Source organism: Pinus tabuliformis, chromosome 8 (assembly GCF_031772625.1).
Source record: "Pinus tabuliformis cultivar Carrire ecotype Pingquan chromosome 8, CPIR1, whole genome shotgun sequence".
In the NCBI taxonomy this organism is placed as follows: domain Eukaryota; kingdom Viridiplantae; phylum Streptophyta; class Pinopsida; order Pinales; family Pinaceae; genus Pinus; species Pinus tabuliformis.
The window spans coordinates 641,756,891-641,828,979 of NC_142294.1; positions in this window are offsets into that span (position 1 = coordinate 641,756,891).

Here is a 72,089-nt window from a genome sequence, read left to right on the forward strand (position 1 = left end):
TTCAACTATGGCTAATCATGGTTGATGATGGTTGACCATGGTTTCTTTTCATATCGAGGAAATATTTGTCACAATGTGACGCTCAACCATGATTAACGAGGGTTAATTTTATAAAGTATGGTTGACCATCATTAAGCATGGCTAACTGTGTTTGACCATGATATTATAAACCCAAGGGATTAATATTAAAACACCAAGGGAATAATAGTAAACAAAGGTTGATCATGATTGGACATGGTTGACCATGGTTAAACGTTATTATCATATTGAGACATGGTTTGTTAAAATGCAATATTGGAACATGGTTGAGACAATGATTAATTTTCATATTGAGACAACCTTTGTCACAATGTGACGTTGGAACATGAATGACCATGATTAACTATGGTTGCCCACAATTCATTTTATAAAATATGGTTGACCATGGTTAACAATGATTGAATTTTATAAAACATGGTTGACCATGATTGATATTATAAACCTAAGGGGAAAATAAACCCTACAAATTAATACTAAAAATCCAAGGGACTATAAACCGAAGTTAATGATATTAAACCCTAGGAATATGAACCTAGGGGATTGATATTATAAGCCCAGGGGATTGATATTATAAACCCAAGGGAATAATAAACTCAGGGGATAAACATTATAAATCCAAGATATATAAACCCAAAAATAAATATTATAAACCCTAAAATAAACATGGTTTACAATGGTTGATTTGTAGAAATTCCCACATGTAGATCACCTGGTAATGCAATGTACTGAAGCAAAACACATGATCTACTTCTACAAACAATTTAGTGGAAGCTTAATCGAACATGAGCAACATCAAGCATGAAAAAATAACTGAGAATGAGAAGTAATCAACCATAACATAGAAGATATATCACTGGGGAAAGAACCAGCCTAAAACCCCAACTCTGTATTATCATACAAGTGGAATTCTTGTTCAGGTTACAAAAATAATTAGCTCTCAAGCTATCCAGATCTCTCTGCACTCAAACAATATTGCTCACCTACTCAATAGACATAGCATATATCTTCCTCAAGCCCTCCAAGCCTCCTATTTCCTTGTGCATTTTTTATTAGGGTCCAATGATATCACATGTGTGAATTGGCCTCATCACACTCACTGTAAGCTCAAGTCCAACTGCAAAATCCATAAGGAATAATATTCATTCTACATGCAAGGAATATTCACTAAGGAATATCCTAGCAACTGATAGTACATTTTCCCTCCATCTGATCTGAACTGGGTCTCTGACTGAGCTATCATGCATGAGTTATCCATGAGTGAATACTCAATTATCTGAATTACAATAGTTACATGCATGCAAGCATTAACTAACTGAACTCTCATTAATTTAACAAATTGTTAAATTAATCTAACTGGACTTGACTAACTTAAACTAAGTCAACTTATTACAACTCAATATTACAACTCATCCTTATCTCTTTAACTGAAGGTTAAATTCCTCAATTAATGGAGAAACTATTACATGTCCCCACATAGACTTCAAGTTTGATTTTCCTTAACTAATTAACTCAAGATGAATTAATTAATTAATTTCCAAACTGTTGTTGATATCAAATTCGAATTTTACTTCATATGTTTAGTCCGGGGACTGACTAAAATAAGAATCCATTGTGAACTGTTAAAAATAGAACTTCTATTTTTAGCACTTCCATTTTTCATTCCCTGTTGCCCAATCGAGCACTGGTATCCAAACTGCTATTTTTAGAAGTGCTATTTTTAGCACTTCTATTTCTAGCATTTCTTGTTGCACACTTGTCAACACTCCATCTCAACAAGAAAGGCTTCCACTTGAACCCGATCCTGTACCTTCGGAATGTTCTGCATGCAACACTTCTACCAACTGTGGTTTCTCCAGGAACTCTCGGAACAAAAAAAAGACTCCCAACTGACATCTCTGTTGGGCTAGAAACATACTCTGAGGTTGAAGCTCTACCTACTATTGACAAGTGATCCCTCTCTAACCTCTGAGATGCTGTAACACTCCATGCATCTCGCACCATTGCAGCCTCCTAGATCTACACAATCCTGGGACTCCTGCACTATAGCTCTCTCTACCACTCCATCCGCATCTATCTCTACCCAATCAATCAGTCCTGCTACTCCTCATTTAGGCTCCTGTAGAAAATTTGAATCGAAGAGGTTGGGTACCTCAAGGATCCTGCCCCTCCTCCTTGGGATGATCACTCCACATTTCCCCACCTCTTACTTGGAGGTATGGCTGTATGTGATCCCTCTACCTGTGAGAAACCTCAGGCAACAAACCTTGCCTCGTGTTTCTCAACACTGCCATCAACTTCTTGCTTTACCATGTAAAGCCATTGAGAACTAACCACTGATTTGTCCGCAGGTCTAGGGACAACATCCCACACACTGTTCTACAAGATATCAGCCCAGACTAGTTGCTACATTGCCTCCTGAAAAGAAGAAGGTGCGGTCGCTACACACTCGCTAACCAGGGCCATATAGCCAGTGTATCTCTCAGGAGATCTCCTCTGTCTGCGATGAGAGGATGGCAGCCCCACATTCTCTCTCGCATCGTGCATCAATCTGTCAGCTTCCCATGAGCGTTTCTGCTCGTCTCTGGAAGACTCTCCAGGAGTGGTGTTCTCCACTACTGGATCCTTTGCATGTGGCTGATCCACATCATCAGGAGGGTCCTCCTCCTTTGGAACTAAAAGTTCCTCATTGCCATGCAACTTGAGCTCCCTCTCAAGTGACACTTGCATGGCTCTCTGCTCGTCAAACTTCAGATCCATGCGCACTACAGTCCTTTGACTGGCAGGCAGAAACACATGATAGTTATGGGGTGTATCTATGTACCTCACAAGTATCCCCAACTCAGCTGTTGGGTCTAGCTTCTTTCGAGCATCTTTGGTCACATGACAGAAAAATGGTAGGCCTTGGTCATGTAACATCGCTCTAGCTACTCCCACAATAGATCTGTTCTTCCTTTTGGCCACCCCATTCTGTTGTGGGTTATGAGGTGCCGTCAGTTCCCATTTCATTCCTTCTACAACACAGAAGTCTTTAAACTGCTGGGAAACATACTTCAACCATTGTCACTACGCAAGGCTTTTACTTTCTTCCCAGATTCTTTCTTTGCCGAGGCTTTAAACTCACAAAACCTCAAGAAGGTCTGATCCTTCTTTTGCATAAAGTAGATCCATCATCTACGAGAAAAATCATCAATGAAAATAACATAATACCTTTGTTTAGCAGTGGAGGCTGTAGAGAATGGTCCACATACATCTGAGTGAACTCGGTCTAGGATTGCTCTAGCTGTACTATCTCAATCCTCAAAGGAATCTTTCACATACTTACCCAGGGTGCATACTTTGCATGTATCTGTTTGCTCCAGTTTTCCCTTGGGTAAGCCAGTAGAAATTTGCTGCATGATCTTCAAGGCCCCGTGATGCAAGTGGCCTAGTCTCCTTTGCCATAGCTTGCAAACATCTTGGTTTTGCATCACCTCTGCTTTGGAACTCAGTGCACAACAGTCATATACATCTAGCTTGTAGAGATTCTTTACTCGAATCCCTATTCGCTTGGTCTATCCAGTGTCGATATGCCTCAGGAACAATTTTCCTTTACTAAAGACTACATCACAGCCTTTATCTTCTAGCATAACAACAGACACAATATTCTTTTTCAAACTTGGTACATATTTCACACCAGATAGGGTGAGAGGAGCACCATGCTCCCTCTGAAACACAATTGTACCTTCACCTGAGACACAATATTTTCCATCATCACCCATCTCGATCCACATCTAGAGATCCTTCAACTCCAATGTACTAAAAGTATTCTTGTCACCCGACATGTGAAAGGAAACTCCATTATCCAGGTACCAAACACATCCCACCATGGATGAAACCATGCATGTGATAAGCGAGAAATCCAGCTCAAATTGTGAAGCTAGTGCATCACCATCAGATCCCTTTGAGGAACCCTTCTTGGATTTCTTCTGTGGACAATTCATAGCATAATGGCCCACTTCATGACAGTGAAAGCATCTCACCTTCGACTTGTCAGCCTTCTTCCCACCATGAGAAGATTTGGATTGGGACGCTTTCCCTTTCCCTTTCTTAGCTTTACTCGCTAAAGCTAGATTTTCTTCATCATCTTGTTTTGATGAAGATCAATCCTTGGTGCTTCGCTTTATCTCCTCCTGCATCAGATCCGATCAAAGTCATTTCCAATCTGGTAGTTTCTCTCTTCCGTTAACGAAGTCTTAGTAGCTATGCTAACTCTTTGGAAGACCGAGAAGTGCTAGACTCACCATGTCATCATCAGCAGTCACAACCCCTACACTTGCAAGCTCATCCCTACAGGTGGTAAGCTTGTTCAGGAACGTAGAGATTGTGTCGCCCTTTTCACACTTGATCTTGCGAAGTTTGTCCTTCAGCACCAGCTTCCTCTGATCGCTGCTATTCTGATAAAGATCTTCAATGTTTTCCACATTGAAAACAGAGTCTCCTTCCCACGGAGGCTCGAGACAATGTGATCTCGAACTCCCTCTAGGAGGATTCTCCTTGCTCTAGCCACACACTTTTTCCATTCTGCCAGTTGAGTAGCATCGGTAGGATTTTGGACTTCTTGATCAATGAAGTCCTTAAGACCATTATCTTCCAATACTGCTTCCATGCGATCCTTCTAGGCTATATAATTTGAACTGCCATCAAGGGCATATTCAAGTCTTAAACCACTGAACGCCATCAGTGAAATAGATGTGATAAGAACTCAATTCAATATTCAAAAACAAAACTTTGTACTTCTCATGCTTGTATATTTTTCTTCCTTGATCACCTTTGCTCTGATACCATGTAGAAATTCCCACCTGTAGATCACTTGGTAATGCAATGTACTAAAGCAAAACACTTGATCTACTTCTACAAACAATTTAGTGGAAGCTTAATTGAACATGAGAAACATTAAGCATGAATTGATATAACTGAGAATGAGAAGTAATCAACCATAACACAAAAGATATGTCATTGGGGAAAGCACCAGCCTAAAACCCAAACTCTCTATTATCATACAAGTGGAAATCTTGTTCAAGTTACAAAAATAATTAGCTCTCAAGCTATCCTGATCTCTCTGCACTCAAACAATACTGCTCACAGACTCAATAGACATAGAATATATGTTTCTCGAGCCCTCCAAGCCTCCTATTTCCTTGCGCAGTTTTGATTGGGGTCCAATGATATCACATGTGTGAATTGGCCTCATCACACTCACTTTAACCTCAAGTCCAATTGCGCAATCCATAAGGAGTAATATTCCTTCTCCATGCAAGGAATATTCACCAAGGAATATCCTAGCAACTGACATGCATGAGTTATCCATATGTGAATACTCACTTATCTGAATTACAGTAGTTACATGCATGCAAGCATTAACTAACTGAACTCTCGTTAATTTAACAAATTGTTAAATTAATCTAACTGGACTTGACTGCGTTAAACTAAGTCAATTGATTACAATTAAATATTACAACTCATCCTTATCTCTTTAACTGAAGGTTAAATTCCTCAATTAATGGAGAAATTGTTGCATGTCTCCACATAGACTTCAAGTTTGATTTTCCTTAGCTAATTAACTCAAGATGAATTAATTAATTAATTTCCAAACTGCCGTTGATATCAAATTCGAATTTTACTTCCTATGTTTAGTCCGGGGATTGACTAAAATAAGAATCCATCCTGAACTACTAAAAATAGAACTATTTTTATTACTTCCATTGCTCATTCCCTGTTGCCCAATCCAACATTGGTACCCAAACTGCTATTTTTAGTAGTTCTATTTTTAGCATTTCTTGTTGCACACTTTTCAACATGATTTCCATATTGAGATAGTCCGTGTCATAATGCGATGATGGACCATGGTTGAACATGATTGATCTTCATATCAAGACAATCTTTGTCACAATGTGACATTGAACCATGGTTGACCATGGTTTATTTTCATATAAAGACAATCTTTGTTAAACCACATTTGATTTCATAAAATATGGTTGCCCATCATTGACCATGACTGACCATGGTTGACCATCATTGACCATGAATGATCATGGTTGACCATGGTTAACCATCTTAGGTGATCAAGATGAAAGATATTTTAATCAAGGTTGAGTATGGTTGATGAAATTCAAACATGGCTAATCATGGTTGACCATCGTTGACCCTGGTTGATCATGGTTGACCATGGTTTATTTTCATATCGAGGCAATCTTTTTCACAATGTGAATTTTGACCATGGTTGACCATGATTGACCACGTTTGATTTTATAAAATCATTGACCTTGGCTAATCGTGGTTAACCATGATATTATAAACCCGACGAATTAATATTATAACTCCAAGGGAATAATATTAAACCAAGGTTAACCATGATTTGCCATGGTTAACCATGATTATCATATTGAGACATTATTTGTCAAATGCAAAATTGGACCATGGTTGAGACAATGATTGATTTGATTTTCATATAGAGACAATCTTTGTCACAATGCGACATTGGAACATGGATGGCTATGATTAACCATGGTTGACCACAATTCATTTTATAAAATATGGTTACCCATGATTGACAATGAATGGATTTATAGAACATGGTTGACCATGTAAATCCCTAGGTATATGCACCCTCAAATTAACAAACCCAAGGGTTTGATATTATAAACCCAAGGGAATAATAAACTCAAGGGATAAACATTATAAACCTAAGATCTATAAAAGCTAAAATAAATATTATAAACCCTAAAATAAACATGGTTGGCCATGGTTGATTTCGAGACAATCCTTGCCACAATGTGACGTTGGACCATGGTTGACTATGATTGATTTTCATGTCAAGACAATCTTTATCACAATGCAACATTGAACCATGGTTGATTTTCATATAGAGACAAACTTTGTCAAAATGAGATGTTCAACCATGATTGACCATGATCGATTTTATAAAATATGGTTGACCATCATTAACCATGGGTGACCATGGCTAACTATGATTGTCTATGGTTGACCATCATAGATGATCATGATGAAAGAAATTTTAATTGAGGTTGGGCATGGTTGATGAAATTCAATCAGGGCTAATCATGGTTGACAATCATTGACCATGGCTGGTCATAGTTAACGATGGTTGACCATGGTTTACTTCATATCATGGTAATCTTTGTCACAATGTGACGTTCGACCATTGTTGACCATGATCGACCATGTTTGATTTTCTAAAATATGGTTGACCATCATTGACCATGGCTAACCGTGATTGATCATGATTGTCCATGGTTGACCATGATTGTTATAAAATGATGCTCGTTAATAAATTTTAGTAATCAATGTATTATAAACATTCATTCTATTACATAGAAACCAAATTTAGTAATCAATGTATTATAAACATTCCTTCTATTACATAGAAACCAAATCTTATAATTAGTTTAACTACCTACTATGTTTATCTACTACCTAGTTTTACTCATTTTTCTTTATCATTATTACAATAATTACATCACAAATATTGATACATTCCACTTAAAATGTCAAAATATTCCTAACATTAATTATTCTCAATATTATTTTACCATTATGAATTGTTGCAATAAATCTATATATATATATATATATATATATATATATATATATATATATATATATTGTAAACATTGTAGAGCTCTCTGTATTTACTATTTCAAAAAGATATTTACATCCATATCCTTCGGTTAGTCACCTGCCTGAAGGAAACCAGGTGACCACCAATCAGCCTTATAACCATTCCAAAATTTAAATAAGTTCATAAGAATCCATCCACTTCTAGATTGCTTGTCTCTACTAATGTTTCTAAAGATCAGAACATAAATACTTATTTCTTGCATCTAAAATTGAGTTCAAAAAAAAAATATCAGACTATAAACTTGTCCTCATCAGAGGATGCTATCTGAACTGAAGCCCTTGCACCAGGGCCTAGAGCCTTTACCCCAGGGCCTGGAAGCTCGCGTCCCTGTGTCAGTTTCCATTTGATTTCTGTCAGGATCTGCTTGATCCTGCCCAGTGCAAGATTGTTCCTGTAGGTCTGGATCTGTATAGTCACAATGTATTTGAGAATTTCCACCCGAAGTGGGTCTTTCTCCTTGCTACTTTCCTATTTGTCTAGCACTTCTTCTTCTATGTGTTCATGATGAAGAGTCATAGCCCGAGCTATGACGTGTTCCATGATCTAGTATTGCTGCAGGGTATTTCTAAACAGTGATTGCCTACCATTTGTTGTCCTCGGGTCCTACAACATTCCTTCCCATTCTTCCATGGGTTAGTCTTTGCACCTAAGGTTGTTTTTTAAATCTCGCTCCAAACTTCAAATTTGGTCTCTCACGTCCTTCGGGTTTCCTTCCATGTAGGAGTCTATGATCTTCTTCATTTGCTCTCTGTTGGGGTTCCTGTCAATTTTCTTTCCCTTACTACTAGTGCCTTCTTCTTTCTTTATCGTCCTCTTACTTCTCCTGGGGGCCATTCTTCTTTCCTTTTGGCATTAAGATCTCTTTTCCTACTTCTTTGTATTCTGATGCACAGTCTTGCCCTGTGTTGAAGCGATACCTACCACAGAATGAACACAAAAGTCAGTTATGTCATTTAAGTTTACATTATTATTCATGGATTTTCTGCCCCCCTCCTCTTTTTTCCAATCCTTTGGTTTCCCACCCTTTGATTTTCTGACCTCTGGCTTCCTTCCCTATTTTGAATGGCTCTGGCCACAATAGTTATTTTGGTCTTGGGGTACCCATGTTTACTTTTCTTAGCCCAGTTCATGTAAAAAACCCACTTCTAGTTCGTTTTCCTTTTCTCTCTTGAGGGTTCGCTCCTTGTGCGAATTGGGTTGTAGTAACCTCCCCTTGGCTTGGGTTTTTCAACGTGGCCAACCAGGTTTTGGCTAGCTAAGGTTTCTCCCCTCACCTTAAGGTGCAACTCCATCCCCCCGAGATTTTGGAGTTTCCTATCCCCTCTACCGTCATTCAACGCAGCAGGCGTTCTTCCTTTCCCTGGACTGTAATTTACCAGGGCCTCTATTCTAAGGTGGGGGTCGGGTGAAATTAGGTTCTGCAAGCCATTACTCTCATACTCCTCACCCTTTCTCTTTACTTTCTCTCCATCCTTGGCACCCAAGGACTCTTCACGATAATTTCCTTTCAGACCTCTAACATTTCTATGACAATTGAGATTATCAAACCAGATCTGCATAACTTTCTACATTCCTAACCTATGTTTTAGACTGATTACTCTTTCATAGATTGGGATGAGAGATGTCACATACCCTTTTACCATGCTGCACCTTGTCTCCTCCTTCTGCTCCCGTTGTGTGCTCTTTTTTTCTCACCACCTTTCTCTTTTCTTGTTTGCATGCAAAATGCCTCTTTCCCTTTTTCCTTAGACTTTATCCCTTTTTCCATGCCTCCTCATGATTTTACTGCCAGCTATCCTATTTTCACCTTGGCATGCCTCCCTTCCCTCCTGCCTTGGGATGCTACCCTCCTGTCCTGTCCACTGTCCTTCATTTATGTCTTTCCTCTCCCGACTGCTCTTTCCGTCGAGTCGCTGACTCCGCCCTGCCACTTGGCCTTAATTCACTGGTCGTCCTCAGATTTGCTGTCCTACCCTCTCCTCTTCCATTCCTTTCTATCTCTACCCCCGTACTCTTGGGTGTTGTCCTTCCTCTGTCCCCCTCCATCATCCTACTAAGCTTTGATCTTGCATCTATCCTGTACTATTCCACATTTGTCCTGTATTGTTCCTCTTACGTCTACCATTGTCCTTTTCCGCTCCCATCATGTCCGGGCAAATTCTATAGATGCTCACTCTGGAGATTGTCTTGTTCTATCATTTGGGGCAATTGTTCCATATCCTCTTTCTAGTGGAGCTCTTCCGCTCTCATGTCCAGTTGCTGCTCTCCTTTCCGACATCCCCAATTCGCAAGGTAATCTGCAGGAGCATTTCCTTTGCGTCCCACATGGGAAGGTATGGTGTAGGCTATATTCCTCAATTGGTGGCTTATTTATATTACTATCCAAGTCGTCCGCCAACTTTGACTCAGCTTCTCCGCTGGTACTCCATGGTGTAGTTGTTTGATTATTTCTATCACGAGCATCGAGTCTCGTTCTATCTGAATGTTTTGATACCCTTCCTTGATAGCTATTTCTATCCCCCCCTTCAACGCGTGGAATTCTACCTCGTTATTTGAGGCATTTCCACAATCCATCGCATAGACCTAGCAGGCTCTCCCTCCATCATCTCTGAATATCCATCCTATGCTCGCCTCCCCTAGATTGCCTTTTGTTGTGCCATTAAAGTTTAGCTTTGTGAATCCCTGTGGTGGGTTCCTGTAGCGGTCTTCGGCTTTTGCTTTACATGCCTTATGTTCTCTTCCTGCCGTGCATGTGGTGCTTACTTTAATTTGCAAGTGGTTCAGTATGTATGTCTCTGTTGGGTCTATCTTCTAGTCTTCGTTGTTCCATTTCTCAAGGATGATGGTTTCTCTTATGTTTTGTATAGTTTGACTCCATATTTCCTTGGCTTTTTCGTCTTCCCTGAATATCTATCGATTTCTTGCCTTCCATATCTTCCACAGGAGGAACCCTATGGAGAGATTCCAGGCTTGGTGCAAGAATATGTTACGGTGCGGTTTTCTCCTCCATTTCTCTACTGTTGTAGTGATGCTACCTATTTCTCTGTCACTAATCTCAAAGAGCTAATGGTGGTTCTGCCACAGGGTATTGCTGACGCTACAGGAGTTTGTCAAGTGCTCCATTGTTTCTTCTTGTTCCTAGCATAGGGCATAATGTGATAGTCCATGCGTTCCCTTCATTCTCAGCTGGTCCCAGGTTAAGGCTCACCCATGGGACAATATCTAGGTAAATAATGCCACCTTTGGCCAAGGTTTTATTTGCCAGATTCTATCCCATTTTTTAATGTCTGGGTTGCTGGTTCTTCCAGCCTTTATATAATATCCTTTTGTTATTGTAAACATTCATTTGATGTGCTTTCCCCACCTTATTATGTCTGAACCATCTTTGACTGCAATTTTCCTTATCGCCATTTCCTTTTTGTAATTTACCCATTGTTCTATTTTTGGTGCTTCTTGCCAGTCATTTTTCATTTTCCATTTTCTCCAGTACTCATCCTTTTCGGGTAGCCAGTAGTTCTTGGCTGCATCTTCCTCCATTTGGGTGGTGAAATGTTGAATATCTTGGAGTTGAGGTTGCTGGTTGAGGGTTTCTCTCTGCTGCCAAGCCTCCTTCCAGAAGTTTGCTTTGTCGCCCTCCCTAATTTCCCAAAAACTGTGTTCTCTTATCAGGTCCCTATTTGACATTGCTAGGTTCCAAATTGTTGAGATTTTCTTTTTTTATTGGCTTCGCAGTTTTCCTTCAAGGGACCTTGCCATCTCGTATTTCTTTTCCCATAACGTTTTCCATAGATCTTCTCCTCCTTGAATCCACCTCCACCATATTTTGCACCCATTACTTGGTTTAATATATATGGATCCTGAAACCCTAATCCTCCTTCTGTTATAGGTTTGCTCAGCCATTTCCATGAGAGAAGTGCCCAATTTTTAATTTTTCTTATTCCTTGCCATAATTTTTTTTTGAAAATTTCCAGCAATTTTTGGCATATAGTTTTTGGGATAGCTTGACTGGCCATTTGGTATATTGGCATAGCTTGGAGGACTGACTTAAGGAGGATGAGGCGACTCGGTATGTTTAGTGTTCTGAACGTCTAGTTGTCCATTCTTTTATGAATTCTCCCTATCAGTCCTCCTCAGTTCGCTATTCTATTTTGCTTGTTGCTCAACTTTACTCCTAGATATTTGGTGGGAAACTTCCCTATTTAGAACTCCATTGTTCTGGCTAGGAATGCTTGTGAAATCATTGGGGTATTGAAAAAGAATATTTCTATTTTATCCTTATTTATCTCTGTTGCTGATGCCTTTCTAAACTCTTCTAGGATATCCAATAGTTTCTTCGCTTCCTTCAGATTGGCTTGACTATACATCATTACATCATCTACAAATTGTTGATGTGTAATGGTTAGTTCTTCTCCCCATAACCTAAGGCCTTTTAGTTTCCCACTATTTACTCTTGATTTTATTAATCTACCCAAACCATCTGCTATTATTATGAACAGGAATGGTGACAGTGGGTCCCCCTGTCTAAGCCCACAGGACGGCTTGAAGGGGTCTGTAGGTGTTCCATTTAACAATATGGACATGCTTGAAGTGGAGATCATAGACATTATCCATTCTATCCATCTATCATCGAACCCATAAGCTTTTAGGATTCTCTAGAGGTATTCCCAGCTTAGCTTGTCATAAGCTTTTGCTAAGTCAAGTTTGATCATCATTCCTTTGTGTTGCGAATTCTTCAATGAATGAATCGCTTATTGTGCAACTATGATTCCAGACACTATTTGTCTCCCTTTCATGAACCCTGTTTTTTCTTCTCCGCTCAATTCTAGAAGTATTGATTTTAATCTTTTCACCATTATGGTGGCTAGGATTTTTTATATTACATTACATAATGCTATTGGTCTTAAACCTTGGGGTTCATCAGCCTTTTCTAGCTTCGGTATCAATTCCAGGAAGGTTGCGTTCCATGCTGGGTGCATTCTTTTCATGCATCTTGATTCTTCCACTACATTTACAATGTCTTGCTTCATAAAACTCCAAGTTGCTTGGAAGAATTCTGTTGTGTATCCATTCGGTCTGGGGCTTTGTTCTTTGCCATTGTCTCCACTATCTCCTCTACCTCTTTTTTAATGATTACCCTTAGGAGTGCCATGTTTTGCTCTCGACTCACCTTTTTAGGAATGTATTGACTTATTTTTTCTATCTCCTCTTCTCTATTGCTTTGTGTCTCCATTAGGATGCCATTGAAAAGCTATATTAGTAGTGTTTCCATATCCTCTTTTTGAGTTAACCAGTTGCCTTGGCTATCTCTTAGGGAAAAAATTCTATTCTGTTGCCTATGCTGCTGCATGGCTTTGTGGAGGAATTTTGTATTTCTTTCTCCCTCTTTCATCCATTGTACTCTTGACTTTTGTCTCCATAGAACTTCCTCCTGTTTTCTTCTTTCCTCCAGTCTGTCTAAAACCCCTCCTTCTTCCTGCGCTAGTTCCTTTGTTCTCCCTTCTTATATTATTTGTTGTTGTATCTTTTACATGTTTGTCTAAATCTTTTCTTTGTCCTTTTGAATATTTCCAAATTCTTCTCTATTCCATCTCTTAATTTTGCCTTTTAGCTCCTTTGCTCTTAATTGGAGTGTATGCATATTATTCCTTCCTTTTATTTCAGCCTCACTACTCTGCCACCAGTTCTCCATTTTTTCTATGAAGGTTGGTTCTCACAACCAAAAGGCTTCAAACCTGAAAGGTCTGTTTTGGTTATGATTGTTCATGGAAATTTCTAGTTTTATGGGCCAATGGTCTGATCCTTGGCATGGGAGGATTATCGCTTCATAAAATATGTCTTTCCCAAGAGAGTGTTCTGTTGCCAGGAGCCTATCCAACCTGGAAGCTATCTACCTGCTGCCTCCTCTTCTATTATTCCAAGTGTATTTTCCATTATTGGTGTTTATATAAATCATTTTTAGAGTTGATTATGTTTCCCTAAATCTTTCCATGTTTGCATCCTCCCGTTGTAGTCCCCCCTTCTTTTCCTCTTTTGAAGTGATCATATTAAAATCGCCTGCTATCAACCACAATTTTTCTGTGTGCATGTTTCCCAATCGTTGCAGATGTGTGAGGAAGTTCTCTCTTTCCACTGTTATATGGGGTCCGTAAACCACCAAGACTAAGAACCAGTCTTTATGGCCTATCAGTCTGAATCTCCCTGAGAGGATCCTCTTCATTCTTATCTAGTAGTCTACAGTGACTTCTGCAGGGTTCCACAAGATTGCAATTCCCCTCGCGCTATCTTTTGCATCAATTGTCATACATTCGTAAGTAGGCTTTATTTTTTTGAGAATCTCCTCCATTTCCCCCCTATTATTTTTGTTTCTTGTAGCAACATAATTTGGGGTTTTTCTCTTTTAATTCTTTCTGCTAGGTATCTCTGCTTACCTTTGTTGTGAAGACCCCTAATGTTCCAGGATGTAATTATCATTGGGTAGGTGGGGTTGTTTGGTGGAAGACCACTGAGAGCGGTACTACTCTTCTCATATTAATTAGCAGTTCTCCCATGACTTGTATTGACTCTTGAAGATTCTTTCTTCCTCTTTCTTTCTCGCCTTTCCCTTTACTTTGCTGTTCTTGGTTATTTTTAGGTTGTATACCTAGTTGCTCATTCATTCCTATGTTTCCTTGTTCTTGTTTTTCTTTATATTTTTGGAAGATTTCCTCGTATAATTTTTTATCCTCTTCTGGGATAAACCTTTCATCCAAGTGTCTCCATTTGTTCGGAAGTTTCCTCAGAATTTCTTCTTCTATTGTAGGGTCTTCCCCTTTGCTGATATCTATTTCCATTACCTCATTTTCCTGTTTATCCTCTTTTTCTTTTCCTACCTTTTCCCTTGTTTCTCTTTGGGTTTTTTTTCTTAGTTTTGATCGTATCTTGACTTGGTCTACTTTCCTGTTCTTTTTCCTCCTGACAATCCATTACTCGAATCTCCGTATCTTCTTCTACCTGTAGGATTTCAAACCGATTTGCCTTATTTGTTTTGACTGGTTGTTCTTTTTTTTCCGTCCTTGGGGGTTTCCTTTGCGGGTCTTTTCCTGTTTTTTATCTCTTGGAACCCTTCATTATCTTTTGTGCTTTTCCTCTATTTATTGGTCTTTCGTTCTTCCTCTTTGGCATTAAGGGGGAATTCCTTGTAGAGGTGCCCATATTCGTGGCATTTTCTGCATCTGAAAGGGATGTGTTTGTAGTCCAGTGCCTGCTACCACACCTCTTTGTGGTATTCTAGTTCTACTGCCCTTGGGATAGGGTTCGCTATGTTCATATATACGCAGAGTCTTGCATAGGATGTATATCTCCCTTTCTTGGTTGATTCAGCTATTTTGACAAAGTTGTCTATGGTATTCCCTATTCCTTTTAGGATTTATGGATCCCAAAAATCCATGGGTAATCCAAACGTTGTTACCCACACTAGCGCTATTAGGATTTTTTCTTTATTAGGGTTATAGCATTCCTCCCAGTACCTAATAAATAAACCTGCATTATTATGAAAATATGGACCATTTTCAAACACTTTTTCTTTATCTTATAGGTTTGAGAAGATTATTGTAAAGAAGCCACGTGTGCCTAGCTTCAACTCTATGTGGCCTCAGGGTTGCCATTTCTAATGTATCCATCTTGTTGGGTCTTTCTCTGACAGCGAGACACCAATGAACTTGCATATTAATGCATGGTCCTTCATGTAACTTCTATAGCGCTCGAGTTTGTTCATATGAATAACAAATCTCAGTTTTTCTGTTGCACACGGTAAGCATTTTCCTTTTCTTCCTGCCTGCCATCTTGCTCCGAGGACTGGTCCTATTGTCCTTATCTCTTCCTTTGGTTTGTTGTTTCTTGTTCCCTCTCCTACCGCTGCATCTCTAAAGGAGGGGATCTCTCCCCTCCTGACTTCCTCTGTCATTTCTATGCTGCTTGTCCGCTTGTTTTCTGTGCCTCCTGTCTGCTTATTTTCGAGGTTTTCTGTGCCACCTACCTCATGGCCGCGTGACCATTAGGGTTGCAGAGCTCCAAGAAACCCTCATCATTTATAAATATTTAAAAAATTATTAAATACATATAAATTTTAAAAAATATTTAATTTAAAAATATTTAATACATATAATTTGAATACAATTTTCTTTTTGTTAAACTTGGTACGATCCTCTCATTTTCAATTTCACCCCGCAACAAGAGAGGGTAGTACAAGATTCGAACCCAATATCTCCAATTCGGTGAGACTGCATTCCACGGCCATCGCCATTTGAGGTACACCAGGTGGACAATTTAAACACAGTTTAACATTAAAAGAATTATTAAAATTTTAATATTTTTCGAATATTAAATTATATGTATTAAAAAAATTTAATTTAATTATATAGATTATTAATAATGTTAACTTAGTTTAATTTAATAAATAATAATTTATATTTTTAATTTAAATAATATTTTAAAGGAGATTATATGAAATGGTTAGGGAAAATAATTACTATTTTTAAGCAAAATAATTATTATCTTTAACAGAAAATCTTAAAACAAATAATTATTATCTTCAGTCAATTCCCTCTAATAAAACATATTATTGTATTAACTTCCAACCTATAATAAGACCTATTATTATATTAACTTCAAACCTATGAATATTATTTGGATACCATAAAACTTGAAACTTATATCGAGAATCGAGATGAAGAGTAACATGTATGAGTAACATGTATTAATAGCAATTCAAAGTGTATCTTTTTAGTGGATACTGTTTTAAAGTATGAAGACACTTCGCACATCTAAAAATGTGTGTATAGAAATGAATAAATCAACGCATGCTTATAACGACTTTAGGTTTCGACGCATCTAAGTTATTTCCACCTTTTAATTAACCGTTCAACCATTGGACACTTTGATCAACTTTCATAAATCTTCACTGGCTAATCCTCAACTGCCGCGGTACCTGACCAGAGTTACCCAGCTTAACGTCAAAGTACATTGAGGGTTTTCTTTCGTTTTGGTGGTTTTAACTCTTATGAAAATAATAATTTATGTACTGAAGAATTTGATTTTCCGTGTATTGTGGAAAATATTAATTTTCTTTCTTGATAATCAATCCATCACTTGAAATTCTAAAACACAGAAATTGACAGCAAGAAGATCAAATCTGGTACCTGCTGGGGCCGGAGATAGACACAGTTCCCGACTATTAAAACCTCTCCAGATTCATCAAGCGATTTGACAGTGTTTTTGGTAGGCGTTCATTGATTTTCATTCTTACATCTCAGATAAAATTAATCTACATAAAAAAATATCAGCAACATAGAAATGCGTCAACTTAACTGTATCTTTTTGATTATGCAATCCCAAAAAATACAAATAATGATAATATTACAAATAAATACAGAAAGGAATAGTGCATTTATTTTAAATAAATTTGGTTGAAATACATTCTCAACAAAACACTAATCTAAAAGAATCTCTCATTCTAACTAAACTTCTTAGTTTAAAAAACTGACTCCTAATTATCAAAATTTGTTTTATTTAGTTATAATTTTAGATTTATAATTATTTTATTAACAGAGTGGGGCTAACCGAAGGCTGTAGGTTTTTCATGTTAGTGTAGCTTTATTGCTGACCTGTTTATATAAGATGTGAATATTGTGTTTCAGAAGGATATACGAATACATTTCACGCCATCATAAACCTTATATGCATAGAACAGAGGCATGGAAGCTATAGTAAATACCAGCTACAATAAATATTATTTCGCAATATCAAAGACATCTATGGTTATCTTTGCGTAAAATGACTGATAAAAAGTCCAAGATATCCACAAAGCGAGGTGCAGTCTTGATGTTTGTCCGACACGGATTTCTCGTCCAGTGGTTTGGATCTCCTCTTCTCTTCATCACAAGTCACAAATAAATTAAATGCCAGAATGGATTGCAGGGATGGCCTACTTAGTTTACCGAAATAAATAAGCTACAAGTTGAAATTCATTCATATTAGTTAAAGTATAATTGTTAAGGATATTATTTATTTTTATAATTTTTAAATTTTCAAATTATTGTTTATATATTTCGAAATTTATTTGATAGTGTATTTAATAGTTAGTTGCAAAAATGTAAATAGTAAATTTTTTCCAAAAACTAATTATGAGGAAAAACTAATTATGAGGAAATGTTTGTAGGGAAAGAAATCTTATTAGCTACTATGAATGAATATGCAATAATGTGTTATATACACTTTTTTTCCATAACTAATTCCTATATAAAGTACAACTTTAATAATGAATGTGCAGAAATGTGTTATATATACCTATTTCCCATACCTAATCCCTAGTACAACGCTAACGCATAAATTTCTCTTATGAATGCATTCTTAGACCTAGAACAAAACTAAAACTAAGTTTTTCTATATTTGAATCTATTTTATTTTCTATCTTTTGAAAACGGTAAAAAAAGTCAAAAATACATATAAGAAAACATAAAATCAATTTAAAAGTGATCCATTTAATCCACTTCTACTTTTCTAGTAATAAGGAAAATAAACTAAAATACTATCTATAAAGTGCTAAAAATATAGTCATGTCAATAAAGTGTTAAGAATTTAATTATACACACAAAACATAAACAATTTATATGCTAATTTTTCAAACATATTTCCAATAATAAATGTTATGAAACTAGCTCACAAAAAGATAGAAAAGACAGTTGAACACCTTAGAATTCAGCCTCTTCGAGGGGGCAACCTCTTTTATATTACACAAAAGAACAATTCTTGGATGATTCAAACGACAAAACCTCCTTTTTGTATATAGGAGTCAAAGGGGTCACAATATAACCAAGCCAACCTAACAATAATAATATAAAGGCACAAAAATAACAATAGAGGGATTCTATGGGGCATAGTAATAATAATAACAATATGGGGACAATAGGGGCACAACAATATTAATAAGGGATACAACTACAATATTAATGGGGGCATCACTAATATTATAGGGACGTAACATGCCCCTCTCCTTCAAAAAAGTGTTGTCCTAAATGCTTGAGTAGTTTGGGATGCTTTTATATAAAATTCTCATCCTCCCATGTGGAATCTCCAGCAGATAAGTTCTTCCACTTGATGAGATACTCTGAAATGGATCAATTTCATAGTTGTTGAGTTCTTGTTTCTATGACTGCTTCCGGTTCCAATATAATTTTTCCTTCCTCGTCAAGTTCTGGCAATATTGTTTGAACTGGGAGCTTGTCGCCTATAACCTTCTTTAAACATGAAACATGGAAAACTGGGTGCACTCGAGAAGCTGCAGAAACCTCCAATTTTTATGTCATAGTACCGATCTTTTGCAACACCTTGTACGGACCATAATACCTTGGTGACAATTTGTTATCCTTCTTAGCTTGCTTGACGGGCATTTGTTTATATGGTTGTAGCCGTAGGAATACCCAATCACCTACATCAAAACTTCTTTCACTGTGATGTTGATCTGCCTATTGTTTCATTCTATTTTGCGCCAACACGAGGTTATCCTTTAAGAGTTGGAGAACTTGTTGTTGATGCTTGATGTGATGTTCCACTGCTTGAACCTTAGAATTTTCTCTTAAATATGATGTGATGGATGGTGGCTAATATCCATAAAGTGCCATAAATGGGGACAATTTTGTTGCAGTATGGAAGGAAGTGTTATACCACCATTCAACCAGAGGAAACCATTTGACCCATTGTGTCTATTTATCAGATACAAAGCAATGAAGATATCCTTCCAAACATTTGTTTACTATCTTCATTTGCACATCAGATTGAGGATGATAAGATGAGCTATGAGCTAACTGAGTACCAAGACAAGAAAATATTCTGTCCAAAAATTTCTTGTAAAAATGGGTTCTCTGTCACTTACAATAATCTTTGGGTTTCCATGTAGCTTTTGAATTGTTTCCATAAATGTCGTAGAAACTATACTGGCTTTAAATGGATGTGATAATGTACAAAAGTGTGCATACTTGGTAACTGTGTCAACTACCACCATGATGACACTCTTTCCCTCAGACTTGGGTAAACCTATGATAAAATCCATTGGAACCTCCTCCCAAGGTAGGCCTGGAATGGACAAAGGTTGTAATAGACGTGGTGTCTTAATTGTTTCAACTTTATTTTGTTGGCATACCAAACAATCCGCCACAAAATTTTGAATATCTTATTTAAGGCCATCCCAAAAAAATTCCTTCTTAACCTTGTGGTAAGTTTTTAAAAATCCTGAGTGCCCTCCTAAGGGAGAAGCGTGCAATTCCAGAAGAATCTTTTATTTGATTTGGGAATTCTTACAGAGGTATAAACGATCTCTGTACCATAACGAATCATTTTTCCAGCTAAATGTATCAGATGTACTGGAATCTTGTTGTAACTTTTGAATAAGTTTCCACACTTCTTTGTCATTTTTCCATTCCTCCCTTGCTTCGTTTATCCAATCTGGATGGATAATAGAAATAGCGCATAGCAATGCTTCCACATCCTCATCCTTTCTTGAAAGTGCATCTGCCACAACATTTTGCTTCCCATTTTTGTATATGATTTCAAAGTCATAAACCAACATCTTTGTGACCCATTTTTGTTGTTCTTTAGAGGATAATCTTTGTTCTAAAAAGTATTTAAGGCTATCATGATCCGTTTTTACCTTGAAGTGTCTTCCCATTAGGTAGGGTCGCCATTTCTTAAGTGCATGTAGTATTGCTAACATTTCCTTCTCATAAATAGCTTTGTGTAAATGCTTTCCCTTGATTGGATGATTTTCGAAAGAAATGGATCTTTCATCTTGCATTGAAACAACACCAATTCCATTTCCGGAAACATCACATTCCACAATAAAGGTTTTTGTGAAGTCTGGTGTAGCTAAGACCGATGCTTGGCACATTGCCTCTTTAAGATATTTGAAGGCCTTTGTTGCTTCTGGAGTCCATGAAAATGCATCTTTCTTCAACAATGTTGTTAGAGGTGCTGCTATTTTCCGATAATTCTTAACAAACTTGCGATAATACCCTATCAACCCGAGAAATCCTCATAAATGCTTTATGGATGTGGGGATTTCCCATTCCTTAATGGCTTTAATTTTGCTAGGGTCTACCTTAACTCCTTCATGAGATACAATATGACCCAGATATTCCACCTCTTGTACTTCAAAGAAACATTTGGATATTTTTGCATATAATTGTTTCTCCTCCAATAATTGTAGCACCCAGTCAACGTGTTCTACATGATCCTTCCAAGACTTGCTGTACATTAGTATATCATCAAAAAATACTAACAAAAATTTTCTAAGGAAGGGTTTGAAAATGGAATTCATCAAACTTTGGAATGTAGAAGGTCCATTGGTAAGGCCAAAAGGCATGACCAAAAACTCATAGTGACCCTCATGAGTTCTAAATGTTGTTTTCGGAATGCCTTGAGTCTTCATTCTGATTTGATGATATCCTGAACGAAGATCTAACTTGGTGAAGTAAATTGATCCATCCAATTCATCAATGATAGGAATGGGAAGCTTATCTTTAATAGTGAGCTTGTTGAGCTCCCTATAATCCAAACACATGCGCCATGATCCATCCTTCTTGTGCACCAATACTAATGGAGCAGAGAAAGAACTTTGTCTAAGTTGAATTATACCAGCCTAAAGCATTTTTGCAAGCATACGTTCAATTTCACTCTTTTGGGCATAGGGATATCTGTAAGGCCTGATGTTCAGAGGAACACTTCCTGGAATCAAATGAATAGCATGATCATGATCACGAATAGGTGGGAGACCTTTAGGAGTCTCAAATACCTTGGAATGATTGTCCAAGAATTTTTGGATATCTGGAGAAATAAATGATTTTGATGTGGAAACATCTAGCGAACATAATTGTGTAATTAGGCCTCGTTGTTCCTTTTTTAGAAGCTTTGTCATACCATTAGAGCTTATTATCTTTCCCGGTTCTGCAATACCCCTTAATTCAACTTCCTTTCCTTCTGCATAAAATTTCATGAAAAGTTCTTGAAAGTTAAAAGCTATTGTACCCAAGGATTGTAGCCATTGAACTCCTAGTACAACATCAACACCTCCCATTAAAATAGAAAGCATTGGGATTTTCAATACATATTCTCCCATGGATAGCTTGATATTATGGCACTTTCCAGAGCAATTTATTGTTCCTCCATTTACAGCCATCACTTGACACTCTGGTGCTAGATATTGGAAGCAATTCAATTCTTTTTCTATCTTACAATGAATAAAATTGCGGGTACTTCATGAATCAATCAACACTATTACCTTTTTCTTCTTGATTTTTCCTTCTATCTTGATGGTTTGAGGAGTGGCGATTTCAGCCAATGCATTACAAGATATGGTCGGATTCATTTCTTCTTTATCTAGGCTTTGTTCCTGGAGTATATCTTCTTCTTTTGACCTTTCTTGCTCCTTTTCTTCTTCCTCTTCACAATCTATGTAGAATAATTTCTTCTCAGCACACTTATGACCTTTATTGTATTTGCTATCACAACTGTAACAAAGCCCTTTTGCTCTTTTTTCTTCCAATTGTTGTGGTGTCAACATTATATGTTGTGGAAGGCTAGGGGCAACAACACTTCCATATTTATAGTTGTGAGTGGTATTCTTCTTGGTTGCTATACTTTTTCTTTCCATTTTTCTTACTAACCTGAATTCCTTCTCTAATGAATCAAGTTCCCAAATGCGAACATCATGTTGGATATTATCCTTTAAAGTCCCTATGAAAAAATCAATTCTATGCTCCTCTGGAATATTTTTTACCCTTATGTTCAATTTTTGGAACTCCTCAATGTGCTCCATTATTGAACCCTTTTGTTTAAGACTTGTCAATTGGCTAAAAAAGTGTTGCTTTTTGTATCCTAATAATGTGCTGTCAATTCTTCCATAAAAATTTCCCAAGTGATAATTTGTTTACGAGAGCAAAGCCATTGATACCATAAAAACTAATTTGGTTCCAAATATAAAGTTGCAATAAATACCTTTTGTGTGTTTTGCAGATTATTGAGATCGAAAATTGCTCCATCTGTAATATCCATGTTGCGGGATCCTTGCCATCAAACTTCCTCATATCAATTTTTGGAATATTGTGGGTCTTCGATCCAACATTAGAGTCTATGGAATCATGATTAACATTTCTTTTGTTCTCATCATGAGTTTCTTTTACTATCCTTTCACTATTAGTGACCATTTCTTGTAGCAATTATTCAAATTTATCTTCAATTCTTCCATCTTATCATCCATGCCATCCATTTTAGTGTCCATGCCATTCATCTTAGCATCCATTCCATGCATCTTAGCTTCCATGCCATCCATCTTAGCTTCTACGCCTTTCTTTAAACAATCCATCTTAGTTTCTACACCCTTCTTTAAACCATCCATCTTAGCTTCTACATCTTTCTTTAAACCATCCATCTTAGATTCTGTTACTTTTTGTGCAAGTGACACTTGTTGCATTTGGTCTCATAATTTTGATATATCATGTTGCATTTCTTCCTCTTCTTCATGAGTCATGCTAGAGCTTTGAGGTTGCTTACTAGGTGTTTGCATTTTATTTCCTCATGGCATCAATGACTGATAATAATGCTTTACTATGCCCATTGAATTCCTTCAAACTAATTTTTCAAACCAAGCTTATGCAAAAATTTAGAAAAAACTAAACACATTTTTTCACTTTGTAGGAGCTTGATATTGAATCTGATGTATCTCTGTAGTTTTGCATCATCCAGTTCTGAAATTGTGACTTGTAGTAGCCCTATGCATCCTCTATCCAATTCCACTAGTTTAATCCAAATTGGATTCTCTAAGGAAGAGTTATGCACAATCTCCCAAGATGCCCTGATTATAGACCTTTCCAGAAGAGCGAATTTGTATGAAGTGCCATGCGTCATTGTTTCAACCTTTGGCCCTAAAAAATGTATACAAGAAACTATATTCCATCCTCTTTCTGTACCTTACAAAATCTCAATCGGATGCTCAGAGATAAAGTTATGACGATTTTCCCCAAGTCACATGTTTGGAAGGTAATTCAAGAGTCTGCAAAAAGACCAATTTCCTTAGATCATATCTCCGCAAATATAGCACGCAAAACTCTGAAATTCAGACCCAAGGTTCAGCATGATTTTGTCTCAAATGGGTTTTTTTTCGCTTCTGAAATGTCACAGAACAAAAGTTATAGCGAAAATTCCATGATGACCTATTTGGAGTAGTGAAACCCTAGAATCCAAAGTTCTGATACCAAATGTTATGAAACCAGCTCACAAAAAGATAGAAAAGATAGTTGAATGCCTTAGAATTTAGCCTCTTCAAGGGGGTAACCTCCTTTATATTACACAAAAGAACAATTCTTGGATGATTCAAATGACAAAACCTCCTTTCTATATATAGGAGTCTAAGGGGTCACAATATAACTAGGCCGACCTAACAATAATAATATAAAGGCACAAAAATAACAATAGAGGGATTCTATGGGGCACAATAATAACAATACGGGGACAATAGGGGCACAATAATATTAATAAGGGATACAACTACAATGTTAATGGGGGCATCACTAATATTATAGGGGCCTAACAATAAATCTAGTAATTACATTGCAACTCTAGTGCTTAACTGCCATCGAAAAATAAAAAATAAAAAATATTGCAAAAAATTATACACTAATCATTAAAAATGTAAGTAAAATACTTACTTACCTATAGATTATAGAAACACAATAACCCGCAAATATTACATAATCAAGGACTCCGAAGCAACCACACCACCACCACAAGTAACAAATATTACATACTCAATGACTCTGAAGCAACCACACCACCAGGACAGGTCCAACATTTATCGTATACACCATAGGGTAGTTTCGTTACAGCTAGGGACTCGCTACCTTCACAGTACAATAGTGTTTAAGTTTCTTGTGCATTTCTAACATTACTTTGACACGTAGATCATCTAGGGAAATCTTATTTCTCTTTGTGGTTCTCCTTGCACTGAGCACTCTAAACAATGTTGAGTACAGGGATGAAAAAATTTTGAACGAAGAGCATGTACTTTCCTTGCAAGGTCGTACAATGTGGATTGCAGGGATGAAAAATTGTTGAGCGAAGAGTATTTGATTTCCCTGCAAGGCCATTGTAGTGGAAAAGAGACCACTAATGGTAGAGCAAACAAGTCAGTGATTTCTTAGCCTCTGGTTCCGGTGGTCATCAATCGGTTTCAAAAGTTTGTTCCTCAACCTCTGCAAGTTGTAATGTCTCTAGCTCCCATTGTAATCGAAGCACTTCACTTTTTGTTTCTTTTAGTGCTTCGGATTTTGTATCTAGTTCTGGTGGCTGTCAAGGCCGCTAATATGCTATTATCTCGATCTAGCTCTGGTGGTGTTGGTCAGGGTTAATATGAATTGTTTCTGCAAATTCGAGGTTCCAGGTTGTTCAGGTTAGACAATAATAACTTCCATAAAATCTCATTAATATGTTTTAATGTGAATTAATTTCTCATCAACTTTGTTTTTCGAGTCAGAATACCAACTGCCATAAAATCTTATTAATATGTTTTTATGTGAATTAATTTCTCATCAACTTTCCTTTTGGATGGCAGACTCCAAATAATAGCAATAAAATTTATATACAAATTTCCTGAAGAACAAAATTACCATACAAATCTTAAAATTAATACAAAATTTAATTAGAAAAATGTGTAGTCCTTGTTTTCAACACAAAAGTCCTTCAAAAAAATAAAAAAAAAATAAAATAGATGTGATTAGTAAGACCATATATATATATATATATATATATATATATATTAAAACTAGTCGTTTTATTACATGCCCATATAACACTCTTTTAAATTATTAACAAGTTCACAATAATGGATTTATTTTAAATTAAACTATATTTAACGGGTAAAATAAGTGAAAACAGGTGTCAATTTTAAAGCCTACTGGGAACTTCTTTAACTGTGAGTTGAAATGATTCAACATTGAAACTGCCCAGATGCAACTGTTGGAGAACCACCATGGCACACGCGTCACCACTGCCAATTCTTCAGGTCGCAACCGCTTAAGAACAACAATTACACACGCGTCACCACCGCCAATTCTTTTCGTCGCCTACGTTGACCCCTCCCGCGCGGTATAAATTGGAGCCGTGGATAATGCTTCAGACGAAGCATATTCCCATCACATTAAATCTTCGCCCTTTGTTTCAAAAGTCCATGAATTTTCATCCACATAAAGTTCACATATATATAAGTCTATTAACGAATAAACTTCGCATTTTATATATAAAAATAATTCTTATTTTTAATTTGATTAAAATTTTACTATTATGTATTTTAATTTCTTAGTGCATATAGCCTCGATGGAAAGACTAGTGAAATTTTGTTTTTGGACAGCTTATAGCAAACTCAGGTGGCCAACAGACTTGGTTTCCCTTCTGGGCAGGTTGAGGCCACCAAAAGCTGTGTTTGGTTTCAATGGATATTATAAATAGAAGAGGAAGGTACTACCTACGCTTACACTTTTTTTTTTTACTATTATGTATAATTACATACAAATAAGTTGGGCATTTTTTTAAAGATATTTTATACATTTACAATGTGATATATATAGCATTGATTTAATAAAAAAATAATAAACTTAAGAAAAAATTATTACTTTTATATATTTATAAATTAAATATAAATGTGAAATTTTGAGATATTATATTATATTATTATTTTAAGTTGTATAATAAAATAATTCTTAGTTTATAGCTATTATTTATATTTCAAAATATTTTTGTTTCTAATTTTATATCTATAACATTATAAAATTTGATAGTTATTTAACTTTTTTTAAATTATATATATATATATATATATATATATATAAGTAACACATATGTAAAAAAAAAAAAAAAATTAAATATAAAAGAAAGTATATTTTTTTTTGTTTTACTATAATGCCACAGTGTTGACTTTAATCGAATCTTGACATGATAATAGCCTAGCTATTTTATAACAATAAAAAATAACCATTACAAGGCATGGAGATAGACTTCAATTTAAACCTTATTAATTATTCCACACTGGTCTCATGACCCAAGCCTGTCATTTCAATTAACATATGAATGGCAATCATTTCAAACTTAATAACTTTTAGTACTTGCTGTAAATGGTGTTTAATACATTGGATTTCATTTATTAAGAGCCCACCATCTGTTTAAGTCCCATTAATGGCCCTGGTTGTCCTGACCTAGGTGACATACTGTCATACATCGCACGGTCCACTTGCAGCACCCTCCTTGGGATTTGTCTCCCTTATTGACGGTCCTTTTCAACTTGGAACATCTTACGGTTCTTGAGGGTTTTGACATTTACCTTCTAGTGGTTTTTGGCATTGCATTTCTGTGGAACCCTGATGGGCTTTAGCTCTGCTCTGGTCCGGTGACTTGGGACCTGGCTCATTTGGTTACTTTTCCAGATGTAGGGGCATGCCTGTCCACCAGTTTTGTTGCCCAACTTCTGGTTTCTATCCGGGCTTGTTTTCAAATTGCTTTGAACGCTTAGGCATGTTGGTGTTCCACTATTGTGACAAGGTTTTCATGTTGTTATTCAATGATAATATTTTTCTATCGGTTTTCTGACTATCGTTTCTATGCTACAACGTTCATATGAAGGTTTAACAATAAACCCTATTATTGGTTGGATCCTTGCGGAAGCTCTTTCCAGGTGTCGCAACCTCCAGGAGGTGTTGAGGATGAAACCCTCTCTCCGGTTTTGTCTTCCAGGAGGAAGAACCCACCAGGCACCGCGTATTTAAGTTACTAAGTTATTTATTTAGTGGGGTTCTGTGGCCAGAGGGCTAGCTTTAATTATAGATTTTTCTGTTATTCTTTAGGAAATTTTTTTTTTCTTTCTCGGCTTATGGAAGCCTGATTTCCATTGTACTATTGGTTCCATGTTTTCATAAGATTTAAATGGCCCTGGCCATAGTTTGTAACTCCGACTCTATTTCTAATACCACTAATTCACATAACTATCAAAAGCTATAAAATGTATGGTTTTGTTTAAGTTCAATCTCTGTTCCTCTGTCAAGACTTTGATTCATATTAGCTTGTTGATATAATCTTATAGATTTATAGTGGGGTTTGAATGTATCGTATTAAGTTATGTATATAAAAGAATGTCGAGAACTTTCTTGGATTCCTTTTAAAAAAAAAAGTCTTTGATTTTTAATATGGTGAAGGATGGGTTGATTGCTCAGTCTAGGCTAGTGTAAACCACCTCATAACTATTACATTCTGAGTCTAGCTATGGTTCAAACTTACTTGATTTCGTATTTACAAATTCTTGTTTCTGCTTAGAGTTTAAATACTAAAGCTCTTAATCACTTGTAAGGTATCAGGTCTGCCTAGAATCCCTCAGGGAGTGCCGGATAGTTTCGAAATACCTGTGCTATTCTACTAATTCCAGAGTCTTTTGGAATCTGTGTGAACAGCTAGGGTTTGCGACCAAGATTCCTATTTGATTGTAAATAGATAATCAGGGAAATTCTGATGTTTGCCTGTTCGTCATTTCTATAAACAAATTACTAAACCATGTAAGAGTTCTTACTAATTAAAGAAGACACTTTACTTTCTTTTTGTAATTTGTTTTATCAGTCCTTTAAACTTAGAATTCTCCTATGGAATGAAATATTTTGTAAATTCTTTCAACTGAACTTATATGTTTATAATACATAAATCAGTATGTATTTGTCTGTATTTACTACTAGATTTGTTCCATTACTAGCTTGTATTTCATGGATTTATATTCGTTGTTTTCCTAGATATTTACTGTGAATTTTTCATTCTGAGTAGTGAAGGTGTTTTTCTCTGATACTTGTTCATGCAATTACTATTCAATAGTTTTGCAAAGATTTCTTTACTTCTATTAAAAGACACCTTATTGATATGATTTCTAGGATTAACCATCCATAAATAAACTCACTTAATAACACTAAATCAAATTTAACGACTTAGGATAAGACTTATTAATCTTTGTAATTGTAAGCTTTAATCAAAGAATATCACTTATTTGATGTTGTAGCTCCCAACAGATTTTTAACTTATCTGAGTTTTTTGTTCCATATTCTAGTCTATACATAGACCTCCACTCTGTTTTGCTCCCTACCGTGAGATTTACTATATCAGTAAATCTCCCCTCATGCTATCCCTCATCCAGGGAATTATTTCTCCTTCGAGACTAAGTGTATATACAGCTATCTGGTCTTAACCAGACATAGTTAACATAATTTCCTGACCTCTCAGTACAGTTTTTCTTCTTTCTTCTTTATCTTAGATACCCCTATCCTCTTGATCTTCTCCTTTCAAATACTTTCCAAGATTTAGTTTCTTTCTTGGAACAGGTAACTGGTTATTTTAATTAATTAATCAAAAGAAACATCATTTTACTAATAACTGCAAAATTCCTTCTCATAACCTAATTTAAAAACAATTTATAATTTCAGAAAAGTAATAGTTTGTTTGGTTGCAGTAAAAAGAAAAAATATTTACAATAACGGGGGATGTTACATCTCCCCCCCAATATGGAACATCATCCTGATGTTCTCCTCCTACAAATAACCCCAGAAAGTTTTCTTTGATAACCTGCTCATCTTCCCAAGTGGCCTCTTCCAGCCCATAGTGCCGCCACATCACTTTAACCTGGGTGATAACTCGTTTCTGCATCATTACTTCTCTCCGATCTAGTATAACCAAAGGTTCGACCAAGAACTTGCCTTCCGGTTCGACTTGAACGTAGCAACAAAAAGTGTTAAGTCTTAACCAATTTGTTTAATACATCCTTAAAGAGAAACCTCACACACACAGACACATATATTACCTGAATGTCTTGCCATTTGATTATGTGATTAGTTTCATAAACATATTTCTTAAGTAGAGGGACATGGAAGACATTGTGTACATGAATGTGATTGGGTAACGCAAGTTGGTAAGCCACTGGTCCAGTTCGAGCTAGGATTTGAAAGGGTCTGCAAAATCGGGGTGCTAATTTAGCACACCAGGTCCATTGCAGGGTGCTTTTCTTGGCTCAAACTTGAATGTAGACATGATCCCCTACTTGGAATTCGAAGAAGCTCCTCTTTCGATTGACAAAATTATTTTTTCGGTCTTGAGCAGCCCTTAAATTGATTCTTACCTTTTTCTCCATTTCCTCCATCTCTTCTAACAAGTCTAGTCCTAGCAACAACTTATGTTCCGGTCCACTCCAACTCAAGGGTGTCCTACACTTGCGCCCATATAGTACCTCAAAGGGACTCATTCGTCAGGACGCATGGTACCCGTTGTTATAGGCAAACTCCACCAGGTGAAGATAATCTTCCCATTTAGTGAGATGTTTCATGACATAAACACGCAATGTGTCTTCAATAACTTGATTCACTCATTCAATCTACCCATCTATTCGCAAATGATAAGCTATACGGAAGTGCAGTTGTGTGCCTAATCCCTCAAAGAGGGGTTTCCAGAAGGCTGATGTAAATTTTATGTCTTGGTTGGAAATGATCATCTTGGGTATTCCGTGTAGTTTAGAAATTTTCTGCATAAAAATATTAGCAATTTGGATTGCTCTATAAGTTGATTCGACAGGTATAAAATTAGTAGATTTGCTCAATTTGTCAACCACCACCATGATGGAGTCATCTTGCTTTCTCTATTTAGGTATTTTGGTAATGAATTCAATAGATATTGTTTCCCATTTCCATTTTGGAATGGGAAGAGGGTGAAGTAACCCTACTGGATGCTGGTGCTCAGCTTTCACTTGCTGGCACTCTAAGAATTTGGCTAAGTATTCTGCCACTTCCTTCTTCATACCAAGCCAGAAAAATTCCTTCTGCAGGGCAGAAATCATCTTTTGGTAATCGAGACGACCTGCATAAGGAACCTTATGGTATTCATCCAAAATTAAATTTTTGAGATGTTTCTAGTTAGGAACATATATTCTTTTCCTATAAATCAACAAATTTTCTGCATTTATTTCATAACCTAATTGTTGTTCATGGTTGTTATGACTTTTTTCTTTCTGCCATAAATGTTTATATGTTGAATCCTACATGGCTGACTCTTGAATCTATCCAAAAATGGTAGTTCGTGATTCACTAAAAGAAATTTCATATAAACAACTTACCTTCCAGCTTAAAGCATCTACCACCTGATTTTCCTTTCCTTTTAAATGTTTGATTTCAAAATTGAATTCGATCAGGAATTCTTCCCAACAAGCTTGCCTGGAATTTAAGGTTGGTTGTTTGAAATAATTAATTAGACTATGGTGATTAGTCATCAATAAGAATTTCTTACCTAATAGGTAATGCTGCCACATTTTTAAAGCGTGAATGAACACTATCAATTCCAAATCGTATGCAATATTTTTGTTCATATTCTTTAAGTTTTCTAGATTCATAAGCCATCACTCTGCCTTCTTGCATTAGTACGCCACCCACACCTTCCTTACTAGCATTCGTACAAACCACATATTCCTTGTTGGGATCGACAATGCTCAGAATGGGTGCAATGGTAAGAAGATGTTTGAGCTGATCAAAGCTCTTTTGACAGTCAAGGGTCCACCTGAAAGCTTTTCCTTTCTTTTGTAAAGAGGTAATAAGATATACCACTCAAGAGAAACCCTCCACAAATCTTCGGTAGTAACCAACCAAGCCCATAAATGATCTTATATCAGCCACATCCTTTGGCACCGACCATTCCATTATGGTTCTTATCTTTTCTAGATCAACCGCAATTCCATCCTTGGTGATGACGTGTCCCAAGTATTGGATTTTCTCCTTAAAGAAGACACATTTACTATACTTGGCATACCATTGATGTTCTCTTAGGACTTGCAGCACAATGCAAAGATACTCCTTATGCTCCTCCATGTTCCAAGAGTACATCAGTATGTCATCAATAAAGATTAATACAGATTTATCTAAGCACTGAATGAAAATGTTATTCATGAGACACATGAAGGTTGTTGTGGTGTTAGTTAGCCCAAAAGGTAAAACCACAAACTCATAATGACCATAACACGTCCTGAATGCAGTTTTGCAATATCTTCCTCCTTTATCCTGATATGATGATACCCAGAACAGAGATCGATATTTGAGAAGATGGTTGCACCCTTCACCTAGTCAAATAACACGTCTATACGGGGAAGGGGTATTTTTTTTTTTTAATGGTCAGCTTGTTTAGTTGGCTGTAATCCATGCACATTTGCAAGGTTCCGTCTTTCTTTTTAACAAATAATACCGAAGCTCCCCAAGGGGACACACTGGGTGGATATAGTTCTTATCAAGAAACTCCTGGAGTTTCATATTTAATTCTATTAGTTCTAGTATACTCATTTGGTATGGTGTTCGAGAAACTGGGGCAACTCCCTAAATTAGCTCAATGGTAAAGTCTATGTCTCTTTTTAGGGGTAGACCTGGTATTTCTTCAGGAAATACATCTAGAAAATTTTGTATCACACATATATTCTCAAGGGATATAGATTCATCCTTTGAGTTAGCATACCCCACATGGATGGCATAAACTTGACAACCTTTTCTAATGCATTTGGCTATCTAGGAGGCTGTTATAGGCCTTAATTGCAGAGGTTTTTGCACACCTTGAATTTCTTGTCTCTCCCCTAACTCATCTCAGAAACTAACAATTTTTGTCTTACAATTTATGAGGGACCAATGTTTCTCCAACTAGTACATGCCTATAAGAATTTCGTATGACCCCAAGGGTAAGACATTCATATCAACTATAATAGGTTGACTAGCTATTTTTAAAGGATAGTTTCTTACTTTAGACAAAACTCTTCTTTTGTACTAACCATGGACTTTTAAATTTAACAACTTGTAATTTACATCATTCCACTATCTTGCGACTAATGTAACTTAAAGTGGCCCCAAGATCTATTAAAATAGAACAGGTCTGGTAAAAAATAATACCTTCAAATTCAACAATAGTCAGTTGAAATTCTGCCTCATGATTTTCCAATGCTGCATTAATTTTTGGAATGCTTCTACCCACTTCTCCCACCATAGATGCCCCTTAAATTTGAGATATTTGATCTTCTCCCTTGTGGTGGGGACAGTTTTTTACGTAATGTGGGCCTTCGCATCCCCAACACTGCACAGCTGGTCAGTTAATAAACTTAGCGTCATTTCTGTCAGCCTATTCATTTGTCTTGATTTCACCTGGTACTTTAAATATGGGTTTATTCACATTTTGGTTAGTTTGTCCTTTATATGAACCTTTTTTGTTGATACCCTTATTCCCCCTATGGCTGGGAATAAATTTATTTCCCTTTTTATCAACCCACTTTTTTCTCGAGTCGCCCTTTGGTTTATTTTGTTGATAGTACATTCATGCTTTCCATATGACTTCGTCCATAGTTTTTGGGTTTTCGAATTCTAATCTTTCCTTCATGAAAAACAGAAGGTTTTTGATAAACTGTTGTACTTTGGCCTTTTCTTCGCGAATATAAGGGACATACCGCAATAATGATGTAAATTTTGTTATAAACTCATCCATGGTCATTTGGCCCAGACGAAGATCATGGAATTATTTTTCTTTCTCATCATAAAACCTTTCGGTTAGATATTATTCATTAAAAAAGGTTAGGAATTTCTCCCATGTTATAGTTTTCTCATTGACCCCACGGACGGTTTTTACCTCCTCCACCATAACGTGGCTTTCCCTTGAAGATGGAAAATGGTCAAATAGGCCTTCATATTGAAATCATACTAGTACAATTAGAAATACTTATTCATGTTAATTAACCATGCTTTTGCCACCTCTTCTTGCTCTCCGTTGAAGAGAGGAGGCTTGATTTTCCGAAACTCTCCTTGGAGTTCAATTTTCTTCTTTTTTCTGAGTCTTATGACCAGACACATTACCTGATTCTTCTTCTTGGTTTTCTTCACCTCCCTCCGTTTCCACGTTTTTATTTTGAAATACTTGTTCCCCAGTTGTATGGCTGCACTCTGGGCTGGGAACTAAGGGTCAATGATTCTGTCTATCTGATAGGCTTTTCAAAATCTTTTCTTGTTCCTGCATCGATCTTTCATTGTCTTCTTGGAGTCAGGCCATTTCACCTTTCAATTATTGTACAGTCGTCTGGATATCTATATTGGAATTTTGTGACTCATCCCCCAGTTGCACCTAGACCTCAGGATTTCATTCCTGAAATGGTGTTGGTCATGTTCCTAATACAGAACCGTGTAGTGGATTCCCATTTCACCTCATACTGACTTTTGTTGCCTCCTATTTGCACATCATCGAGAGTGTTATTTCTTACTCCAGAGGTCTCAGTTTTGGAAACCTGAGTTGCTCTCATACCATATGTAACACACACACACACACACACACACACACACACACACACACACATATATATATATATACAAAATAAAATTAAATATAAAATAAAGTATATTTTCCTTTATTTTACTGTACTACTGTAGTGTTGACTTTAATCGAATCTTGACATGATAATAACAATAAAAAAAAACCATTACAATGCATGGAGATAGACTTCAATTTAAACCTTATTAATTATTCCACACTGGTCTCATACCCCAAGGCTGCGATTTCAATTAACATATGAATGAAAATCATTTCAAACTTAATAACTTTTAGTACTTGCTGTAAATGGCGTTTAATACATTGGATTTCATTTCTTGAGAGCCCACCATCTATTTAAGTCCCATTAATGGCCCTAGCTATCCTAGCCTAGGTGGCATATTGTCACCATGCGGTCCACTTGCAACACTTTCCTTGGGATCTGTCTCCCTTATCGACGGTCCTTGTCAACTTGGATGATCTTACGATTCTCGAGGGTTTTGACATTTCTTCCGGTGGTTTTTTTCCTGTTTGGCATTACATTTCTGTGGAACCTCGATGGTCTTTGGCTCTCCTCTAGTCCAATGACTTGGGACCTGGTTCATTTGGTTGTTTTGCCAGATGTAGGGACCTGCCTGTCCACCAATTCTATTGTCCAGCTTCTGGTTTTTATCCGGGCTTGTTTGCCAACTACTTAAAATGTTTGGGCATGCTTGAGTTCCCCTGTTGTGATAGGGTTCTCATGTTGTTGTGCAATGGTAATATTTTTCTATCAATTTTGTGCCTATCTTTTCTATGCTACAACTTTCATATGAAGGTTTAACACTAATCCTTGTTATTGGTTGGATATTTGTGGAAGCTCTTTCCAGGTGCTACAACCTCCAGAAGGCGCTGAGGATGAAACCCTCTCTCTGGCTTCGTCTTCCACGAGGAAGAACCCACCAGGAACGTTGTATTTAAGTTACTATGTTATTTCTTTAGCAGGGTTCTATGGCCAGAGGATTGACTTTACTTATAGAATTTTTTTTTCTAGTTAGGAATACCTAAGTACCCACGGGGGATTTGAACCGGTGGCCTATCTCAAAGAGTGCCTTAACAACGCACCCACTCACCATCAATCCAAAGCCCCGTGGGCCACTTTGCTTATAGATATTGTTGTTATGCTTGAGGAAGTTTTTTTTCCTTTCTCGGCTTATGGAAGCTTGATTTCTACTGTACTATTGGTTCCATGTTTTCATAAGATTTAAATGGTCCAGGCCATAGTCGATAACTCTGGCTCTATTTCTAATACTACTGATTCACATAGCTATCGAAAGCTATAAATTGTATGGTTTTGTTTAAGTTCAATCTCTTCATATTAGCTTGTTGATATAATCTTACGGATTTACAGTGGGGTTTGAATTATCGTATTAAGTTATGTATCTAAAAGAATGTCAAGAACCTTCTTGTTTTCCTTTTAAAAAAAGTCTTTGATTTTATTATGGTGAAGGATGGGTTGATTCCTCAGTCTAGGCTAGCGTAAAATGCCTCATAATTGTTCCATGTCGAGTCTGGCGATGGTTCAAAATTCCTTGATTTTGTATTTACAAATTCTCGTTTTTTGTTAGAGTTTAAATAATAAAGCTCTTAATCTCCTGTAAGGTATTCTACTAGTTTTAGAGTCTGCTGGAATCTCTGTAAACAGCTAGGGTTTGCGACCGAGATTCCTATTTTATTGTAAATAGCTAATCAAGGAAATTCTGATGTTTACCTATTTATCATTTGTATAAACAAATTACTAAACCTTGTAAGGGTTCTTGCTGTTTAAAGAAGAGACTTTAATTTCTTTTTGTAATTTGTTTTATCAGTCCTTTAACTTAGAATTCTCCTATGGAATGAAATCTTCTATAGATTTTTTCAACTGAACTTATCTGTTTATAATACATAAATCAGTATACATTTGTTTGTATTTACTACTGGATTTGTTTTGTTACTAGCTTGTGTTTCATGGATTTATATTTGTTGTTTTCCTAGATTTACTGTGAATTTTCATTCTGAGTAGTGAAGGTGTTTTTCTCTGATACTTGTTCATGCAATTACTATTCATTATCTTTGTAAAGAGTTCTCTACTTATATTAAAAGACACCTTATTGATATGATTAATAGGATCAACTAACAGGAAATTAACTCACTTAATAACACTAAATCAAATTTAGTAACTCAAGATAACACTTATTAATCTAAGTAATTGCAAGCTTTAATCAAAGAATATCACTTATCTGATGTTGTAGCTCCCAACAAATTTTTAACTTATCTGAGTTTTTTGTTCCTTGTTTTGGTCTCTACATAGACCTGCACTATGCTTTCCTCCCTACCGTGAGATTTACTATATCAGTAAATCTCCCCCCGTGCTATCCTTGATCCAGGGAATCCTTTCTCCTTCGAGACTAAGTGTACATCCAGCTATCTGGTCTTAACCAGACATAGCTAACACAACTGCGTGCCCTCTCAGCACAGTTTTCGCTCTTTCTTCTTGATATCAGATACCCTATCCTCTTGATCTTTTCCTTTCAAATAATTTCCAAGATTTACCCTATCCTCTTGATCTTTTCCTTTCAAATACTTTCCAAGATTTAGTTTCTTTCTTGGAACAGGTAATTGCTTCTTTTAACTAATTAATCAAAAGAAACATCCTTTTACTAATAACTGCAAAATTCCTTCTCATAACTTAAATTAAAAACAATTTATAATTTCAAAAAGTAATAATTTGTTTGGTTATAGTAAAAAGAAACAATATTTACACTAACGGGGACGTTACAAGATATATATATATATATATATATATATATATATATATATATATATATATATATTATTTTTATTAATTTTTAATTAAATGAATGTTGTTTTTATGAATGTTGTTTCACAGCTTAAACAAAAAGCTTCTTTCTTATGAGGTTAATATAAATAAGTTTTTTTTATGATTTTATGTTCTATTTGGAACCATACTTTTATATTTCTATGTAAATTATATATATATATATTAAAAAATAAATTAAATATATTTATATATTTATTTATATTAAAAAATAAATTAAGGAGTTGTATTTTTTGTAAGTATAGTTTAATTATTGTATATTTAGGGTAAAGTGTTTATTTTTATGTGAATAAATTAAATGGAATATTGATATTTAACTTTAACAAAATATTAAAGTAATATTCTTAGTAATAAGCACATATGAATTATTTATTTTAGAATTAGTTATAGTTTCTTCAGGGTTAATTATCCATGTTACAATTGTTAGGAAATCTCTAGTAAATTTTTTTTCCACAAATTTAAATATGAAATTGTAGTCTTACCTTCCCACCATCCCACCTATCAATGAATGAAGAACTTGATAGTTGAAGCAACTATTTACCATAATCATGGGGATTGGGTGGTGGTTGAGAAGCTAAATCTAATTTCAATAGGAAGTATTGGAAAAAACCCATCTCAAATTTTAGGAGTTGGTCAATCAATGGAGTTGTCAAATGCGGTTCAAACAATTAGAAATATTCATTCATGGGGAATTTAGTCATTAAGAACTCAATAGAGAGGCTTATCAACATTCAGAGAAGGAATTTTTTAGTAGAATGTAGTTATTCATGAGTGGAATGTTTGTTGGGGATTTATTATTGTATCAAATGTAATTTGGGTGCCCAAATACAAGAAAAACAAATGAGTTAGACCATTGTTAGTGTGTTCTAGGCTCACCAAAACTGAATTTTTTTGCTAGACACTTGTGGAAAATATTTTGAACCTAATTGAGACAATGGGTTGTGTTTTGATTTGTGTTATGTGAGCATGATAAGCCAGAGGAAATAAAATCACTAAGGGACTGTGGAATAATGAAGGTATTTTAATAATCACTTTCTTATCTAGCTGAGAGGCATCTGGAGATAATGGAGGCCACAAGATCAGTAAGGGAAAGGAGTTACCTAATTATCTCATGACTTTGAAGGAGATTTCCTTCACTTGCCCAAATTTCATTGGTGTTGATCATTCTCCTTCTGGTATCATAGCCTAGCTAACGTGTGGCCAATGATAGAGATTCTTATGTGCAACTAAGCATATGGTTCAGAGAAATAGAATCCTTAACAACTTAGTTGACAACATTAGACAACTTCAAATAGGTTTTGTTTCTTATGTTTATGATGATTACTCAAATTCACTTAAATGATGGTTGTAATTGTAAAGAAATTTATGTTTTCACTATATTAAGTTTTAGAAACTGATATTTTATGTAACTTGATATTACCTCTAAATATTCTCAAAAGTAAGGAGATGTTGTGCCATAGATATTACCCTTAAATATATCAAACAATGTGTTGCAAAGTGTACATGGATCCTAAAGAATTAAAGAAAAATACATATTATTCATCTCAACAAGCAAGATAGTAGGTGCATACGTGAAACCCTCCAATATCTTTGAAGATTGCATACCCTTTGGTTAGCTTTGGAGACCCTACTTTAGCTTCAAGATCTTACTCCTTGCTTCCTAATCCAATCCCCTACACATAAGCATAGCTATATAGGATGATGTCCTGCCTCCACAGAAGGTAGGTCAGCATGTAGCAGTAATTAAAACCAAATACATATAAAAGGATATGAAATACTTGGGAAAAAATCTACCAATTCTTTCATCAATCAAAATAGAAAAAATACATTATACCTTGATGTATAGATGAACACCTCATCGATCCTTAACATGATTTTTGCCTCAACTTACAGTAATATTTGGTTCACACCACATGGGAAGAAAATTATAATAGAAATCCACCAGCATAAGTGAGCTATATTCTCTCTTTGTTTCCTTTCCTCTCGACAAGGTCTTTATATATATAATTTCCCAAAACCCTAGACAATGTATCTAGACACCTAGAGCCATGAGAATCTATGAAACCACCATAATAATTGATCCTTAACCAATTCATGAATAATTGGGTTAAAGTGGTCTCCTCAAGATTAACCTACTCTAGTAAAATCACCTACATCACTCCCATGCTAAAGGCAAGTAGGGTACCTAGACGTCTAGTTGTCCAACTGTAAGGGAGTGATGGATGTTAAGATGACAAGAATATGGGAGCAACGGGTTTTCAAAAGTGCTTAGTTAAGATGGGACAAGGCTACACATAGTAAAAAAAAGTTATAGTATATGACTAGGGGTTATCTCCATGACATAAAGTTGAAAAAATGGGCTATAATATATACCCCATAATGCATGAGGTCAGAAGAGAAGATGGTGGTCGAAACACATTACAATTTTTTTTCCTAAATGTAAGGAAGGAGTCAATAGCAAAGGAAATTATCATATTCATACTAATTCTCAAGTCTTGGTCATAACATGATCATCCTTGAGATAGGCATAGTCATGCTCGACATAAGTGAAACTAAACATGGCCACCAATCATACACTTCAAATCCATGACATGAAATTCTAGTACATGGACATGAGACATGAGACATACATAATGGATCCATTTGAAAAACTAAAATATCATAGCCACTATAAAATACAATGTGGTTTTATGTCGCAAAATACATCAGTAGGACTGTGGACACATAGAAGAGAGGTTCCCCAAAGTAGCCCTAAAAGTACATAAAATGATCTATACCTCCAACACCACTTATGAAGGGTGTAACATAAGAGTAATATGTCCCTATTTTGAGTTATTCTATTCAACCCTTATGGTACAAATCTATATATGCAAATAAATGAGTTGATGTCAAGCATGATGGAAACTATGTAATTACTAGTCAATGAGGTATACCATTAACAGACAGAAGGGGATCCACCAATGATGAAAAAGGGCACCAAGGTACCTAGAACAACCCATATAGTGTGACTAAATATGCTGACATTGAACACTCGTGGATTCATATGATCAAGAGTTGATGAGGCAAACTCACTGTCAACTGTGAGGAATCCTGGAATTGAGGTCTACAGGCTCTATGGTACTATTGGTCACTAGATCAAATTCTTGGATAATGAGTTGAGTTCGATAAGAGAGGATCCATTGAAAGAGGGCCTTGATGTATCCCCCATCAATTGACATGGAATAGACCAAGGGATTTTATGAATAGATGAAGTCATGAAGTACAACTGACACAAGGATGGCCAATGCAAAATGTCAATCAAGGATTGCAAATAGTTGCCTAAGATTTATAATTTCCTTAAACATGTAATGGAATGACACAAAAGTGACTTGGAAACATTTACTAATGAGAACCACATGATATCGTAAAAAAACATAGGAGGCATTGAAGCACACTCCATAATGATTGGAAGAGTAATTACCTAGACGAGTAAAATGACTCATATGTATGGTATGAATCCTAGGTAATATAAAACCCAATCATAAGGTAATGATGCAAATAGGTGCCATGTTCAAGGGTGACATAATTGACACTACCATTTTGACTGTTAAAATAAGAAAAGTGATATCCCCACTTTTTCTCTTCTTATTTGCTGGTATCTTCCTCATAGTTTAGCGAGCACAAAATAGAAAACAATTAATCTTGATAGTGTATTTTTGTTCATATTTAGAAAGACCAATCAAGAGATCAAAAAATACTCAATAATGTGTCTTATTTGTGGTTTAATAACATTGAAGAAGAGGTATTAGTGTGTTTGATACAAAGTGTATTTTTTGTGAGGTGTTGATGAGTATGAAAAAGAGGTAAAAGGATGCTTGGTACCACAAGGGCTTGACTGGGGAAGCAATACCCTACCATGTGCATTCATATTGGGAGATATTTATTGAGGAAAAAATGACATAATATTTTGAGAATATAATTGGGGGTAAATGGTTTTTATATTGGAAGGTATAAGAAATGGATGTCAATGTTAATGAAAAAATATAAAGGGGTATTAAAAAATTTAATGAAAAAATGGATACCTATAGTATCTAGTGAAAGTAGGGGTCTTTTAAATTTGGAAGGTGAATTTATTTCATATTTAAATAATGTGAATTTTAGAGATACTTTCCAATATGTAAAAATTAAGGGCAAGTTTAGCATGTCACGAATACACGTGATATGTCAGAGGTTCATTGAGTAAACTCCCCATGTTTGGTACTTTAATGACCATTAGAAGGACAGAAAGGAGGCTCATCCTGGAAGAATGAGTGGTATAACGTGTAGCAACTTGTTTTGAGTGAGTAGAACTACTCTAAGTAAAAAGAAATAAAGAGACTATAAAGGAGAACCACTCATCATAGAGATCCCTCTAGGAAATATGAACACACCAAGAGAAGGCTTGCAAGAAGGCTAAAGGAAATGTGATTTCCATGATGAAATTGAGACTATATAAAATAAACATGCATAAGTCATTGCATGGTAAAAATTAATGATGGAATCCTCCTGGGGTTAACCAAAATATGGCAAAGAAGAGGACATGAGGCTCAATATTCAAATTCATGGCAGGTGAAAAGGAGCGATTAGAGGATGATAAAAATATGTAGCATGGATACAAATATGGAAAAGAGGTGATAAATTATGACATCCATGTGAAGGAAGGCTCTACCACATAAGCTATGGTTTCTAAATATAGAGTGGCTAATATCACAACCTAATGGGATTAGACGCAAGGAATAATGAAGATGGAAATTATTATTAATGATGAAACAAAGATGGCAGGGAAAAACATACCTCTACGTACTAGGCTCAAGATAAATGCACCTCAGGTCCAATGGATGTCACAATAAAAATTCCTCCCTATCCTGTAAAAACCATCATGATAGACTAGACCCATTGCTAAATCACAGAATGAAATAAATAAAACATAGATCAAGGAAAAATATAACCATATATTTTTGGTTTTTTGAGTTTAATATTTTTGTGGAATTTTTGCCATAAACACTGTATTATCTACGTCTAGTTTGGCTCTTACTTATGACGTTATAGGATGTGATCCAAAATCCAGATTGTATAGATGTGTGTGATTGTATAAATACTTAATTAATATGAAAAATGACAACATAGTTATATGACTAATATATGTAACATATTGGACTCACCATGGGTGTTCCTATAATGAGCCAAGAGTATGTGTTTGAAAAATTCAAATCAAGAACCAAGCATAATAAGCGTAAACCAAAAAAATTCACACTCAAAAATAGAAATTGATCCAATCGCACACCAAACCAAAACTAAAATACATATGTACAAGGTGTGGCGCAATCTAATATGTTACATAATGTAGTGGCCATTGTTGAGCACCGGCTAAGGATTCCTATGGATGTATATGAATGAACTCATGGGCTACTGTCACCATCATATGGCACACGATTCTATGGCCATGCCACATAGATTTGAATTTCCATGCTCCCAAAGGTTTGTGATGCTTTGGAAAGCTTAGAAACATATCATTATCAGGAATGGCCCAAGGAAATAAAAGGTGAGTGGTCTCATGAGATAATGCAACTCCTTGAAAATGACTATCAACAAATGGAAGGGGTACAAGACACTCATCAATGAGAGGGTTTAGATTGAGCAATTAATTATCAATATTAGTATTAGTAAACAAATACTTGACTTGGTCCAATGGTGGAACTTCTATCGATGGCCTAGAAAATTCCCCCTAGTTTGATTCAAGGTTTAGTTTTCCAATATCTACCATTTCTAATTCAAGCAGTGTTGACAAGGTTAATCCTCTTTGAGGACAGAGACGGTCCCTCTAGCCTAATGAGTGGGTCTAGAAATTAAAGGGACAATTAACTAGACATCTTCCTAGATTATGATTGAAAAAGAGAACAAGAGAGAAGGCCTACCTTGCTTTGATGCTAATCTGATTTCCTTTGTTGAGATCCTCGAACTGCGTGTGTCAAGGTCTTGTTCATGCTTCTTTCAGTGCTTATGTGCCGGCACAAACAACCAAGAGACAACAAAGAATGACAAACCCAAAATCAAATCCAATAATAATCTATTTAGCTTATCAAAGAATGTCAAACCAATATATACATGAACATATATATTTTGGGAAGATGAACCAGTAGTTTTATTATTATTTAAAGAATAAAGAGGAATCTTAAAACCATAGCCTTGATGTTGAAAGGCTCTCCTTGAGTGGTAATCCAAGCCCAAGCCAAAAAACTCTCCAACACTTCTTCTCCATATCTAATGAATAACCTCTAAGCACAAGTTCAGCATAGGGGTGCAACTGGACGTATATCAACCATTTGGGAATGGTAGAGGGGAAATTTATAGGCTGGGAGAGGGAGTTAGGCCTCCTCCAAAGATAGGATCAAGCCCACATCTTAAGTAGGTAGCTCATAGGGATGAGAACAAGAGGTCAAAATAGGAGGATTTGACCTCATCTATGTGAAACCACCTCCAACTCACTACTCTGGAAGCTTCTAGATCACGAAGCTTCTCATCCTCTTTGGGAAAACTTCCTTTTTTAGACCATTGTGGGTATGAGAGAGAACAGAGCGATGTCATCACTAAATTAACAAGGTGCAACAAGTGATCATCATGGTTTTGAGGTTCATAAGGACAATGATTCTCAATTTAGGGTTTTATGAGCCATTTCTTGAAGGAAATCTCCAGATATTTTCCAAGAAAATTTAAAGGAGGGATCTTAGTTGTATACATTGATGAGTATACTGTATGATGATCATGTTTTAGGCACTTCAGGTTATGCCACAGGGAAGTGTAGGAGGCATGACCAAATATTGCGTAACAGATGCCCCCTAAAGTATGAAGGTCAAATGAGGAATGATCACTGAAATTCTTTATGAACTTTTGGCAAGGATGAGGGCACGCACTATCAAGAGCCCTACAAATCAAGGATGCATATACATATATATATTTGATATTAATACATGAATCCACGGCATGGATGCAACCATCCGGATGATAAAGGATATATAAAAAGATCCATAGTATGGGTGAAACCATCTAGATAACAAGGATCAATATAAATATTAAGTCTCATGGCATGGTCATAGCCGTCCATATAGTAGAAACATGTATACAATCATGAATAACATAGAACTCCATGGAGCCTGAGCCATAACAGATATGACTCAGGGTCTTGCGCTCCATCCCTACTCAATCAATGTACGAATCCCAACATGCAAATAAATGTGTTGAAGTCGAACATGTTAGAAAACCACCTGATTACTGACCAATGATGTGGACCATTAATAGGTACGAGAGAAACCACCAATAATGAAAATGGCACTCAAGGTACAACAATACAATCTGTGAATGTGATAATTAAGTTGAGGTCGAACACTTGTGGAATCACCCGATCAAAAGCCAATAATGAAGACCTGTCGTCGGAAGTGAAGAACTAATCATTAAGGCATGCTAGCTTTAAGGTACTGAAAGGGAGTTCCTAAGTCATCTTCCTGGATAGTGAGATGAAGTCAACAGGAAATGACCCATCGAAGGAGAGCAATAATGAGTACACCATCATTGACACAAAACAAGGAATAAAGTGGAATAATATTCAAGACTGTAGTAATGACTCAAACAATGTATAGGTAAATAACTGTAGATTGGAATTCTCTTGAACATTTTTGTGACACAACTTCGATGTATGGCAACATCTGACTCAACATGGGACTAAAGATCATGATGACAGAGTGGAATAGTTAAATGAGAGGAAACATGGATCACACAAACCTGGGAGGACAAGTGACCGAGTGAGGATATCCCAAACCTGACATGAAAGCAGAAGAGTGTCATGTTCAAGAGTGACATGCTGCCTATACAAAGGATGTCTCATCTTCATTTGCCCCTGCTATTTATAGCGAGTACCCAAATTATTTTTATCGCAATTTTGAAGGGGATAGAATATGCTTGTTATGTAATTTCATTCTACGAATGAATCCATCCTAGTATGTTTTACGAGCCTTATGAAGGAGAAGCTCGGTCCCATCATGGTGAAAAGTATTTCGTCGCAAAATTTTAACGTGCCCAATGTAAGAATAAATTAGTATCTTTTTCATGTTTGAAGAGTTTGAAAAAGAAACGAAAAGGAAAACTCCATCATGTCCCTTTTCGTAATTTGTCCCCCAAACCTGAAAAGGTAGAAAAAAATATCCGAGGGAACCTCTTGACCATGTCGACGAAGGTGTACCTTTTTTGTAAATAGTCAGTCTCAACCCGAAAAAGGGGTAAACGTATACTAAGATGAAGTCGACTCATTTACATTAACGAGTTCAAAATGACAAGTACTCGAAAATCTTTTCAATTTTTGAGAGTCCGAAAAGAGCTGAAAGATGACTCCAGAGGGGTTATGTTTTGGGGCATCAACTTTGGGCTTAACTTTGCCCTTCTTCTTACCTTTAGAGTATTTATCTACTGTGATAGACTAGATAGCCTTAGAGGTTTTACCAGGACTAGATGAATTCTTAGAGGGATTATTGGGACCAGTGTTCGAGACCAATTTTTGCTTCAAAGAAGCTTTCGCAGGAGTTTGAGACATAGAACCAATCACACCATCAATAGGTAGTGTATCTGGAGACTTCGATGTTGTTAGATCTGATGATGGTCTCGAAGCATCAAGTAACATCTCATACAATGTGATAGATTGGGAATAGACCAATTCTAAAAACTCGGCATGGGTGATAGATTTCTCTTTTGTAACACATCCACCCATGGTTATGTCCTTAGCAATTTTGCTGACAAAGGATTTTGTGAACCACTCTGTCAACAACTCATCAAGAACCTCAAACTTGATGAGGTGATGCCGACATCTCCATTCATTGATATGATCAAAGATGTGGGTCGCGGTGTCCTTCTTAAGTGACATAAGCAAATGGGTTCCAATTTCATAGAAAACTGGTAGTTAGAATTGAGTGAGGAAAGCCATAGCAAAAGAGTTGAAGTCACTGTAGGTACCTCGAGGAAATTTGACATACCACTTAATGGCAGCACCTGTGAGAGTTATTTGGAAAAGTCGAAGGTGGATACAATCATTGATGTACGAATTGGAGGAGCACCAGAGGTGATATGCCATCACATGGGCTTGTGGATCCTCCTTTGTTTTCCCCTCAAATTTAGGGAAATCGCTCAAAATATTCATTGGAACTGGAGGCTAGTATGATGAAAGAAGAATGGGATCATTCATGAGCCTCAAAACATCAGATAGATGCAACGTAGCCAAGAAAGGAAATTGCATGTTAAATGACATATAGGGCCTTTGAGGAGACCCAAACTGTAGAGTCCATCCTTGTTGGTAAGGATTCTGCCCCCATAGTGGCGGATTTTGTCCCGACTGAGGGTTACCTTTCCTATAAGGAGTATTAAGTCCCTGGTAGGTTTGGTATTGCCCTGCAATAGGCCGTTGATGAGTATTTTATGTGGCATAAGGGTTATAAGGCTGCTAAACCTACTGAACCTGGACGTAAGAATTTTGAACTTGCTGCTGCAGGGGTTGACCCCGACCTTGTAAAGGCTGACCTTGCTAATACACCTATAAGGCTTGCTACTGCCAAGGCTAACCTTGTTGGTACAAAGGATGGCTTTGCTACTGTAAAGGTTGGCCCTATGGTTGCAGAGGTTGGCCTTGTGAGGAAAAAGGCTGGGAGGAATACTGGACAAACTACGTCTGCAACTACAAAGTTTGTTGTGACTGCTATAAACATTGCCCTTGCGGTTGTAGCAATTGTCCGTGCTATTGGAATGCCTGCCCTTGTTGCTGCAAAGATTGTCCCTGTTGCTGTGAAGGTTTCCCTTGATGTTGCAAAGGTTGTCCTTGTTGCTCCAAGGGTATCTGGATAGTTCTTGGGGTGACACCCTGAGGCTATTGATAGTTCCGGAATTGGATATGGCCATATCCACCAGGCACAATGGATTGGCCAGGCTGAAGATAAGGTCCAACTTGAAGAATATAAGGTGTATTTTCCATTGCTTATGAACCATATGGGACATAAGCCAGTTGGAATGGGACCTAAGCCATATATGACTGCCGGTATCGGACGTTACCTGACTTAGATGGACCAACAGTGTTAGGAATCATGTCATAAAAGGGTTGATTCATTCCAACCATTTGAGTTTGTAATCCACTCATAATGGTTTTGATTCATTCCAGCCATGTGAGTTTGTAATCCACTCACATTGGTTTCAGCAGACATAATGGGGATATTCAGATCTTTCCCCCTAGGCGGTGGCACAATTTTTCCACTTGCTGGAGGGATAGAAGAATTTACCAAGACCTGACCTAAGACCATCAATCAAAATGACGAAATAGGTTGAGATTGAATGGTGGGTTGAATCGAAACTGAAGTGACTATAGTTTGCAAAATCAATCGAGAGGTCATGTTCTGAATCAACAGACCTAGCGTAGGCATAGCATTCAAAGACCAAATGGGGTTTTGATACAATGATGAGGCACTAGGAGTGCCCAAAACCAACTGAGCTAGAGAGGTATAAGCATGCGGCAATATGGGCTCACTAAACTTAGGATAAGAGAGAGATGAGACTCTTCCTATAAAAGGGAAGCCTTCTGGAGGGAACTCATATCCCTGCTCATCATTTATGTGAGGAGTGTGGGTAGCATTCGAATGAATCAGAGAGCAAACTCGAATCTTTCCTTCTGACTCCATAGATGGAAACAACTAGGGATGAGGAACCAAAGATGTCAAAGGATGTTGGGTTGTGTTATATTCTTTCCACGACTAGCCCACGTAGTTAACCAGGGGATTAGAGGGTGGGTGGAGCCCCCCCTTCGTTGTGCTAATTGCGTAGCGAGGGGAGTTACAAGGGGTTTAAGGGGTATAGGTAACCCCACTCTATGGGTTCCGGGGCAGCGCCTCAGAAAATTTTGGTTTTGGACATTATGTTAGGTTTGGCAGACCTACCTATGGTTTTGTGCATGCTTTTCGCACATGGTTTTGGACGCAATGGTTTTCGGTCCATTGTTTTGTACACGATGGTTTTTGGCCCATGGTTTTGGATGCCTCAGCATGTATAAATATGTATTGTAACATTGAAAGGAACATAATGAAAAATCAAGCTGGTAGTCCTAGTTTTGGGATCCAGGGGAAAATCTTTGTGTATATGTGTTTTATGTGTTATGCTCTAGCATTGTTTATTTTTTGTGTTTTAGAATTGATATGCAGGTAATTTCTGTATGGGGTTAAAACCTACATTTGGTATCAGAGCTCTTTTGGCTTCAAGGGGACACCTTTTTTGCTGAGGGGTTTCACTTGTTGGGTTGTGTTATATTCTTTCCACGACTAGCCCACGTAGTTAACTGGGGGGATAGGCACAGGGGGGGTGGCGGAGCACCCCCTTCGTTGTGCTGATTGTGTAGCGAGGGGTGGTCACATTGGGGTTGAGGTGTACCTGTAACCCCACTTTATGGGGTCTGAGGCAGTGCCCCAGAAAATTTTGGTTTTGGACCCTGTGTTAGGTTGGACGGACCCACCTATGGTTTTGTGCATGATTTTCACACATGTTTTTTGGACACAATGGTTTTTGGTCCATGGTATTGGATGCTTCGGCATGTATAAATATGTATTATAACATTGAAAGGAAAATAATGAAAAATCAAGCTGGTAGTCCTGGTTTTGGGATCCATGGGAAAATCTCTGTGTATATGTGTTTTATGTGTTATGCTCTCACATTGTTTATTTTCTGTGTTTTAGAATTCGTATGGAGGTAATTTCTGTACGGGGTTAAAACCTATGTGTGGGATCATAGTAGATTTCAATTCAAGGGGATGGCTTTGTTGCTCAGGTGTTTTGCTCGGGCTTGTGGTAGACCCTGTTCAGTGGGAGATCTACGAGATCGACTCTGATGGTGAAAGAAGATGGCGAGCAGTGGAAAGATAGAGATCAAGAAATTTAATGGTCAAAGTTTTGAGTTGTGGAAGCTGAAGATGGCGGATCTGTTGGTGGATAAAGATCAATGGATCATGGTAGATCCGGGTACTAAACCAACGGGAGTGTCCGATGAAGAATGGAAGAAGTTGGATCAGAAGGCAAAGAGCACAATATGATTGTGTGTCTCAGATTCAGTATTGTTGAATGTATCAGGAGAAGCTATGGCGAAGGCTTTGTGGGACAAGTTAGGGAATTTGTACTAATCTAAATCTCTGGTGAATAAATTGTTCCTGCGGAGAAAGCTGTATAACCTAACGATGAAAGATGGAGACTCAGTGAGAGAACATCTGAACGCATTTAAGACTGTGGTAAGTCAGTTAGCATCTATTGATATTAAAATTTCAGATGAAGATAAGTGCATCAGTTTGTTGTGTTCTCTACCAAATTCGTGGGATAGTCTGGTTATTCCAATAGGTAGCAATGCAACTTCCTTGCAGTTTGATAAAATAGTCTCAGCCTTGCTGAGGGAGGAGATGAGATAGAAAAATATGGAGAGCCAGAATGGTGATGCCTTTTCTGTATGAGGATGGTCCCAGAACAAAAGAAAAAATAAGTCATCGAGTGGGAGATCTAAATCTAGAGGGAGATCTAAATCTCCAGGAAAACCTGTAAAGGTTGTGTGTTAGAAATGTGGAAGGGAAGGCCACTTTAAAAGGGACTGTAAATCTAAAACTCCTAAAAAAGTAAAGGGATCTGATGAGGCTCCTTTTGGAGAGGTAAAAACCACCTGAGATGAAGGTGGGGATGTGTACTTGGCTTCTTCAAGTACACATGTAGATCATGAGGCATGGTTGATTGACTCAGGTGTATCCTTTCACTTCACTCCCCATAGAGAGTGGTTCTACGAGTATGAGAAATATGATGGTGGTGATGTCTTCTTGGGGGATGACAGGAAGGCTAGAATCATTGGTCGCAGAAATGTAAAGTTGAAGTTTCAAGGTGGAAGGGTTAGAACACTTCCAGGTGTTCTAAATATTCCTGCATTAGCCAGAAATATAATTTTTGTAAGCAAGATGGATGATGCAGGTGTAAAAGCAGTGTTCGTGAAGGATACCTGCAAAATGGTTTAGGGAGCATTGATATTGATCCAAGGAGTTTGGATTGGAACTCTATACAAGCTGCAAGGTAGCACTGTTATTGATGGGTGCAATAGTTCTATGGTTCCTGAAAGTGGAGTAGAAAATCTAGTTGTCTTTGGAGAGAAGACCATGTTGTGGCATCGAAGGCTTGGACATATAGGAGAGAAGGGCCTTTGAATACTTAATGGTAAAGGTATGGTAGAAGGTATGAGTAATAGCTCTTTGGATTTTGATTTCTGTGAAACTTGTGTATATGGGAAGTAGAATCAGGTGAGTTTCCCCTCTCGTGGTAAGAGGGCGAAATAGATATTAGAGCTTGTGCACAGTGATGTGTTTGGACCTGTGAAGGTTCCATCACTGGGTAAGTCTGTGTACTATGTATCATTTATAGATGACTTCTCAAGGAATACATGGATATATTTCCTTAAGAAGAAAATTGAAGTATTTGACAGGTTTAAAGAATTTAAGGCTATGGTGGAAAACCAGATAGAGAAGAAGATAAAGGTGCTGAGAACAGATAATGGTGGAGAGTTTTGTAGCAAGGAATTTGAAGAATTCTGTAAGAAGTGTGGTATATCACGGCATAAGACTACTCCGTATACACCTCAACAAAATGGAGCTGCAGAAAGAATGAACAAGACGTTGATGGAAAGGGCAAGAAGAATGCTCAGTGGTACCGGGTTAGGATAGGAATTCTGGGCAGAGACAGTGGATACTACATGTTACCTGGTCAACAGGTCACCTTCATCAGTGTTGGAGGATAAGACTCCAAAAGAGGTACGGACTGGTAAGAAACCCTCTCTTTCACATCTAAGGGTAGTTGGATGTGATGCATATGTACATGTTCCAAAGGAGAAACGAACCAAGTTGGATAGTAAATCTGGAAATTTCATCTTTATTGGGTATAAGGATGGTTTAAAGGGTTATAGGCTTTGGAACCCAGTAGCAAGGAAGGTTGTGTACAATCGAGATGTGGTGTTCAGAGAGGTGAAAGATGTTATTAAACATGAATTCCAACCAAAGGAACTTGAGAAGATAGAGTTTGAGCTAAAGAAGGAAGAATCAGACTCTACAATAGAGGAGGAATCAGAATATGAAAAGTCACAAAATCTGGCTGTGAGAAGATCAGTTCGAGAAAGAAGGCAGCCAGAAAGGTATAGTCCATCTACTTTCTGTTCAAATTTTTCTTTGTCTGTTACTGATGATGATCCCAAAACTGTGAAGGAAGTAGTGGATTCAGAGGATGGAAAACTCTCGAAAGAGGCCATGGTTGATGAAATGGCATCTTTGCACAAAAATGAGGCTTCTGGTGGAGTTGCTGGCTAGAAGGAAACCCATTGGTAGCAAATGGGTGTTCAAAAAGAAGATAAATACAGAATGAAAAGTGGAGAAATACAAAGCTTGGTTGGTAGCAAAAGGTTATTCCCAGGTGTCGGGAATTGATTTTGGTGATATTTTTTCTCCCGTTGCCAAGGTAACTTCTATTAGATTACTTTTATCTATTGCTGTTGATTTTTATTTTGAGGTAGAATAGATGGATGTGAAGACAACATTTCTTCACGGGGATCTAGAAGAGGAGATCTACATGAAGCAACCTGAAGACTTTGCGATGAAAGGTAAGAAAGAACTAGTATGCAAGTTAAATAAGTCTCCGTATGGGTTAAAACAGTCACCAAGGATGTGGTATCAGAAATTCGATACATTTATACAGGGACTTGGCTTCACCAGAATCAAAGAAGATCACTGTGTGTATTTTAAATTAATTGGTGATCGTGTTATTTATCTAGTCTTGTATGTGGATGATATGTTGCTGGTTGGAAATGACAAAGAAATTATCCAGGATTTGAATACCCAATTGTCCTCTGAATTCGACAAGAAAGATCTTGGTGTTGAAAACTATATTTTGGGCATGGAAATTAAAAGATATCGTACAAAGAGGAAGCTCTGGTTAAACTAGAGGAAGTATGTCGAGACAATACTGTAGAGGTTTAATATGCGAGATAGTAAACTGGTGAAGGTTCCTATTCCTGTAGGTGTGAGGTTATCTGTTGAACAGTGTCCCAAGACATAAGAAGAGGAAGAGGACATGTCCCATGTTCCGTATGCAAGTGCAGTCAGTAGCCTGATGTATGCAATGGTTTGTACTAGACCAGACATTGCACATGAAGTGGGAGTATTGAGCAGGTTTATCTCAAAACTAGGGAAGCAACACTGGACAACAGTGAAGCGGGTTTTCAGGTATTTGCATGGCACTAGTGATTATGGTTTGTGCTACCAAGGAAGACTAGGATTGGAAAGAGTGTTGGATATTCATGGCTTTATTGATGTAGACTAGGTTGCAGATCTAGATCAGAGGATCTACAAGTGGGTATGTGTTTAACCTATTTGGAGGTGTAGTCAGTTGGATGAGTAAGAAACAATCTGTAGTGGCACTATCAACTATAGAGGCAGAATACATGGCAGCCACTCATGTAAGCAAGGAAGCAGTTTGGTTGCAGAGATTGTGTTCAAGTATAGGGTTAGTACGGGAAGCTATAAGGATAGACTGTGATAGCCAAAGTGTGATTTTCTTGGCAAAGAACCCTGCATATCATTCAAAGACAAAGCACATTGATGTTCAGTATCACTTTGTGAGGGATATGATAGAAGACAAAAAGGTGTTGATGGTAAAGGTGGACACTTTGAAGGATACTGCAAATGCATTGACAAAATCTGTGAGCTCTGAGAAGTTCTCTTGGTGTAGAGAAACAATGGACATTTCAGGGCTGGAAAAATGACTAAGCTCTCTTGTGGCCCCCTATGGAAAGAAAACAACAAGTGGGATAATGTTGGGTTGTGTTATATTCTTTCCATGACTAGCCCACGTAGTTAACCAGGGTATTAGAGGGGGGGCAGAGCACCCCCTTTATTGTGCCAATTGTGTAGCGAGGGGGGGTCATAGGGGGTTTGAGGTGTACCCGTAACCCCACTTTATGGGGTCGGGGGCAGCGCCCCAGAAAATTGTGGTTTTAGACCCTATGTTAGGTTGGGTAGACCCACCTATGGTTTTGTGCATGATTTTCGCACATGTTTTTTGGACGCGATGGTTTTCAATCCATGGTATTGGACGCGATGGTCTTCAGTCCATGGTATTGGATGCTTCGGCATGTATAAATATGAATTATAATATTGAAAGGAAAATAATGAAAAATCAAGCTGGGAGTCCTGCTTTTGGGATCCAGGGGAAAATATCTATGTATATGTGTTTTATGTGTTATGCTCTCGCATTATTTATATTCCATGTTTTAGAATTCATATGTAGGTAGTTTCTATACGGGGTTAAAAGATACATCACTCAAGCCTTTGGTAAACCTTGTTCAATGGGAGATCTGTGAGATTGATTCTAGTGGTCAAAGAAGATGGCGAGCAGTGGAAAGACAGAGACCGAGAAATTTAATGGTGAGAGTTTTGAGTTGTGGAAACTCAAGATGGAGGATTTTTTGGTGGATAAAGATCAGCGGATCGATGTAGATCTGGGTACTAAACCAGCGGGAGTGTCTGATGAAGGATGGAAGAAGTTGGATCGAAAGGCAAAGAGCACAATACGGTTGTGTGTCTCAGATTCAGTATTATTGAATGTATCAAGAGAAGCTATGAAAAAGGCTTTGTGGGACAAGTTAGGGACTTTGTATGAATTTAAGTCTCTGGTGAATAAACTGTTCCTACAGAAAAAGTTGTATAACCTGAGGATGAAAGATGGAGACTTCGTGACAGAGCATCTGAACGCATTTAATACTGTGGTAAGTCAGTTAGCATCTATTGATATTAAAATTTCAGATGAAGATAAGTGCATTAGTTTGTTGTGTTCTCTACGAGATTTGTGGGATAGTCTGGTTATTGCAATAGGTAGAAATGCAACTTCCTTGTAGTTTGATGAAATAACCTCAGCCTTGGTGATGGAGGAGATGAGATGGAAAAATATGGAGAGCCAGAATCATGATGCCTTGTCTGTACGAGGACGGTCCCATAACATAAACAAAAATAAGTCATCAAGTGGGAGATCTAAATCTAGAGGGAGATCTAAATCTCCAAGAAAACCTATAAAGGTGATGTGCTGGTAATGTGGAAAGGAATGTCACTACAAAAGGGACTGTAAATATAAAGCTCCTGACAAAGGAAAGGGATTTGATGAGGCTCCTTCTGTAGAGGTGAAAACCACCTTAGATGAAGGTGGGGATGTGTACTTGGCTTCTTCAGGTACACATGTAGATCATGAGGCATGGTTGATTGACTCAGGTGCATCCTTTCAATTCACTCCCCATAGAGAGTGGTTCTACGAGTATGAGAAATACGATGGTGGTGATGTCTTCTAAGGGGATGATAGGAAGGCTAGAATCGTTGGTCACGTGAAAGTAAAGTTGAAGTTGCAAGGTTGAAGGTTTAGAACATTTCTGGGTGTTCTGCATATTCGTGCATTGGCCAGAAATCTGATTTCTATAAGCAAGTTGGATGATGCAAGTGCAAAAATAGTGTTCGAGAAGGATACCTGCAAGATGGTTTGGGGAACACTGGTATTGATGCAGGGAGTTTGGATTGGAACTCTGTACAAACTGCAAGGTAGCACGGTTGTTGATGGGTGCAATAGTTATGTGGTTCCTGAAAGTGGAAAAGAAAATTTATTGCTCTCTGGAGTGAAGACCATGCCATGGAATCAAAGGCTTAAACATATTGGATAGAAGGGCCTTCGAATATTTCATGGTAAAGGTATAGTAGAAGGTACGAGTAATAGGTCTCTAGATTTTGATTTCTGTGAAAATTGTGTATATGGGAAGCAGAATCAGGTGAGTTTCCCCTCTAGTGGTAAGAGGGCGAAACATATATTAGAGATTGTGCATAGTGATGTGTTTGGACCTGTGAAGGTTCCATCACTGGGTAATTTTGTGTACTATGTATCATTTATATATGACTTCTCAAGGAATACAGGGATATATTTCCTTAAGAAGAAATCTGAAGTCTTTGACAAGTTTAAAGAATTCAAGTCTCTGGTGGAAAACCAGACAAAGAAGAAGATAAAGGTGCTGAGGACAAATAACAGTGGAGAGTTTTGTAGTAACGAATTTGAATAATTTTGTAAGAAGTGTGGTATAGCATGACAAAAGACTACTCCATATACACCTCAATAAAATGGACTTGCAGAAAGAATGAACAAGATGTTAATGGAAAAGGTTTATTGTATGTTTACATGAAGTGGTTACCAGAAGTGGTTTATTGTATGTTTACATGCATAACACATTGCTAAGTGAATAAGTAACATGTTATTAAGGTTAGTAAGTTACTTTTATTGAGTCCCCTTCTAAGATAAGGAGCTTAAAATTTTATCATATAGCGTGGAATTTTCAAAACTTAAGTTATAGTTGAGCATATCTATGAGGACACAATGACTATATGTCATGATTGAAAAGTGATGATTGCAGATATTCATAGAGAATAATTAAACAATTGGCAATCATGATAAGGCAAGGCAATCATATTAATGCATACTAAGTCTTGATAACAAATACTACATGTACAACAATAAATGAGTACTTAAGTACACAAATACATGGATGCCTTTCATATAGAACTCATTGTGGGGGTGAAATGAGCTGCATGGATATGCTTGCATATGTGGTGTAATTGAGGTTAAATAGCAAATTATGTTTATCCTCAAAATCATTAAACAAACCTCTAAACAGATGCCTATGTATAAAGGAAAAGTGGAGATTTAATCATTACGCCTACGTTAATGGTATGATTAATTAGGGAATATGGTCAACATGTTACTCATATTTGTTCTGAGATGGCATGGATGATATGCAAGGGAAAAGGGTAATACAATACAAATTCATTGAGGTAAACTAGTAATATCACCACCTCATTCTAATCAAACGATGAGTTGTATGCTTTCTAGTTAAGAACATAACTTAACGAAATTAAGTCATGCTTAAAAGATCCCAAGAAGGGATAGAGGATGTGAAAAACAAGTCTTTTATAAGACTAAATACCTTAAAGTTGTCTTTAAAATTTAATGTGGCTATCTTGATCACCTCACATGCAAATTAATGATGTAAATTAATTTGGATATGGATGCTCCAATTACATTGTTTGAGGAAACAAAAACTTATAAGGACATTATGTATAAGTAAATAAGCATCCATAGATTGGAACCCGAGGGATTCCAGTTAGGCAAGGTAATATCTTAACTTAGATATGGAAGAGACATAAAGTACATATAAATTCATAGAAAGAGATTATCTGTGTGGATGCATGTGTTTTCTACATTAAAAATTACTAGAGGAAAACTTGGATGAAATTGGTATTATGAATGATGAAGATAAATTAGAAAGTTTTTAACCTCTAGCACAAACCATTACATGTACCGGTTGAGGAACCACGTGGAAAACTATATTAGGTATGATATTTAAATAAGGATTGGCGAATAAAAACAAATCTCACCTAATACATGAAACGAGGATTAAATAACAGAGGAAGTCCATGGTTGTATCTGGACTTAATAGTTATATATGATACCTATGTCCTATCATGGATAGTTTTACATGTTGTTACCATAGTGTGGTTAAGTAGTGATTACGATAAACATGTTGAAGAGGAACATGCTTAATATCCCTGCATATTAATGAGTTATATGAATTTACTATGCAAGCACATGTGTGTGCAACATTATAGACTTGTAAGAACAATTCATTTATCAAATGGTTAATGGTGGGATGGTATTGATATTAGACATCCATGTAAGAAAGAGCCTTGAGTCTAAATCAATCTATCTATGCATATGCTATTGTGTGCCAATAGTAAATAGGCAAAGTATGCATGACTATGTGAAAAGTCAAATTGGACTATAAAAGTATTATACCAAAGTAAAGGATGGTGAGAGCATGTTATAGTGGAAGGAAAATATAATCGTACAAATTGTGGTCAAATTAATCCGTTGATTAATGCATCTGCTTACAATGTGACTTGTTCTTTGATTGGAAGAAAGTATGGTTAAAGGGGAAATTTAACCTAAATTGATTTCGAGGACATGTGCATCTTTTGAAGGATATGTATAGTATCCTTGGGAGAAAACCATAGTAATTGGTGAAGTAGCACAAATGGTATGGACCCTTGGTCAATTAAATGATATTTAAAAATCTATTTTAGATTCATATCATAAATTGTGGTACATGGCATCTCAAATTGATTTATACATGACATATATATATATATATATATATATATATATATATATATATATATATATATAGATAGATGAACCATGAACATAAATGTTCGTATGATACTAACATGATGGAAAAATATGTGGATAACTTTATGTCATTCAGGTAATACCATGAGGATGGTATTATAGGTTGTACCATAGCTAGTCTATGTACAACAACACATGAGGCCATATGATTACATATGTTGCATTGTTGTAAATTGAAATGTGTATTGGTGTGTATAGCATACCTTGTATGCAGGGTATGCAGTAGTTATTGGATGGATGTCTAGCCAGGTAAGCAAACCTGGAGATTACCGAGAAAAAGGATTTAAAGTAAGTTGGTACAAGTAACTATGGTTAATCACAGTTTGATTACAATGAATATATATTGTGATGTGAAATAATTTGCTATGAACTTGCAAGCATATTAATGTGGGAAATATGCTAACTGATGTATTGTATGTAGAGAGACTGCAAGAAATAGGTGTTCGACAAGAACACAAAGGTTTGAAAGAATGCAAGCAGAGGACACACATTCTTCAGATAAAATAAATAATAAGAAATAGTTGTTTTAATAGTAACAGATTATGATATTTATCATAGTTAAACTTTGCATCGATAAATTCTCACAAATGATTTGAAAAAAATGTGTGACACGTAACTATGGAAGGAGAGATGCTGGTAGCACTCCTTGATACCGATGTAGCTATGGAAGGAGAGATGCTCAGAGCACTCCTCATGGTAGATGTACATCAGAAAATTTGCATTAGATGGAAGAACCATGAAAGTTGTTGATTTGGGAACCAACTACTTGTGAATGAGGATATGATGCAATGATACACCGAGGACAGTGTAAAATTTAAGGGGGGTAGTATGTAACACCCCTCCCTTATGTACTACATTATTCTAAACCTAAGCTAAGTTAAAGCTAGGTATGATATCCTCCCTGGTGTGTTAAATGTTTGTAAACCTAAGCTGAGGGAAGCTAGGTTTGATACCCTACTTTGTGGGTTAAACTATTCTACACCTAAGCTGAGGAAAATTAAGTGATATGTAATATGAAAAGCAAATGTATTAATAAACAAATTAATAAAATAGATCACTTGGAGGGTGGAGCACCAAGAGAGAGGAGATGCTTGCCAAATCCTATGAGGAATGGGATAGAGATGAATCTTTCATGATAAGCTTCTAGATGTGATTCTAGATAAGTTTGGATGGACTGGATATCCATCGGATGGATTAGATATCCATCAAATGGATGGGAGATAAATACCATCGAACATAAAAGCTTTGCGGGAGATAAAGGCAAGATTTTATGTGGAAAAGCATCGTGGGAGATAGACGAGATTTTTCAAATAAGACCTAGGAAAATGGAAAAAATCCATAAAGCAGGACGCTGCTAATGGTAACTAAATCATGAAAGAGGGTATTAAATACACAATGAATTGTTCAATGGAGGACAGTTGATCCTTGGCAAGATCTTTAGCTCGAGGGGAATCAAAGGTGATTCATGGTTGGGTGGTGGTGCTCCTCCCTCTAAGTGAGATTTAATTGGTTTCCTTTACATGGAATGGTTGTATGTTGATTCTTACTCTCTCTCATTAGTTGCATGTGATTATGTGAATATTTTATTAGGTTCTTCGTTGTGGGAATATTGCCTGAATTTCTCATGTTTTTGTGTTAATAAATTTAAGTGTGCTTTCCTCTATTTCGATGAGATTCACTAACATGATGTGGGTTTTATAGTCCTTACTTACTTTGAGATAAAGCATTTAGCTAAGCTAAGTTGATGGTTGATTTCTTATCTCTTATAGTTGGAATGGGTAAATCATTCAGCTCAAGAGCTTAAAAGTTGTGTTGAATAATAATATAGTAATGGTTATGCCCCGGGTGAGGTATATCAATAATCTTCTTCATAAGCATGTTAGATGTAATATTCCAAAGTAATATCTTATGCTCTCACCTTGGTACTGGATGGGCAATTATGCAAATATTCTAACATGTGCATGTTAGACAAGACAAAAGTAGCTTTCATTGATGCATGAAGACATTAAAGATGTTGTAAGGATTTCATGTCACGAAAGTATGTGATTTCACACCTAGGGTATATAGCTCCACCTTGATATTTCATTTTAGTTATGATTCTTGGTCACTAAATCTGTGGCAGCTGAGAACTCTTAATTGTAACTAAGACAAAAATTTAAAATTAAGGGGTATAAAGGTTGTTTTTCCTAGGTAGGCTAAAGAGGTTCGTTACAAATTGTATCAGAGCCTAGGCTAAAAAACCAAGGCCTATGGACTAATTCACCTACTGCAGCGTTTTTTAACGAGATTTAGTCTAAAGTTCATAAGCTGAAGTCTAAACTTAGACTATGATTCCTTGGCATTAAAGGAGATTAGGATTCTTTTAGAATGAATCCAAATATTAACTGGTTTTGGGATATTTATTTATTAAATATAAAATAGCAACATGGTTTATCGAAGAATTATTGAGGAATAATTAACATGTATATGTTAATCCAATATATACATATACATATATATATATATAAAACATGTTATTATATGAAGCAATTAAATTAAATGGGAATATTCTATGCATTGTGGGAAGATGTATGACTTCTGCCCCATCTAGGTTGCATACCAAAACACATCCTCTTGAAATACTGTATTGTGTCAAAAAAAAATTATGTCAACTCTAAAAGAAGTTGTGAGAGACTTCAACCAGCCCTACATCAAATTGCTATGAAAATAAGTTGCGCATACAAAGGATGCATTTTCAGAGATATTTATGTGTGAGTATGTAGAGTGATTTTTTAAAATCAAAGAGTGTTATTGTAATGTAGGAATAACTGCTCTAGCCCATATTTTTTATGGAAATAGTGGATGAGTTAGGGGGCCAATGTAAACCTACCAAGCTGTGAGAGCTCTGAGCGCTATTAAGAATAAAAAAAGTTTAACTTGACTGGTTAGATTTTCAAGAACATGCAAACCGAGCCTCGCTTATAAGCATTATGACTTCTCCCTCACCCAATTTAGTGACACTCTTAAAAAAAATTCATGTCATTAGACTCTCAAGGAAGAATGCTATCGGGGATGTCCAGAACTATGGCTCACAATTAAATGAGGAATAACCTCAACCTATCATGGAGGTTGGTCACCAATATGGCTACATTTTAGACGATTAGACATAGATCGGGAATTATGTCACGCCTGCTAAGCTCTAAGAATAGGAGGTACAAATACTATTCTTTCACGTAAACATTTGGTATACATTATCGATTCTAATTGATTGACCACAATAACAAATGAGATAAGTGTAATTCATACACTCAAATAAACTACAACCAAGCCTAAGCCTGATGGTTTTTTCTCTCTTAGTAATCAAAGATGCCATTTATTAAGCCACTCTCAGGCGTAGACCGAGACATGGCCTACAGGCTCTAGCGAGAAGCTCTACAAGACAAGTAGAAATGGAACCTTTCCAACAATTTTCGATGGAGTTTCGACTGGTCAAAACTTTGGATCAATTCAACCAAATTTTACCCGAAATGAATAGAGAAGTAAATTTACATGGACTTCTAAAAAGGTAAAAATAAAAATACTTGCTAGGAGATGTGCTCATCCATCCCTGTACCTTATTTTCAATGTTCAACATGCACCCAAATGATGATACAAAATAGGTAGAACAGAATCCCATATCAAAAAAAAAAATGGAAGAGATTCCTAAAGAAAATAAAGGAAAATAAACAAACAAAAAACGAAAACCTTGCTCCTACAATATGGAAATTTAAAGCAGAGATTGGGGTTTCGAAGAAAACATTATGTTAGTGACGATGGGAGGTCTAAGAAATTAGTATGTCTGTATTTGATTTAGATAGCATTGGGCGTAATCTGATTGGGTTGATGGTATAACCATGCTTTTAGGATGATGAAAAAGCAACAACAGCCATTGGCCATCTTTTGAGTATCTTACCATAAGTTGGAGGCATGCAAGTTGGAAACAAAGCCAACAATGTTGTTTCCCTTGAAGAATTAAGAAAAAATCCAAAGAAAATGATAAGGGTTTTGAGAGGGATCATGGAAAAGAAGAAGCATTGTTTCCTTGATTGATTAGAAGAATTTATATGCTGGGTGACGAAAATAGGTTGAGAGGATTATTATCCTCATCACCATTTTCATTCAAATCCATAAAATGTTATATTTTCCCAAAAACATTAATGGTATGCTGCTTTTGTCCTCACGTGTTGAATAGAAAGCAATAATTTCTTTTGCAATTAGGAAATTGCAGAATGTATGACTGTTTGAGTGTTCTAGGCCATTTTTTATGGTTAAAAAAACAGTGGATCGAATTGTGCTTTTATATAATTTTCTACAAATTAAGTTGTGGATAACTTTCGCATGGTTCTGTTTTGAAAATGAGCAATGACTCGAGATCTAGAGGTTGAGGTATTGTCAATAATGAATCCTCAAACCCTCTATTATTCTGTCATGTCAAGAAAGTCGAGCACTCGTTCATCGTGTCCGTTCATTTGTCCATATATATTCCTATATCAATCGTATGCCTTTCCTTGTCGACTTTTGTGAAGGTTAAAGTCCAGGAAAGTCACGCACCGAATGAACAATATTCCATTCCTCTTTCACGGCTAGGTTTAATATATTGAAGATTCAAGGATCATATTTTGAAATGGCAGAATTGAGAAAGGGACCTTTATCGTTGCCAATGTCCATGAGCCAGTTGGTGCACCTACTTTAGGTGTTGATGGCCTGCAAAACAGACCGAGGGTTGCCGCTCTCTATCATCTACATGACATGGTCGAGCAACACTTTCTCTCATCCATCCCTTACTTGGCCCATCCGAAGGAACACCCTCATGTTCACTATCACTCTCATGAATGAAAAAAAAAACATAACCATTTGAATGACGTAGGAGAGTAGGGGAGGGTTCGACTTTGTCACGAAACCAAACAGCTAACCCAATGGACAGCTACCCTACCTTCGGTGTGCGACCGAATGCAGATTTGAAGGATTTGTTATCAAAAGACCCTTCACTTGTATATTTCGTGATATGGCCTACTGATAGGCTTCTTCAAGTGCAAGGATAGTTATATGAAAATCGTCACAACTACTATAGTGTACTGGTATCAGTTTCAATCCTATGCGTAATTTTAAATCTCTATCAAAACTGCAGTAAGAAAAGATTCATCAGTTGCATTTTAATTTACAATTATAAGTTTACTATATTATCATAAAATTAGATTGTAGAATATTCTAGTTAATAATACACTCCTTAAAATTTTCGCGCATGCAGTTATTCACAATTATTGAAGTGTGAAGGGGCGATAAAATGACACTGTTGTTTTCTTTAATTCATCTCCAACATACACCACATTTCTCTATTTTTAATATTTCTAGCCAGATTTCGAGTTGGAGATCCTTCACATGTCTCTCAGTTGTCACTTCTCAATATCATTTCTACCACTTGAAATTTGTCCACTCAAGTAACCAAAGGAGCTTGATTTATCTTTTAATAAACTGAAAACTTACGAAACAATATCATTGAGATTGATAATCAAAGGAATGTTTAAGATCAAAACACTTGAGCTTCACATTGCATATATCGTAGCAACACAATGTCTAGAGCAAAGAAGAGCTCTTTCGACCAGAAGAACACGAAGTTTTGTATTTCATTTTACAAATTTCAGAGGTATGATTTATGATGAGAATAGTTCTGAATGATTTCCAATGGTTTTGTGAACTATTTTAGGGATTAGATCGGATGAGGAGTCGATCCTTATTTTTTTTTTTGTTATAAATATAGCCTACGGATATGTAAAACAACAGCCATTAGATGAAGAGCAGGCCTGTCAGGACCATAGAGGCCAAGAGATGTAATTGTGTATTTATTTGATAGCTATCCCTGTGTGTTTTTTATTTATGATTTATTCAACAATATATGAGCTTGTCCATTCTTAGAGCTTTATGATACTATCTAACTTACAATGTGCAAATCAGGATGAGATTTCTCTAGCGTTACCATGAGAGTCTGAGAGGACGTGTTGAAATGGGCGGTAACCAGATAAGACTGGCCACGGTGGCCACTACCAGAGAGATAATACTAGAAATTAACTAAAATGATTTGAACCTTGTCAAATCCTGGGATATTCTATATGTTGCAGTTTACACAATCGTTGTTTTATTAATAGGGATATTATAGTCTTTTTTGTTTCCTGATTCTTTTAGCAGCAAATGTTTCATGCACCAATTTTGTAGCAATCCTTGCCTTATGGTGGTAAATATAGTTTACCTTTTAGTTAAGATTGTTGCTAAAAGTTCCGATGTTAAAGAAATTTATAGAATAAATCAAGATTTTTACTTTAATCTTTCATATTATTAAAGATTTGTTTTTCTATAATTCCAAGCGAATAGATTACATCTCCACTTAAAAATATGACGGTCTGTTGGGTTGCAAATTTACAATCAAGAGGGTCTAAGATTCGAGCATGGAATAATAAGCAGAAGTAGTGGTTAGAGTGTAATATTGTGGCATGACGGTAATATGTCCGAGAGATATTACCTTGAAACTATAGTGATTCTTTTACCTTTAACATTTTCTTCCCTCGAAATTTATGTTGGTGTTCAAACTTGTTCACGTCTCACCATGTTTGACTTGAGGTATGACCTTGAATGGATTTAAGTTCTTTCCAGCAATCTATTTTATATTCTCTAGTATGTATATATATATATAGTTGAAGAAGTCACATGCAGTATCATAGTACTTAGCATATAACTTATATATTGCAATATGAATATTTATTATGTGTTTACTATGAGAAACCATGGTATGCATGACAAGACTATGAGCATCTCTCATGTTTAAAATAATAGATTTAAGATATTTTGAAAGAGATAGAGTTGGGCCAGATAATACTTACAGTTATGTGAAAATTCTGAAAAGCTAAGTTATTATTGAATGCTTTGGGAGCACATAAATATTATATACCATGACGTACATGCGGTTTAAGATCATATACCTGGTTGTAAATAAGTATGATTGTGGTATTAAAAGATTTTAGTGGTGTGGTATAATACTAATCATTGCATATTGCTATGATTTGAGAATGCTGACATTGTCTTGAGGCAGAGGGTTGATAGGAGACATTGAGGAATCTCACATATGGTCATACGTAATGTGAACATAAGTATTGTTGATGTTTAACTTATTGCTGCTATCATATAGACTCTTTAGCAAATAGGTTTTGATTATAAGTAATGATTAAATGATGCTCAAAGGGGAGCCTATCTAGTATATGGTTACCAGAAGTGGTTTTTTTATATTTACATGCATAAAACATTGCTAAGTGAATAAGTAACATGTTATCAAGGATAATAAGTTACATTTATTGAGTTCCCTTCTAAAATAAGGAGCTTAAAATTTTATCATATAGCATGGAAGTTTCAAAACTTAAGTTATAGTTGAGTGTGTCTATGAGGGCACAATGACTACATGTCATGATTGAAAAGTGATGATTGCAGATATGCATAGAGAATAATTAAACGATTGGTAATCATGATAAGGCAAGGCCATCATATTAATGCATACTAAATCTTGATAACAAATACTACATGTACAAAAATAAATGAGTACTTAAGTACACAAATACATGGATGCCTTGCATATAGAACTCATTGTGCGGGTGCAATGAGTTGCATGGATATGCTTGCATATGTGATGTAATTGAGGTTAAATAGTAAATTATGTTTATCCTCAAAATCATTAAACAAACCTCTAAACAGATGCCTATGTATAAAGGCAAAGTGGAGATTTAATCATTACACCTACATTAATGGTATGATTAACTAGTGAATATGGTCAACATTTTACTCATATTTGTTCTGAGATGGCATGGATGCTATGCAAGGGAAAAGGGTAATACAATACAAATTCATTGAGGTAAACTAGTAATATCACCACCTCATTCTAATCAAATGATGAGTTGTATGCTTTCTATTTAAGAACATAACTTAAGGAAATTAAGTTATGCTTAAAATATCCGAAGAAGGGATAGAGGATGTGGAAAACAAGTCTTTTATAAGACTAAATACCTTAAAGTTGTCTTTCAAATTTAATGTGGCTGTGTTGATCAACCCACATGCAAAGTAATGATGTAAATTACTTTGGATATGGATGTTCCAATTACATTGTTTGAGTAAAAAAAACTTATGAGTACATTATGTATAAGTAAATAAGCATGCATAGATTGGAACCCGAGGGATTCTAGTTAGGCAAGGTAATATCTTAACTTAGATATGGAAGAGACATAAAGTACATATCAATTCATGGAAAGAGATTATCTGTGTGGACATATGTGTTGTCTACATTAAAAATTACTAGAGGAAAACTTGGGCGAAATTGGTATTATGAATAATGAAGATAAATTAGAAAGTTTTTAACCTCTAGCACAAACCATAACATGTACCATTTGAGGAACCATGTGGGAAACTATATTAGGTAAGAGATTTAAATAAGGATTGGTGAATATAAACAAATCTTACATAATACATGAAAGGAGGATTAAATAACAAAGGAAATCCATGGTTGTATCTGGACTTAATTGTTATATATGATACCTATGCCTTGTCATGGGTAGTTTTACATGTTGTTACCATAGTGTGGTTAAGTGGTGATTAAGATAAACATGTTGAAGATTAACATGCTTAATATCCCTGCATATTAATGAGTTATATGAATTTACGATGCAAGCACATGTGTGTGCAACATTATAGACTTGTAAGAACAATTCATTTATCAAATGGTTAATGGTGGGATGGTCTTGATATTAGACATCCGTGTAAGAAAGAGCCTTGAGTCTAAATCAATCTATCTATGCATATGTTGTTGTGTGCTAATAGTAAATAGGCAAAGTATGCATGACTACGTGAAAAGTCAGATTGGACTATAAAAGTATTATACCAAAGTAAAGGATGGGGAGAGCATGTTATAGTGTAAAGACTATATAATTGTTCAAATTGTGGTCAAATTAATCATTTGATTAATGCATCTGCTTACAATGTGACTTGTTCTTCGATTGGAAGAAAGTATGGTTAAAGGGGAAATTTAACCTAATCTGATTTCGGGGTTATGTGCATCTTTTGAAGGATATGTATAGTATCCTTCAGTGAAAGCCATAGTAATTGGTGAAGTAGCACAAATGGTATGGACCCCTGGTCAATTAAATGATTTTTAACAATCTATTTTAGATTCAGATCATAAATTGCAGTACATGACATCTCGAATTGATTTATATATGACATAAAATAAATAAATAAATAAAAAATAAAAATTAGTTACATAGATGAACCATGAACATGAATGTTGGTATGATACCAACATGATGAAAAAATATGTGGATAAGTTTATGTCATGCAGGTGATACCATGAGGATGGTAATATAGGTTCTACCACAACTAGACTATGTACAACAACACATGGTGCCATATGATTACATATGCTACACGGTTGTAAAATGAAATGTGTATTGGTGTGTATAACATACCTTGTATTCAAGGTATGTAATAGTCATTAGATGGATGTCTCGCCAAGTAAGCAAACCTAGAGATTACCCAGAAAAAGGAAAGTAAGTTGGTATAAGTAACTATGGTTAATCGCAGTTTGATTATGATGAATATATGTATATAAATATATGCTGTGATGTGAAATAATTTGTTATGACCTTGCAAGCATATTAATGTGGGAAATATGCTAACTAATATATTGTATGCAGAGAGACTGCAAGCAACAGGTGTTCGACAAGAACACAAAGGCTTGAAAGAATGCAAGTAGAGGACATGCATTCTTCAGATAAAATAAATGATAACCAATAGTTGTTTTAATAGTAACAATTTATGATATCTATCATAGTTAAACTTTGCATCAATAAATTCTCAAAAATGATTTGAAAAAAATGTGTGACAGGTAGCTATGGAAGGAGAGATGTTGGTAGCACTCCTTGAGAAGGATGTAGCTATGGAAGGAGAGATGTTGGGAGCACTCGTCATGGCAGATGTACATTGGAAATTTGCATCAGATGGTAGAACCATGAAAGTTGTTGATTTGGAAACCAGCTACCTATGAACGAGGATATTATGTAGTGATACACCGAGGATGGTGTAAAATTTAAGGGGAGAACTATGTGACACCCCTCCCTTGTATACTACATTATTGTAAACCTAAGAAAAGTTAAAACTACGTATGATATCCTCCCTGGTGTGTTAAATGTTTGTAAACCTAAGCTGAGGGGAGCTAGGTTTGATACCCTCCTTTGTGGGTTAAACTATTCTAAACCTAAGTTGAGGAAAGGTAGATGATATGTAATATGAAAAAAAAATGTATTATTAAATAAATTAATAAAATAAATCACTTGGAGGGTGGAGCACCAAGAGAGAGGAGATGCTTTCCAAATCCCATGAGGAATGGGATAGAGATGAATCTTTCATGATAAGCTTCTAGATGTGATTTTAGATAAGCTTGGATGGATTGGATATCCATCGGATGGATGGGAGATAAAGATCCATTGGACATAAAAGCTTTGCGGAAGATAAAGGCAAGCTTTTATTTGGAAAAGCATCATGGGATATAAAGATGAGCTTTTCCGACTAAGACCTAGGCAAATGGAAAAATCCATAAAGCAGCATGCTACTAATGGTAACTAAATCATGAAAGAGGGTATTAAATACCGAGTGCATTTGTCAATGGACGAAATTTGGTCCTTGGAAAGATCTTTGGCTCAGGGGGAACCAAAGGTGATTCATGGTTGGGTGGTGGTGCTCCTCCCTCTAACTAATATTTAGTTGGTGTCATTTACATGGAATGGTTGTATGTTGATTCTTACTCTCTCTAGTTAGTTGCATGTGATTATGTGAAGATTTTATTAGGTTCTTCGCTATGAGAATGTTACCTAAATTTGTCATGTTCATGTGTTAATAAATTTAGTGGTACTTTCCTCTATTCCGATGAGATTCACTAACATGATGTGTGTTTTATAGTCCTTACTTACTATGAGATAAACCATTTAGCTCAGATAAGTTGATTCCTGATTTCTTATCTCTTATAGTTGGAATGGGTAAATCATTCAGCTCAAGAGCTTAAAATTTGTGTTGAATAACAATATAGTATTGGTTATGCCCCAGGTGAGCTATATCAATAATATTCTTCACAGGCATGTTAGATGTAATATTCCAAAGTAATATCTTATGCTTTCACCTTGGTATTGGATGGGGAATTTTGCAAATATTATTGCATGTGCATGTTAGACAAGACAAAAGTAGCTTTCATTGATGCATGAAGACATTAAAGATGTGGTGAGGATTTCATGTCACGAAAGTATGTGATTTCACACCCAGGGTATATGACTCCACCTTGATCTTTCATTTTAGTTATGATTCTTGGTCACTAAATTCATGGCGGCTAAGAACTCTTAACTATAGCTAAGACAAAAAAAAATTAAATTAAGGGGTCTAAAGGCTATTTTTTCCTGGGTAGGCTAAAGAGTTCGTTACAAGCCCCTACCCTTGGGCACGTGGCCCCCATATGACCTTAATTTGTGAAACTGGGCATTAGAGGACAGTTTAACTGTTGTACAATTTCGCCCATTAGGCAGGATTGAAGGCCAGGTTTGTGGGTCAATTCCGAGTTTGAGGCACTCAAGTCAATTTTGGATCGAATTGTAGGATGAAAAGGCATAGAATTTGGGAAAAATTGGTAACATGCATAGCTTTCTCAATTTTTGGCCAAATGAGGTGAAGAAAGAGACCAGATGGGGGAGTTTGACTTTTTTGGATCCATTGGAGACACCATTTTTACTGTCTGAGCATTGTAAATCCATGTAAACACACTTTTGGGCACTTAGTGAAAGAGGCCTTACATTGGAAGTTGGACCAGAAGATGTAGCTCAGGAGAGGGGTTAACTCCTTTATCATGTTTTGTGTTATGTGTTTCAAATATGGTTATTTGTATCTATTTGGATGTAAATTTTTGTTAAAAATCTCTCATTTTTATGTTTAGTAAATTGATATATTACCCAAAACACATAAAATTTCACTTGCAATTTGTATATCACCTTCAGTTTTCAATTACAGATCATTTTGGTATCGGAGCATTAGGTTATTGTGAAGGTTTGAGTTGCTTGCAAGTGTTTTTCTAATGCTTACAAGGTTAAATCTTAAAAGAGGAGAAGGAGAACTTGTGGAGCCAATATCTCAAATTGTTTCAAGGAGAAAAAAATACACCTCAAGCTTCAATAGCTATGGAACATGAAGAAGGTCCTGAAGGGATGTTTGAGGATGAAATAAATTTCAGAAAATCATTCTCTTAGATGTCTTAAGTGTTCAAGGTTCTTCATGAAGAGAGAAATTAAAGGTTGTAAGGAGAGAGATCAAAACCTCCAAAGGAGATGGAGGAAAAGGAGACAAGCCTCCAAAAGTGAATGGATGGAATGGTGACAAACCTCCACCTTCACCTCCATCATCCTCGTCCTCATCTTCACCCTCATCTTCTACTTCTTCTACCCTTTTACAAACACCTCCAAATTCTCCAAAAGGACATGGTAAAACTCCTTTGCTTAAGCTGGATATAAATTTTGAATTTCCTATGTACAATGGAGAGGTATATGTTGAGAAATTAGATAATTGTTTTCATCAGATTGAAGTGTATTGTAGGATACAAAGAATCAAGGATGATGAGAAAAAAATTCAGCTTGCTTCTCTGAGATTGGAAGGTGCAATACTAATTTGGTGGGAAGCCAAAACTCAAGAGGACATGAAGAAACATTGTAAGGTTTTATCCTCTTGGAATGAATTTTTTTGTTGCAATTAAAAGACAGTTTTATCCATTAGCATACATGAGAAAAGTTATCATGGATTGGAAAAACTTTAGGCAAGCTAAGGGGAAAAATGTGCAAAGTTATACTCAAGAATTTAGGAAAAGAGCTTTGGTTTTGGGTATAGATTTGTCCTCTCAAGATACTTTGCTCAAATAAATTGGAGGATTACATAACTATTTGAGACATACAATTCTCATGTTTAACCCTACAAAACTAGATGAAGTTTTTATACAAGCAACTCATTTATAGGTAAGAGGGGAAAATGTCTTTGAAGAAACTAGTGAGAAGTTATTCAAGTTTGGAGAAAAAGGAAAAGGGAAATTTAAAGACAAGAATAAGAAAAATGTTGCAGTCAAGATATAAGGAGAAAAGATCACATGTAAACAATGTTCTAAAGAAGGCTATGATGAATACCACTATTGGAAACTTCATCCTAAGATGAGACCCAAAATTTTTAATAACAAAAAGAAAAAAAAAGATTGTTGCAACTACACAACAATATCTAGGATCTGACTTTGTAGACGAAACAAAGATCATAGCTATGGGATTGAAAGTTAAGGATTCAATTGCAAGTACTATTTCTTCTAGAAAACCCATAGAAACTCAAAATGAAAGAGAAAGAATAGATTTGTTCCATATTAGAATCATCACAAAACATAACAAGGTAGATACTTTGTTTGATAGTGGTTCACAAGAAAACTTCATTTTAGAAGACAATGTCAAGAAATTAAATTTGGAATCCATTCCTCATCCTAAACGCTCTTTTTTCGGGTTGGGTATGTGAAAATGCCATGTTTCAAGTGACAAGAAAATGCATACTTAGTTTTTTGATCACTACTAATTTGATTGATAAGGTGAACTTGATGTGGTACCACTTGACATTTGTGGGATTGTTTTGGGAAGCCCATATTTATATGATAGGAAAGCCATCATTCATCGCCATGGGAGAAAGTACAACTTGTTTAAAGATAGGATTGAGTACATTTTTAGAGCACATAGAAGAAATATGAATTTATCTCTTGTGAATGCCGGAAAAATGAAGAGGTTTGTAAATGCTAGTAAGAATTTTACATTGTTGATGATTAAACATAAAGATGTTGATGAATCTGAAGCTTTTCAAGGATAAGAATCAAGTTTGAAATTTGATTTCATTGAGGTTTCTAATTCATGTGATAAGATGTTTCAGGATTCTAACATGTTTCCTCCTAAAAGAGAAAAACAATGTGAAGTTCATTTGCAGCAAGATGCATCATTATTGAACATTAGTATGAACAAGAAGCTAGTGTTAAAGAATGCAAGGGTCAAAAACCAGATGAAAAAGCTATTGGACAAAGAGGATTTTGGTTCTAAATTATTTTCTTATGGGTTGCATAATGTATTTTCTTTGAAGAGGGATAGTGCATGGTGATGGTGATCACATTTGGTGAAGATTCAAGCCAAAAACAAGGCTAGACATGCTAAGCATCGTTATGACTACAATGTTCAAGGTGAAGTTAACTTGAACTTGAGTAAGTATTTTTTAATTGAAGTTCAAGGAGAGACAGTTCAAATTTATTTAACAAAAAAATTATCATCTAAACATCTTGAAGAATTGCAACAAGGTCCTACATATGACAGAAAAACAAAGACTTCAAGAGTGAAGTATCTTCATGAGAAGCTCAAAGCAACAAAATAAAAAAAAAACCAAATGGATTGAGGTTGGAAGGGTGAGGTAACTGTAACCTCATCTAATTTTTTATTTAAAATGAGCTTTTTGAGGTCCAAAATCTTTCAATGGGGAGGAGGGATCCAGGGGATCAAATTAGTGCTCAAAATTCAAAGTGTGAGACAGAGCTCAAAACCTAAATGGCTAGATATATCTCGGTGATTTAAATCCAATGCAACTCGTTTCAATCAAAACCGATATAGTT